The sequence below is a fragment of the Rhinoderma darwinii genome, chromosome 4 (genome assembly GCF_050947455.1).
Source record: "Rhinoderma darwinii isolate aRhiDar2 chromosome 4, aRhiDar2.hap1, whole genome shotgun sequence".
Classification (NCBI taxonomy): domain Eukaryota; kingdom Metazoa; phylum Chordata; class Amphibia; order Anura; family Rhinodermatidae; genus Rhinoderma; species Rhinoderma darwinii.
This window is the reverse complement of record NC_134690.1, coordinates 44,117,327-44,189,415: the sequence shown is the minus strand read 5'-3', so window position 1 is coordinate 44,189,415 and position 72,089 is coordinate 44,117,327.

Sequence of the window (72,089 nt, the reverse complement as noted above, 5' to 3'; positions counted from 1 at the left end):
GGACTGCAGGGAAAATGGGAAAGGTGGAGCAGGGTAGATAGCGGGAAAGTGTCAAGGAGCATAATTGGTTAAAGGCTTGGGTTGGCGGGCTTAGAAGGGGTGTTAAATATAGAACCAAGAAGCAGACGCTCCCTTACCTTCTGTTGCACCCACCCTCTCCTAGTAGGATTGTTTCATTGGCTAGCATGTTCGGTTAGACTCTAAGCTTTTCTTTGCAGAATATGGATGTTTTTGGTGTTTCTTCTTTTTTTGTATTGCAGATGTCACAGCTAGCAGGTAAATGGCCCTGAAGGGGCAGATTGGTACCCTACATGTCCACTGCCTGGCAGCGGTTGGTTGGTATCACAGGACAGCGAAAGGATAGAATGTTACACAAACCTTCAGGGCGGTTTGTTTGTCATTTATATATTTATTTGTGTTACATTTTTATTAAATAATAAAGCTGGGGCCACCCTCAATTTTTTCCTTATACAACGTCATGTGTTTTGTTTGGGACACAAGGTTGGTGCAGGTAAAGAGACTGAAAGTTGGGAGGTTTTAGGACAGGTATTCACTGCAGTCTCAAGGTTGGAACTAATGGGTCTAAATAGCTCTAATAGTGACCAGCCTCACGGTGCGTACCACAACGCAGCCCACCAGGGGTAATGTTCCTGTAGATTCACCCTGCACGTGTACTGTATGATTAATTACTCTATATATTCTGTTATCAATGAGTACGCAGGACAGAGAAGAAACAGTCAGGACTAAGATTTATAAGTAAAATAACACAAAAAAGTAAAAAAGTCTACGATGCAAATCATCCACTCCACATTACGCCTCTGACATCATGTGTCCTGTTGTGGCTGAACCCCATTATTGTGTCAGTACCTCGGCACACTGGAGAATCTTTTAGTGGATCAAACCTATCCTGATTAATATAAATATTGTTAAAACTGTAAAAAATAGCAATTATAATATAGTACAAACAATACATCATATATCAAAAAATGTCCTGCCGCAATTACACTGAAAACATTAGTCTTCCGGCTGAATGTCATATTTATAAAGCTCCAACCACTTTTTCTAACTCTTGCAAATTATTTTCAAAAAAATAGCCAACTCGTTTTCCACGGAAAAGTGGCATTGGAAATAAGAATGAGACAAGCACTCTACGCTCCAAAGGCAGGTGTTTCCGAATGCCCCTCCACCACCTCACCCCTGAACTTTACCATGATAGGTGTCAGATGGACAATCAATCAACTTATTTCCCCCGGGGGCCCCCCTTCCAACCAATCCCTAGTTCTATAATTTATCATACATACGCCATATTTTTCGCCACCTCATCCCCTCCACACATGTGCAGTTCTCAATACAGGGCCAGCTGTATACCCAACCCCGTATTGTAGTAGGGTCCACTGGCTCCTGCAGTTTCCGATCTAGCTCCCTCACACCTCTATATACCACGGTCCATGGACATTTGCTCTCGTGAATCACCTGCGTCTTTCTATAGATAAGAACTGATTGGTTCCAGGGGATATTTGTTGCACAGTGAAAGTCTAGTCCTGTGTGACGTCACCATTCCATCACCAATGCACTAAAGGGAAGCGCTCATTGTAACCCCGACACCAAAAGCTGTACCAGCAGCTTGGACCTAGTGTCCGATTGGTTGAAAAAGGACACAAAAAGGCAAACCTTTTTTTGTTTTTAATTTCCAATGGTGCCCTATCTCGGACTACGAAATGTAAGTAAATTTCATGCAGTCCACAATCTACCCGTAGCAGCCGCCATACAAGAGACATAAATAACACTTCTCATTGACATTCTATTTGGATGCAGATGAGGCCTGTCCGTACATAAGATCAGAACGCATTGTTCACTGTAAACAATCTATGTCCTTATCATAAATCATTTCCACCTCACTGTGGTGTCTGATAAGGAACATCGTTCACTGCCGAAAACAATTTGTTGTTGGACTCAAGAAGCATTGCAAATTCTGGAGCCACAAATCTAAGAGTTTACGTCTCCGTTCTGCAGCAATTTCCCATCCCAATACTCCTCCAGGAAATAATGTAAATCTCTAGGAGAATTATTAGGTTGATGCACAAAATTCCCAGCACTGACCAAAGCTCTTCTAATAGTTAACTCCTTCATGACTTTACATTGTGATTTTCCAGGATTTTCTGAGCCGATACAGTTTTGTGGGTCAGGACAAATATTTTTTAGTCCAAGCGCTAAATCTCTAGAATTCACAGTGAAAATCCACAGTAAATCCAAACCTGTATGCAGAGGTCGTCCAGAGGTCTCTCTCTTATCTTGGACTTATTCACAGGTTGTGGTTATAAGGGGTAGTTCGCATAGAGTTTTTGTAGGCCTGAATGAATTTTGAGGTAGATTTTGAACTGCCGGCGTTATTTAAACTCTTTATTTTTCTGCGTTTTTCGCAGCGTTTTTTGTCCACGGCCATTGCACATAAAGCAAAGACTGCAGGCAAAAAACACCACAAAAATTTCTTCTAAATGAGTGTCCTCTTTATTCTGTTGAAAAATGAAGAAGGAAACCTGGACCGCACATCCACAATATACACACACTGATCTGTAGCTACTAAGAAAAAACATGTTTGTATAAACATGAACATGAGGTTGTTTGTTAACATTTTGATAAAATTGTATGAGCACACTTGCCACATCACGGCAACGTCTTTAAAGTGGGTCCCTACTCTATTGGTTGCAGCACTGCATGGTGGCATCCGATACCACAACACCGCACCCACAGACGGAGCAACCCAGTCCCATTTATTCTGCCTTCAATGGGTGGTCAGAGGCAGTAACTGTGGGAAGAAAGGACATGCCGCTTTTTTTCCTGTGAGTGGCCAAAAGCCGCCTGAGAAAAAACCACTTCTGCCTCCAATTGAAATCAATGGGAGGCGATTCTGGAGGGTTTTTTTTGTGCTGATTCCGACGCGGAATTTTAAATGAGCTTCTCCGCAAGTAATAACATGCTACTAAATTGTTAACAATACATGCTGAAAGTGACAACTAATATTGGGGTGGATCCTGTTGTCACTTTTGGCCGCTGCAGTGAAACTTCTGACTTACTAATGTATGGCCTTTTGTATGTTTTGGGTGGATACGATCTTTGAATACCTCCTATAACCTATAATCCCAAGACTCACTCCGTCACCCTTGCAGGATAATGGTAGTGTTGATAGTACGGTCTGTAGACTCCTTTCCCCATCATAGAAACATTTCCACATTTGGGCACAAGTACAGATATTTACCAGGAAAGGATTTCTAAAATATTGCACTCCTGACACGTTTTACTTGTTGGAAATTGTTTCTCTAATTCCTAAAAATGAGACATGTAACAGTTTGCATATCTACATTAATAATGTTCACTTGTCAGAAGTTATTTAGATTATCTCTTCAGGAAAAGAACATATAAACTTTTTTAGAATGCAAAAAATTCCTTTGCATTGTCATTGCTAGGGTCATCCATATACAGTTGTATAGTGTCCAATTACAGGTTCTGCTGATTTCCTAAATGAAAAGATGAGAAAGATCCTATATCTCCCATAGACTTGAAAGGAGAGAGCTGTTCCACTCAATCTCCTTCCGGATGTGGTCATTGCCTCACCTGGCAGAACAAGGTTGTTCTCACGATAGGTGTGGGACCAGGAGCTGGGACTAACACCTATCAGACATTATTGGGTTTCCAGACTTCTCTCGTGCTTCCCCTCTCTTCTGGAACTACCTCCCTCCATCCGATATTTTTCAACCCTTCAAATACTCTCTGAAAATGTACCTCTTCCAACAAGCATATAATCTGGCCTAAAGTCCCAAACCGGTAATCCAACTCCTCCTCCCCTGAAATGGCTGGAGCTGTCTATTACTTTGCCCAACCTCAATCATGGGCAGGGTTCTTACCAAATGCATTTTGTAAACCTAGTTTCATTTGTTGGTAACACGCTATCTTTTGTAAATGTTACAATGTTTTACCTCAATATTGTGCGATGAAAGCCCAAAGAAAGTTAATGGCACAATATGGTTTGGGCTAAACTTAATTTCTTTGATACACTGGGGTGCCTTCTTTTCTACTTTTTATCGTTGGATCAAGAGGTTCCTTAGGGTCGGGTTCCAGTAAGGTTTTGAACAAACCTATACAAGACGACTACTCTGATTCTTTTCGGTTTTGATTTGGGCTAGTGGTGGTGGTCTATGTTTTATTTTTTTGGAGGGGGGAGTATGGACCTCCAGAGAAAGAAATTGGAGTGAACAGGGCTGTCCACAGTCTCTCAATCTCACAGCATTTTCTAAATTCTTGGAGGGAAGTTGAAGATGTTATATATCGTAACTGAGCCGCTGGATACTATTTAGTGATATCTGGAAGCGATTGGCCCCTGTGTGGCATGAGCAAATAGAAAAGGTTTAGGAATACAATGTCTTTTATTAGCCCAAATGAATCTCTTAAGAGTCTCTTCATGTTCGATAAATCTTTACAATGGACTAACAGGACGTGTTTCGAAAAGATGGAGGAGTTTTGGTAAAGTTGACATCTTTACCGCCACCATGTGGCCAAATAGAAAGATCTAAAGGGTCCCCTATTTAGTTAGCATTTGTGATAGATCTAAAGAGGGGCATGTAATTGTTTATGTATCGAAAGGAATAGTGTGGGGTGAGGTAATGTGTGGATGACCACCTATCACACAGTATTGTCAACAGATCACATTGGTGTACACCACCCAATATAGCTATATGTATGGAGGAAGGGAAGGAGGAAAAAGTATGTGATCTAATAATAATAATTAACTTTTATTGATATACATTAAAATAGACAAACTAAAAGTCCAATGGTGCAATAAGGTATGTGTGAGTGACCCCCAAACTCACATACCTGTAGGCCATATATAGTGTGGTATAATATTGTTATGAATTGTAGATTGTATTGCTATCAATAGTGTTTCAAATGAGGAACACATGAGCTTATGCTTCCAGAGTGGCAAGCATGTAATCTCAGACTGTGGCAGTGCAGAAAATAGGGCAATGATAGCCAATTGCACTACCATGCGGCTGCACTACAGCACAGTGTGAACATGAGCCTGCTGACTACGCCCTCACGTTGAGGTCTCTGAGGACCAGAGCGACAGCGTGTGACGCAGCCTATGGCTACACTGCTGTCAATTGTATAACAAGTAAATCATCATAGCTATACTGTATGACAGGGGGCTATATAGTGATAGAATGGTTTTAATATTGAGCAAAACAGTGAGTGAAGGTGTTGGGTAACAGCAGCATTTATCTGTAAGTGCACGAGTTAGAGTGGTTAGAACTACTCATGCCATGTAATGCACCTGCACAGCATGACAGTACAATGAGTCAGGGCAAGTGGCCTGCCGCACCATCATACATGACTGCCACGGCTCAGTGTGAACAGTTGGCTGACAGCTGGACTCTCACGCTGCCGTCCCTGTAACCAGAGCAGCAGCGTGGGGAACAGCCGTGGATACCTTACTGTGGCCACGCTCAGCATCAGCTGAGAAGCGGTATCACAACACTGTACCGGAGTGTGACTCCACTGTAAGTGGAGTCAGACTCAGCGTGTGTACTGTTTCTCAGAGCGGAGCAAAGCCTCCAGCGCTGAGAAATCAGAGAAGCCCCGCAGGATAAGCTGCTGCTGTTACCCAACACCTTCACTCACTGTTTTGCTCAATATTAAAACCATTCTATCACTATATAGCCCCCTGTCATACAGTATAGCTATGATGATTTTCTTGTTATACAATTGACAGCAGTGTAGCCATAGGCTGCGTCACACGCTGTCGCTCTGGTCCTCAGAGACCTCAACGTGAGGGCGTAGTCAGCAGGCTCATGTTCACACTGTGCTGTAGTGCAGCCACATATAGTCCACACCTGTATACAGTGCTCCACAGATAGCCCACCCCTGTATATAGCCCCCATGTAGATATAGCCCACCCCTGTATATAGTGCTCCATAGATAGCCCACCCCTGTATATAGCCCCCCTGTAGATATAGCCCACCCCTGTATATAGTGCTCCATAGATAGCCCATCCCTGTATATAGCCCCCCCTGTAGATATAGCCCATCCCTGTATATAGTGCTCCATAGATAGCGCACCCCTGTATATAGACCCCCTGTAGATATAGCCCAACCCTGTATATAGTGCTCCACATATAGTCCACCCCTGTATATAGTGCTCCACATATAGTCCACACCTGTATATAGTGCTCCACAGATAGCCCGCCCCTGTATATGGCCCCCCTGTAGATATAGCCCATCCCTGTATATAGTGCTCCATAGATAGCCCATCCCTGTATATAGCCCCCCTGTAGATATAGCCCACCCCTGGATATAGTGCTCCATAGATAGCCCACCCCTGCATATAGCCCCCCTGTAGATATAGCCCACCCCTGTATATGGTGCTCCATAGATAGCCCATCCCAGTATATAGCCCCCCTGTAGATAAAGCCCCCCTGTAGATAAAGTCCCCCATAGATAAAGCCACCCCCCGTAGATAAAGCCCCCCCTGTAGATAAAGCCCCCCTGTAGATAAAGCCACCCCCGTAGATAAAGCCCCCTTGTAGATAAAGCCCCCCCCCCCCGTAGATAAAGCCACACACTTTTGTATTACAATAAAATAACAAACTATTCAAACTCACCTTAGACCCGCTCCCACGCCGTCCGGCAGCCATGGAGACCTGCTCTCTTCTGCATAGGTCTCCTGGGGTTGAACGAAGCGTCTATGAAAGGCACTGATTGGCTGGGCAGAATGACTTTCCCTGTCAGTCAGCGCCTTTCAACGACGGAAGCGCGATACCTCTTCACTCGTGTTAAAGCATTGAATAGCCGGGCACGGGACGTACCCGGCCATTCATTGCTTCTAATTGTACCTGTGTCCTATAGACGCAGGTACAATTATAGTGCAGGAGGAGGTGGCGCTGGTGCCCCCCTCTAAGTTGTGCCTGGGGCACATGCCTCGCCTGCCCCCCCTAGCTACGCCCCTGGCTGGCACCCCCAGCGATAAGAAGAACGGGGGACCTAAAGTTCCCCCCGAAGTTCTCCATGAGAAACCTCGGACTTCCAGGGTCTGTGTCAGCAGCTCAATAAATATGAAAGGAGCGCTGGTCACACATGCGCACAAGCGCGACCGGCGCTCCAAAAATTTCTATGGAGCTGCCGACACAGACCCCGGGAATCTGAGGTTTCTCATGGAGAACTTCGAGGTACTTTCGGTCCCCCGTTCTCCTGATCGCTGGGGGTCCCATTGATCACACATGCACCCCCTGTCCTGTGGACAGGGGATACATGTCTTTTGTGGGACAAACCACAGGCTACAGGCTGTTGTTTTTTTTGCGGGGGGGGGGGGGGGGGGGTTGGGGCTGTATGGTGTGATCTACAGGTTGGCTGTATGGTGCTATATACAGGTGGGGCTGTATGGCACTATAAACAGGGGGCTATATGGCGCTGTATTGCTCTATCTACAGGGGGCTGTATGGTGCTATATACAGGGGCTGTATATCGCGCTATCTACAGGGGGGCTGTATGGTGCTGTATACAGGGGGCGCTGTGTGGCGGAATCTACAGGGAGGCGCCATCTACAAGGGGGGGGGGGTTGTGTGGCACCCAGGGGAGGTGGGCCCAGTCAAAAGTTTGCTATGGTGCACAGTCTTTCCTAGTTACGGCCCTGGTCATAAATGTCTCTGATGGGAAAACCCCTTTAATGCAGTCAAACTTTCAGGAATAGGGGTAGGAGACCTGCAAAACCGTATGTTGAGGAGAGGGGATATTAAGTGGAAGGGCTTCAGTCTTTGTGGTATAAATTTTATATCTAGAAAACACACTACATTCAGTTATAAGGGAGTAGAGAATATGTAGGGATATAGAGTCGGTGGTTTTATTTTTGGCCGGATCAGTGATGGACCCCCTTAACGGAACCTCCAGCGCAGATGTGAACAGGCCAGAACAGTGCATGTCATTTGTCACGGCGCTGGATATGGACCCACTGGGCCGTACCGCGTAGCGGGATAGCAGCTGCCCAACTAGGTACAAAACAATGTCTATAGTCCAGAAAGGGTACCTGAGGCAATGTAGACAGCAGCGGTGACACAACTTGACTTTCACTGTCGATGGCACAGTAGATGCAGCGGAAGACACGACTTGACTTTCACTGAAGATGGCACAAAGGTACGGTAGCACAGGATACAGGGTACAGGCAGCAGGAACGGGTAACACTGGGAACTGGAAAACACTAGGAGACCATTTGCAAGACAAACTTTAGGTATACAACAATTCTCAGGCAAGGATCAAGTGGGCAGAGCCCTTTTTATAGTCCAGCTGCATTCTGGGCTAATACTGATTAATGAAAGCTGGACGTGTACTGTGGGAAACATTCCCAAAACCCGGAAGTGAGTGCCGGTGTCTCCCTGGAGGGAGATGCCGCCGAGAACACAGATGTCCATGGCCGGGGCCGTCAGAGGGTAAGTCTGAACGACGGCCCTCGGCCATAGACGTTACATCATTAGACTTTGGTTTACATAAATAAGTAGTTCATGCGAATACATATCATTTTATAATCTATCTTATCAAGTAAAAGTGGCATCTTCCTCACCTTCCAGCAGCCTGTACTTTCTACTACCTATAAGCTCTCGGTAAATGTCCTGAAGACTCCTGTCCCCAAAATATATTTTGGGGAATGCAAACATATGCACTTTTATGGATACATTTACATTTTCTTGAGGTACAGATGGCCCTTTTTGAGGAGAGCCCTATCAATCAGTTGTGCCAAGTGTTTTCATGGAACCACTTATTACAGAACTGCTGATTGGCAAGCCTTTTCTTCTCACACACCGCATACAGATGTGTCCACTCTTATCTTTGCTTGAATTTGGGTAAGGACTCTAACCTAATCTCTCATGAAATCAATTCAGAATATTGCTACATGCTAGCCAAACCCTTGACAGGCTGCTATTCACATCACAACCACTGGGTGGCCACACATAGACACATGTAGCAGAAACGTCTTGCAGGGTATCGCAAAATCATGTTTTTTTTTCCAAAGCTGGTCATATTGCGCCACACGCCTCATGACTTAAGGTATGTTTTATGTTTTGCTATCTATGACCTCCCACCACCAGTAACCCAATAAGGGACCACAACTTGAAATTGGTGTAAAGGCCACAGCAGCCATTTATTAAATACACAAATTATTCAAATGCAATCAAATAGCATAACCATAATATAACAAACATTTTATAAATTAACACTTCAAGCATTATATTTTAACTCCATCCTTTCCTTGTCAGGTCTGGAACTTATTGCCCTACAGCCGTACTGCACCTGACCCGAGGGCACCAACCATCTCCAAGACCTACCCTTAGTGGGGAGCCTGCCCATCAGGACTGTATAAAACAAGCTGGGTAACCACTCCCAGCCCCTACAATACTACCCAGGGTTAAATGCCCCGAGGTCTTTAACAACAATCTTCTATGTTGTTCTCAGTGGCGGATTAAGAAGACCATGGGCCCTGGGCTGTTACCCAAACTTGGGCCCCCCTTCTCCACCGCCACCCTGCCGCGCCGTAACTATTGCTAACACTAGCTTTTTGCACAAGCATTAACAAATGGGTGTTACGATTCCCCTTTCACAGGGCTGTGTCCCTACATACTGACAGTATCACACTGTGCGGAGACACAGCGCCAACCCCCCATGTAGCTAGAGCCACACACACACCCCCTGTAGCTAGAGCCACACACAAACACACACCCCTGTAGATAAAGCCACACACACACCCCCCTGTAGATAGAGCCACACACAGCCCCCCTGTAGATAGAGCCACACACACACACACACACACACACACACACACACACACCCCTGTAGATAGAGCCACACACCCCCCTGTAGATAGAGCCACACAGACAGCCCCCTGTAGATAGAGCCACACACACCCCCCTGTAGATAAAGCCGCACACACCCCCCCTGTAGATAGAGCCACACACCCCCCCTGTAGATAGAGCCACACACACCCCCCTGTAGATAAAGCCACACACACACCCCCCTGTAGATAGAGCCACACACACACCCTGTAGATAGAGCCACACCCCCCCCTGTAGATAAAGCCACACACACACCCCCCTGTAGATAGAGCCACACACACAGCCCTGTAGATAGAGCCACACCCCCGCTGTAGATAGAGCCACACAGACACCCCCCTGTAGATAGAGCCACACACACACCCCTGTAGATAGAGCCACACACACACACACACACACACCCCTGTAGATAGCGCCACACACACACAACCTCCTGTAGAGAGCGTCACACAGCCCCCTATAGATAGCATCACACAGACCCTATAGATAGCCTCACACAGCACTCCCCCTTATATATAGTGCCACACAGCTCTCCCCGCCCCTTGTATATAGTGCTATACAGCGTCGCTACATTGCAGCCCTGGGATGACATTTTATCCCATATGACTGCTGCAGCCTGTGATTGGCCTGTGATTGGCTGCAGCGGTCACATGGGGTGAAACGTCATTCCATGAGGCCGGCCCGGATGAAGAAACAGAATTCTGGGCAAGTATAAGATTTTTATTTTTTCTAAATTGCGTTTTTACATAACATCTGCTATCTGTTGCGGGTTTTACCTCCACATTGAATTAAATGGGGAAAACCCGAAGCAAATGAGCAGCGTTTTACAATTGACATGCTGCGGAATAAAAAACCGCACCGCAGGTCAATTTCTGAGCTTTTTTTTCCCCCACTTATCATTTACACAGCGTGTGATGAGAATCGTTCACATCTAATCTACTCTGCTGCTATTGTATTAGGGCTTGTCCACGCTTAACGGAATTGCTGCGTATTTTCCGTCTGGAAAATACGCAGAATACGGTAGCAGCAAAGTGAGTGAGATTTACAAAATCTCATCCAGACGCTGCGTAAAATTTCCGACCAGACATTTTGTCCTGCGGTGCGTATTTCTCGTACTGCAGCATGTCAATTCCTGCTGCGGAAAGTGGACAGAATTGCTGCGTTTTTCAGAGGAGATGTCACCATCCCCCAACATTGAGAAAAACGCAGCAAAATACGCACCATTTTCTGCAGCAAAATTTCTGCTAGTTTCTGCGGAATTGCTGCAGAAATATATATACACACACACACACACACACACATGCATACGAGTATGCACATTATACACATATAAAGTACACATGAGTATGCACATTATACACATATAAAGTACACATGAGTATGCACATTATACACATATAAAGTACACATTGTAAACACACATGCACTTACCTTTTAGGTAGGATATTTGTGAGTCTTCAGTGCAGCTCTTCTCCTGCTCACAGCCCGACACAGAGCCCGCCGACAGTCTCCCCTCCCCCATGTCCCGACAGCTAGCAGCAGGAGGAGAGATGTTTAGAGCAGGGAAGGGGGGCTGGAGGGGGAGCTTCTAAAGCAGCAGAGACCACGGCTGCTAAGTAGGAGCGAAGCTCCCCTCGTCTCATGAGTCATGACAGGTGCGGTCCTGGAACCGGGGCTCCTTCCGGTGCTAGCGACGCCACTGGGCATGAGGGGGTTCGGGTGGCTATGGGCCCCCTGAGAGCCTTGGGCCCCGGGTGGCCGCCCAAACCGCCCTAATGATCCGCCACTGGTTGTCCTCCTTCCCATTCTGTGCCTTCAAAGACCCCTCCTCCTACCGCAAACACCACTGTGACAAATCGCAACTCTACCTACCACAACAAAGAGATACATTAAGGGAGGGCGGGTGGGAAAAACCTTCTTCTATTGTCCGGCGGGAAAGAGGGCTGCCTCTATCCCACCAGGGTTTATATACCCCATACTCCTCCCTCAACTTAAAGATACACCCCTATGCCAACCCCCTTTTGCTTAGCACTTTAACCCCCTTCTAAACTCAGCCTCTAACTCTAGCCATACCCAAACCATCTTGTCATGCGCTCTCTCCATTACGCCTGCGCCTACATTACGTTGGGCTTACTGCATATGTTGAGATCAGAGGAAAGGTAAGGAAGGAATCTGTGAATAGCACCCACAAACTTTAATTTTGGACAAGGGGTTGGTGCGGTAAGGGGCCGCCTAAAGAGCAAGCATCATGTGGTATGTGTGTGTATGTGTATATATATATATATATATATATATATATATATATATATATATATAAAAATAGAGATCTTGCAGCACTCAAAGTGGTGAAAATAAAGTGGTTTATTCAGCCAACAAACAGCCTTTTTGTTGCTATATATATATATATATATATATATATATATATATATATATATATACACATATATACACACACACACACACACACACACACACACACACACAGTTTAGTGAATGACAGCTGTCATGCTGAATACCAGGGACCGTGTGGGGTGAAATCCTGCCCTGGGGACCAAGAGAGCTTGTCCAACCTCTGGTCCCAAAAGCGCCACTCTCTCATGACATAAAGCAAAAAGATCATTATTACGAAGAATTTGGTTGTATTTGATGTAGTTGTGATGAATGTGTCGATGCAGTAGAGATAAGTTTGTTATTTAGAATGATATTCTATGATATAGCAAAGTGTTGTCTTTGGCTCCACAATAGGCTGCAGAATAACGTATCTTAGTGCACACAGACTAACCACTTTCAAGACAAATTCAGCTCTGCTATATCTGTATTCTTTGTTTTACGGATTAATTTGACTGCATGGTGGGAAGTAGTTGGTTCATTAAAAATGCTATGAATTGTAATAGGTTGGCAGCAGATGATGAGTCACATTACTGCTTCTGTTAGCTTTGCCTTAAAGTTATGAGGTCATGCTGCTCAGTATTCACAATGTGCCAAAACTTCAATTAGCATTGAGCATGAAGTATTAAAAAATGAAACACAAGGGATTACTGACTGTAAGGCTCAGCACGGGTGTAAGCAAGATTAGCAGAATTTAAAACACGGATTCTTTGATTTCCATGAAATGCTCAATCATCTCGGCGTCGCGGAGGAAACAGATGAACGCTGCGCCGCAGTCTTCGGAGTAATTGCCAGGTGACGTTTTATTATCTGCTTCTTGCAGATTAATTGTCAATGAGGAGCAAGGTTCATCAATGTCTAGTAATGAAGTGTTTAAAAATGTCTGAACCTCAATCCCCACCCGTTACCATCCATCAATATTCTCTTCTCCCCAACTCCAAACTACATTGGTCTTACTATGAGCTTCAGTCCTTGCACAATGATCAGCATTGGGATTCCAAGACTGGACCATTGCCAATGTATAATAAATTACTTAAGCAGCGGGTATCTTTTATCGACCCGTCTTTATACAAGATAGGAAGAGAAAATTTCAACTGACGGACACCAGGCCAGACCATGTCATTGCTATGACCCCCTGCTTACACTACACGTCCTTAAAATTGAAGATGGGCTTGCTTGTATATTAAGATTTGCAGTGGATGTATAAAGTGCTACTGATAAAGGGATTTATGGAGCCTTGTTTTTTTAGTACATGTCTCTATTTGTGAAAATATTGTATTCTATATCAGTGCACATAAACTGATAATGGGGGGGGGGGGCTACCACTGCTCTTTATTAGATAGAGCCAGAACTTGGTGTAGCCATGTATTTATTATAATAGACACCATGTAATACCACACTTTGCCTGCAGGGGAAATGTGTGACTGCCTGCGGCATCCCTGGCAATAACAGGTGATCACCAGCTTTCTAGAGTTAAGACAGGAGGATCCCATATTAGTGTAAAATGTCCATCTCTCCTCATGCCCTCATCGGAGATCAGCAGTGCGCAGGGGCTTTGCAGGTTACAAGACCACCCCACAGACCTTGTCCGTTCTGAACAGAGATAGACCTGGCTCGGAAACGCCTATTCACAAAGCGCCAATTCCAGAAGCACTATGGGATTTTTAGGTACTGGGCACCCTTCACGGCCCTTCATGGTCTCCTCTAAGAAAAGTGTGTAAGAAATTTGTTGATTATTGTTATGGCAAGAAATATAATGGAATTTCACTCTCTTAGTGAATTTAGCAGGCTTTGGCATTTCAGGTTGCCTAGCAACCACTTGTCTTCCTGTCTGGGTGACCACCATTTCCATACTTGTAGCTACATGTATGAAGACAATTGAATGCTACAGAATTATGTTTACTGTGGCATGGAAAAGAAGTAAAATGCAGAAAAGGCTCTATCCATGCCATGCTTTGGAATATAGTCCAATGTTGTATTCATAATTCTTCTGGTTGCTATTGGAAACAGTCCATAAGCTTGTTGACAGAAACACCCTAACAGTTTAGCTAAGTTCCTACCTTGCAGTAGGAGGGTACTGTAAGTTCATCTTACATTAGATCACTGTATAGTCCCTGAGGTAAAGACTACATTTCCAGAACAATCAGGGAACAGTGGCGGATTATCATATGGGCGTTTCGGGCGGCCGCCCGGGGCCCGAGGCTCCCAGGGGGCCCATGGCAGCCCGAAACGCACATCATCTCCTAAATCTATTCAGCGCGCTAGCGCTGCTAACGGCCGAAGATGAGGAGGAGCAGGGAATTGGCCGGGAAATAGGTAGGACACGCCTCCCTGACAAGTGCGGGCCGCCGCCATTGAGTAACAGAACAGCGACGGACGGCTGTTCTGTTACTCCAAAGCAGCAAGACAAGAGCCGGGCGGGCGGTCACCGGCGCTGAGGTCAGTACAGGCGCATCCTCCTGCCCAACTGGTTCCCGACCGCTGGCTGTATTTTTACAGCCAGCGGTCAGGGACGGGTCCTTAAAACCCGAGCCATAGACTTTCTACGGCTCGGGTTTTAACTTGCTGCCCGTGCGATCGGGCAGCTGAATGTCGGGTCTCCGGCTGTCAGTGACTGCCGGGGACCCTGAGGAGAAGATAGGAGCAGCTTTCGCTGCTTCTGTCTTCTCTGATCTCTTTTACACAGCGCTCAATGAACGCTGTGTAAAGGAATAGAGACAGCAGCAGCGGCGCTGTCTCTATTCCTCCCGGTGATCATGTGACTGGTCACATGATCGCCGGGTGCCGTTAGTGGCAGACTGTTGCTGGGTCTTACTAGACCCAGCACAGCCCTATTAGTGACAATCGTCACTATGAGAGGGCTGATTTCCCCTGTAACTGGGGCTGCTGTGCAGCTCCAGTTACAGTGGAAAAACATGGTGTAAAACAAAGAAAAATAATATATAAAGTTCCCCAAAAGTCTTTTTTGACCTTTGAGGATCAGACCATAGTAAAAAAAATAGTAAAGTGCAAAAAAAAATTAAATAATAAATACACATAAAATACCCACCCCAAAAAAAACGTCCCCCCCCCCGCCAATCATTGTTGTAACGCTAGCGCTGACCCAATTACCCTAATATAGACATGTAATATATTAAAATTTACGGTAGACAATGACGATTACAAATAAAAGGTCTATTTTAGGGTAAAACAATGTTATTACCAAAAAAAAATAGCTGAAACGTAAAAAAGCTTATTTTTTTACTATTATTTTCAAACTTTATGAATAAAAATTCTAAAATAGCAAAAAAGGTGTGTATAAAAACGCTAAAAAAACGAAACCTGCATTGTCTACGGAAAAAACTTCGCAAAAATCACGTCGGTTTTATATTTTTTTTAATAAAAATGTGTGTTTGGGGAAACTTTGTAATTACGTTTTATTAAAAAATATTTTCACTTTTTGAGATATAGCTGCTTTGTATCCTGTATCCGTCAGGTCAGCAGGACTGACGGGATCAGTGAAACGGGCCCTGCGCTAAATTATAATCTTAGATGTGATAGATTTGAGGTGGATCCTGCGTGTCACTGATCCTGTCAGTCCTGCTGACCTGACGGATACAGGATACAAAGCAGCTGTATCTCAAAAAGTAAAAATATTTTTTAATAAAATCAATCAATCAATCACACTGATACACAGACATACTATATATATATATATATATATATATATATATATATATATATATATATAATTATAATATAAAGTTTTTAAATGTGTACATAACATTGTGGCACTATATACAAGGGGGAGCGCTGTGTGGCACTATATACAAGGGGGGGCTGTGTAGTGCTATCCACAGTGGTATGTGTGTGGCGCTCTTTATAGGGGGGGCTTTTTGGTGCTATTTACAAGAGGGGGAGGGCTGTGTGGCGCTCTCTACAGGGGGGCTGTATGGCACTATCTATAGGGGGCTGTGTGTAACGCTCTCTACGAGGGGGATGTGTGATATATAGCGGGGGCTGTGTATGGCGATATCTATGGGGGTGTGTAATATCTACAGGGGCTGTGTGTGGCACTATATACAGGGGGCTGTGTGTATCTGGTGTTTTACAGTGTGTGGTATTATTATATTCAGGCGCGCAGTGTTTGGTGCTATTATATTTAGGGGTACACTATGTGGCACCATGATAACTTTATTTTCGTTTATAGGTGTGGAAATGTTGGAAAAGTGAGGAGACGTCTAAGTGGCAAATTCTGCAGAAATGAGTCATGGCCGGGAGAAGTCGTCATGAGTGCTGGACCGGATGGAGAAGAAAAGAGGAAAAAAACTACTAGAATCTGAGACGTCGTCACCTGTGAGTCACTAGATTTATAGAGAATCTGTCACCTCTCCTGACATGTTTATTATAGGAAATCCTTGTATTTCACAAAAAGTCTTTCTGCAGTCCAGGACTGATAGACAATTCCCCTTGTCAGGAGGTTGTGTCCCTGCACAGTGTGATCCTGTCAGTATGTAGGGACACCGCGCTGTGACAAGGGAAATCGTAACACTGTTAATGCTTGCCCAAAAAGGTAGTGTTAAAAATAGTTACGGCGCGGTGAGGAAGGGGGGCCCAAGTTTGGGTAACAGCCCAGGGCCCATGGTCTACTTAATCCGCCACTGTCAGGGAATGCTGGGAGATTGCTTTCATGTAGATTTATGGTGTAAAATGCTTCATGTAAAAGGCCAGTTGTGTCTATCAACAATGCAATTTGCCAGAAATATATATTATTTACCCCGATCTTACCGAAAAACTAGATCTGATTTTGAAATGAATTATAATGAATCAATGTTTTATTGTGCTGACACAGATTAAACGCGTGGACATAAAAGCATTTGTCTTCCAGTTTTCTGATGTTTAATGCAATGCCGTCTGCCATTGGTGCGATCAATAAATAGAATATCATTGGGTCCATTTTGCTACCGGTATATATTACCGCAAATAAAACATTACATCAATAAATCTAGTGTCCTGCAATGCGTCTGACAGATTAGTGCAGTCAATGCGGGGTTAATATATATTGTTTTGACAAACCCTGTTCGCATATTTTTATATTAAGCTGCAGCCCCGATAAATATCACTTACATTGAGCACAACTATACAAGGACCTGATCCTCAGGAACTTTGCATGAAGTAAGATCAACTCTTGGGCCCCATGCACACAACCATAGTTTTCATTCGTAATTGCGGACCCATTCATTTCTATTGGCCACGAACACCTTTCTGTATATTTACGGATGTGTGTCCGGGCCGTAGATATGATCGGCAAAATATAGATCATGTCCCATTCTTGTCCGCAATTGCGGCGTGGACCTGACCATAGAAGTCTATGGGCACTTCCGCAATTGCGGACGTCTATGGGAGTGAATTCGTATTTGCGGACAGTAAAAATCATTACGGTCGTGTGCATGAGGCTTTATAATAAGGTATCATTGCACCTAGGTGCTGCCTACTCGGTTTGCACAAATCTTGAAAATGAAAACCAAGATACAAAAAAGTCAAAGTAGAAAAAATGTTTTAATCTGACCCATTGTCCTTGATAAAAAAAATTACATAGAGATTATAGCTTTTCTACTTTTCTTTCTTTCAAGATGTACAGTATATTATCCAAATGTATTACAGTAGTTAGAAGGTCATCATATAAACTGATCGGGGCCCTACCACTTGGGAACGCTTTTTATTAGCCAGAGCCAGGACTTGGTTTAGCCATGTATTTGAATAGGCACCATGTAATACCACATTTCCGCTGTAGGGCAAATGTGCCGCTGCCCACAGATTCCCTGGCAATAACAGGTGATCATGAGGGTCTACATTTAATACAGAGGGGTCACATAGTGTAAGAAAAATGGCCATCTCTTCTCCTGCTACTGGTTAAGCACCAATTTCAGAAGCACTAAGGTATGTATATATTTTTATTATAGGTGCACAAATACACATTAGATGAATGTCGGGCTAAACCTGCCTATTTCGGCGGCATCAACCGACCATGTAATGTGTATGGCGCTGTCCAGACTCTCCCCCGATGGCAGATGTTAGGAGAAAAAAAGGATTGGGCATGTTGGATATTAACATTCCCGATGCTTTGTTCTCGTGAAAGATAAACTGACGCTAATGTTGTCTGGCAGCGGCCATTTACCCTTTTCCTATTTAATACACACTAGACCGAGCCAAGCGTGCATGTGTATGGAAGAGTCGGGAGAAATAGCTGTTGGCCGTACGCTATCTAAGGTCTATGGCCACTATAGGCATCTAGAGATGTGAAATCCTAAGGTGGCACAGTAACCAATTGAAAGCCCACTTTGACAGCAGCATACACATAAGGCAATTAGTATGTCATACTTCATTGGAAAATCCCCAATACTGTATGTGGTAGGGTGTGATATTTCAGGTTGTCTAGCAACCACTTATCTTCTTGTCTTGGTGACCACCATTTTCATACATGTAGATACAGTACATGTAATGAAGGGAACTGCAAGCTATAGGATTGTTTCCAGCAGAATGGAAAGGAAGTCAAATGCAGAAAAGTCTCTATTCACACCATGTTTATGGTTTATTCTTCAAACACATACACCAAATGTAATGCCTGCAAAGATCCTTAGAAAGATATTCACTTACTGAGCTATCTGAACTAGGAGAAGATGACAAAAACCAAACCAAACAGCATACCATATGCAAGACAATATAATAATTGTTGATTTTCCAGCTTCTTTCCATTCATAAGTTATTGAAGATCAAGTCTCAGAAGAAAAGATCGATGCGGCACTCACCATTCTTTTTATTCTTTTATTCCTTCTGTGGAGTAGATGGGCAAGGAGTCAGGAGATGGCTGTTTTGCATTACAAAGGGCCAGGCAACTCTAACTGAAAGGACAACGAGAAAGCGTACTGAACGCAAAACAGCCCTCACCTGTTGAGTTGATTCCTCGCCTGTGCAGAGTCACAGTGGTTCTGATGTACGCGAGACACCTTTTATTAGTGCCTTTTTTGGCACTACTTACCGCAGGTTTTGTAAAAATCACGACCAAATATTTTCTTGTTTTCTAAAAAAATCAACAAAAATGTTATGTAAAGTCGAATGCATGGAGTCTGTAGAGAGTCCCTTCATGTGCGGCCATATGGTGTCCAGTGTCGAACTGGAGTACCTTGGGCCCACCAAAGGAAATAATTCTTGGGGCCCACCCATCAGCTATATAGAAATAATGTGACCACTCTTAATTGTGTAGAAAAACATGTGTAGTAAACCAAAGACCAATATTACAACCATACAGTGACCATATAGGGGTCAACACCAGTCCTAGACAAGCGCGCTGCAGACCATATAATTTAAAGGAGTTTTCCCATCTTAGACATTTATGGCATATCCACAGGAAATGCCAAAAATGTCTGATAGATGCGGGTCCCAAATCTGGTACCCACAGCTAGATCTAAAACTGACCGCAGAATCCAGTCGTAGACCAGTGGAGTGAGGGTCGCGCGTGCGCGCAGCTCTCTCTATTCTGTTCAATGGGAGTTACGGAAACAGCCGAGCAAAAGCTGCACGACTGTTTCAATAACCACCTTACAACAGAATAGAGGGAGCTGCGCGCACGCGCGACCCTCAATCCACTGGTCTACGACTGGATTCTGCGGTCAGTTCTAGATCGAGCTGTGGGTACCAGAGCTGGGACCCGCATCTATCAGACATTTTTGGCATTTCCTGTGGATATGCCATAATTGTCTAAGATGGGAAAACTCCTTTAATACAATACAGTGAAATCCAGTGACTCACCAGTGACGTCTTCTTAGATTGGAGTCGCTCACTTTTCCTTTTCTTCTTTATCCGGCCCAGATTGCCCTGACATCTTCTCCCAACTACAAATCACCGCTGCAGAATTTGAAGCACAAACATCTTTGGCTTCTCGCTTTTGTAGCATCTCCCCACCCTCTACAAAACCCTCACCACCTATAGTGCCCCAGATGGAAATAATGCCCCCTCTTTGCCACGTACTATAATAGTACCCCCTTTAGGCCCCACAATAATAAAAGTGCCACACTGTCCCCTGTAGATAGTGCTACACACAGCCCCCTGTAGATAGTGCCACACACAGCCCCCCTCTTGTAGATAGTGCCACATACAGTCCCCTCTTGTAGATAGTGCCACATACAGCCCCCACTTGTAGATAGTGACAAACACAGCACCCCCTCTTGTAGATAGTGCCACACACAGCCCCTCTTGCAGATAGTGCCACACACAGCCTCCTCTTGTAGATAGTGCCACACAGCCCCTGTAGATAATTCCGCACACAGCCCCCCTCTTGTAGATAGTGCCACACCCAGCCCTCCTCTTGTAGATAGTGCCACACAGCCCCCTCGTTTAGTGCCACACAGTCCCCCCAGTAGATAGTGCCACACAGCTCCCACTAGTTGATAGTACCACATAGCCCTCCCCTTGTATAGTGCCACACAGCTCTCCCCCCTGTATAGTGCCACACAGCCCCCCCTCCTGTATAGTGTTGCACAGCCCCCCAGTAGGTAGCGCCACACGGCACCCACCTAGTAGATAGAGCCACACAGCCCCCTCAGTAGATAGCGTCACACCCCCCCCAAAAAAAATTGTACTTGCCTAGCCCCATTCCCACAACGGACAGAGCTCTCCACCATCTCAGATGTCGTAGGCCAGCATGATGCAATGATGTCATCACGCCGGCCTGGGCAGGTACTCCGTCCCTGTGGCGTATAGGCTGCAGGTCTAACGTGGCCTGCAGCCTATACTATTCAATTGTATCTGCAGACGCAGATACAAGTGAATGTGGCATTCGCTAGGGCCAGGGCCCCCTCCGGTGCTAGCGGCACCACCGGGCACTTATGTGCCGGGCGGCGTGGGTATTCTCATGTTGCGGGCCCTGTAGCAGCCGCTATGGGGGCCATAATGCAGAACCTGCCTACAAGAGTAAGCAGCGGGGCAGGGAGACAATGTCTCTCTGCTCCACTGCCGGATAAAAGCAGCTCGCTGCCTGGGCCCACTGGAGGATCCTCCGGTGGCCCAGTCCGACGCTGATGGTGTCTCTTTATGGACCGTATTACAGAGTTATTCAGAATCTGATGGAAAATGCCACAATTTTATTTCAGTTGAATTCATAAGGAATCCAAAAGAAAAACCTCTCTATGCCTTGGTTTGTAATCAGAGGAAAATAGAGGTACAGCAGGGACCCTTAATCCTCTATGGGTTCGGTATTACGGCTCCGTAGAAGTCATGTGCATGAGCCCTTAGACAAAGCACATTCACCTATGTCTCAGCACCTAATAAACAGCATTTAAAGGAAACAATCATAGGCTACAAATGAAAGATTCATGGCAGGAACATGTCACAATTTTGCTGATGGCTCTGATCCGTTCAGCAGATACCAGAGAATGCTGAGCTAATGTACTAATAAAAACGTCTTGTCAAGCATAAATCATGTGGTACGGCAGATTTACATCTCTTTCCTGCAGCTCGTGGGTATAAATAGGCTGGTATAAAATATACTACTACAGTAATTTAAAAATACATTTGGAAAAAAACACATGTTTCCATTTACAATGTATCACCAAGCTCTTTAAAAATTGTAGGACTTTTGTACACCTAAGGCTAGGGCTACACGGTGGCTTGTCCACGACACAGGTCGCACAGTCAAAGATCGATGTGTCGTGCTGCCTGTGTAGTAGTTAATGAAAGTCAATGTGGTCACTTGGCGACCTAGAAGTTCTTGCGACGTGACAGTCACAAGAAGTCCGACAGGTTTGGATTCCTTGGGACTGTGGTGTCCAGGTCAAATTCGCCGTGTATACCTAGCCTTAGGAATTTAAGCTGGTAACATAATAATTTCATACTTTTAATGATTTATCCTTAAGTACTAGGTGTTTTCTGGTTACTGAAGCTGATAGAAAGCCGTAGAGATGTTTTTTTTAACGGGTATGTGCCCCTAAACATCTTCTGTGGTTTCATTGAGCTGTCATGAGATGTTATCCGTGGGGGTGCATGAGTGGAGGAAGAAAGGGCATGGTGCGTGACAGTTCCTGTTGCCTTCACGTGGCTATTTTTCCACATGAAGTGGACGGGTATTAGGGCTCATGCACATAAGTGTATTACAGCTCCATACAACCTCCGGGTTATACAAAGACGCAATATGGCGCCTATGGACATTTATGGGGCCCTATTGTACCTTCATATGCCTCTTTCATACACATTCCTATGTAGGTTTTTTTGTTGGATTCTTACATGTTCCATCATTTGTTGTACTACGGAGGAATTCTCTGCCAGAAGTATTGCTTCTAGGAAAGAATATTTAAATTCTGTTATATGGTGCCGTACAGAGGTATCATATGGCGGCACATTCTGTATGCCTCAGTACAGCCTTCTTGCATGCGCTTATGCCGTGTGAGAAGCCTTAACCCCTTAAGGACGCAGCCAACATAAGCTTTGGCGCAATAATACCCAAGCAGTAAACTGGAGATGGAGCTTCCAATCATCTATCAAAAAATGGAATGCTTCTACGTATCATGGTGGACTGCTGACAGTCTTCTTTATTCTCATATTAAGTTGAGTTGACAACCTCCTCATGGTTTAACCCCATGGAAGGATCCCAGGAGATTATGTCTGAGGTATAACATTTGTGTTTTTAATTTTTTTCCTCATCAATATTTATCCTTTCCCTTTTCTCTTAGGCAGGGCCATAACTAGGAAAGACTGGGCCCCATAGCAAACTTTTGACTAAGGCCCCCCTCCCCTGGGTGTCAAACAACCCCCCCTTGTAGATAGTGCATTTTTTACAGCCCCCCCTGTAGATAATGCCATAGAGACCCCCTGTAGATAACACCATACAGTCCCCTCTGTAGATAGCGCCATACAGCCCCCTCTGTAGATAGCGCCATACATCCCCCTGTAGATAACGCCATACAGCCCCCCCTGTAGATAACTCTATACAGCCCCCTCTGTAGATAACACCATACAGCCCCCTCTGTAGATAACGCCATACATCCCCCTGTAGAGAACACCATACAGCCCCCTCTGTAGATAACACCATACAGCCCCCCTGTAGAGAACACCATACAGCCCCCTGTAGATAACGCCATACAGCCCCCTCTGTAGATAACGCCATACAGCCCCCTCTCTAGATAACACCATACAGCCCCCTGTAGATAACACCATACAGCCCCCTCTGTAGATAACTCCATACAGCCCTCTCTGTAGATAGCGCCATACAACCCCCTCTGTAGATAACGCCATACAGCCCCCCTGTAGAGAACGCCATCTTGCCCCCCCTGTAGAGAACGCCATACAGACCCCCTGTAGATAATGCCATACAGAATTCCAAATTGTGGTGCAGTTTAACGGCCGGAATGTCTGCTGCGGAGAACTGCACAGAAAATAAAAAAATGGATACTTACCATGGCAACACGTTCCTCCGACGTCCTGACGTTTTGACGTTCTGCAGCCCTGAGATGATGTTTCATCCCATGTGCCCGCTGCATCCTGTGATTGGCTGCAGTGGTCACATGGGATGAAACCTCATCCCCGGGTGCCGGCCTGGACGAAGAAACACATTATTCTGGGTAAGTATAAGATTTTTTTTTCTAAGTTCGGATTCCGCCACAAAAAAATGCAACATCTTCTATTTGTTGTGGGTTTTACCTCCCCATTGAATTCAATGGGGAAAACCTGCAACAAATAAGCAGCGATTTTTCAAATACAATTGACATGCCACGGATTAAAAAAAAACGCACCGCAGGTCAATTTCTGAGCATTTTTTCCACTCAACATTTACGCATCGTGTGGATGAGATTTGTAAAATCTCATCCCCTCTGCTGCTACTGTATTATGCTGCGGATTTTCCGCAACTAAAACCGTTGCGGAAAATCCGCTGTATTTGCGCTACATGTGAACTGACCCTTAATCTTTTGCAAACCATCAAAAACGTTTTTAGTATTTATAGAAAATTGTGGATCAATGGAGAAATGCTAACATGGCCATATTTCATATAACTTTCTTTTATTCTGTATTTTTGAAAACTTTGCCTGGCATATTAAAGATAAATTATGATTACCATTGCACACTTCAAGAGAGAGAAATGATCTTGCGACGTTTGCCAAGGGCACTAGACTGGAGCTTATGTCAGTTTGAGTAATGCTCTGAACACCTACTGAGCAGAGGTGAGGTGAGGAGCCATCCAGAACGTCCTCTATGGAGGTTATTTACTGGGGGGGGGGGGGGTTACGGCGGATTTAGGTGAGACTGCGGTTCCTATTAGACGGGCAGATATTCTTTCATCAACGAGCGACAAGTGATAATTTAGTGAGTCGTTTACGTTCAAAGGACGGTCTATTACACGTGACAATAATTGGTAAAGATTTTTTGCTGTTGGAAGATTTCTAATTAGACGAGGGGATGTAGCGGCGATGAACGATAATCTTTCACCCAGGTAGATTTGGCCGATCCACAGAAACCCAACGATTTATTGTTTGTCATTCTATTATTGCACGCTCTTACACGTGGTGATTATACAAAAATGTGTATCCTTCTAATGGGATCTTAACTGTAGATGACTTGGAGTGAAAATCAGACTACACATATAAACAATATAAGCCATCACCAAATTTTGGAAGTGAGATTAGAAGCTTAAGGGTCTGTTCACACTGAGTTTTTTGCAGGCAGAAAAATCTGCCTCAAAATTCCTGCAGTTTTTGCCCTGCCTGCACTTTCTTTGCCGCGCTTTTAGGCCGCGGGCAAAAAAAGTTGCGAAAAAACACTTGATTTCAATGGGAGGTCAGAGACGGAACCACGGGAAGAAAGAGCATGTCGCTTTTTTTTCCCGCAAGCATTTTTTCCCCTATTGGAATCAATTAGAGGTGATTTTCGACGTTTTTTGGCACGGTTTCCGACACGGTTTCTGCGTCAAAAACAGCGCCAAAAAACTCTGTGTCATACAATCAATGACTGGCAACTATCTATCTATCTATCTATCTATCTATCTATCTATCTATCTATCTATCTATCTATCTATCTATCTATCTATCTATTTCATGTCTATCTATCTATCTATCTATCTATCTATCTATCTATCTATCTATCTATCTATCTATCTATCTATCTATCTATCTATCTATCTATCTATCTATCTATCTATCTATCTATCTATCTATCTATTTCATGTCTATCTATTTATCTACTGGTCTAATCTATTTATGTTTTGTTTATATATCACCAACTTATTCCACAGCGCTGTACAGAGATTGACACCATACAAATCAGTCCCAGGCCTCAATGTAGCTCACAGTCTAATTTCCCTATCATTTATATCATACCACTATTTCATCTTACTCAATCACGTTCAATCTGTAATTATTATTTTATCTTACTTTATCGGTTTTACCAAAACTGTGCAGTGTAAATAATTTTTTGGTCTTACTTACAGGATTCATCTTAGAGTGTAGGGAATAGATACAGTATATCATTAAAATGGCTGCAATGTTTTGTGAAAGCGATTTCCTCTGGCAGAATAAAATACTTCATCACACGTGCGGCCTATTCTGTGCCATCATGTAAATCTCTATTGACGGCAGCAATGGCTGACATTTTATAGCTTACTTAAAACAATTCAACGGGTCATTAACTTTAAACGTCATTGACTGCAGGCTTAGAGGACTGGAAATGGAATTGCGCAATGGTCTCTGTGATTGTTGTCAACTTCTTATCATTTGTTTGCCAAGACGTTTCAATGATGAAGGGAGAATACATTTCCTGCTCTCCACGCTCTGAATCTTCACTTTGAAAATCCTCCGGCTTAGTTGTGTGAGTTGTTATAATTCTCCATGATGAATATTGCGACAGTTCTTAAAATACATAAGTTTCTAAACCCCTGTCCTTTTCCCCTATTGGTAGATATGGATGTCAAACCAGGGAGTCCCTTGCTTGGAAAACCCCTCTATTAGTCAGAACCGAGTGCCGCTAACAAGCAGTGGCTCTTTCTCGGTTTACTCATGTATAACATGGACAGCCATTCATCTGACGGAAATTATTTTTTTCTGTATGCCTCCATATAAAATCAGAAGCACTGCATATAGTAGTTAGGCCCCTCTCTTCGATTTATAGTACCCCCTTTGTGCCACTGAAAATAAAAAAATGAATGAACTTATCCGACCCTTTCCCATGACAAGCTGCTTGGCTCAGGTGGCACAATACAGTGATGTCCTCGCACCACCTACTTTAAGATGTCAGGCAGACATCCTCGGCGTCCTCAATTTTAGTAGGCCATAGGCATGTGGCTTAACGGAATAAGTGGCCACAATTTGTGGTCGCGGTGTTGTGAACCGGGCCAGACAGTATGGGCACCGCTGGCAGTGTCAGAAAGTCCTGCGTATCTCTGACACGCAGGATCAAGCTGTTACCGATCACATCTCATTCAGTTCATAGCGTAGGCTATATTCACACAACAGTTAAAAACGGTCATGTGACGGCCGTTCTCAGAACAATGATGTTCTATGGGTGTATTCACACGGCCATTTTCAGAACAATGATGGACTATGGGTGTATTCACACGGCCGTTTTTTTTTAACGGCCCGTGAATATTGGCTGTTTTTACGGCCAGACGGCCCCCATAGAAGTCAATGGATCCGTTTTTAACGGCTGTCAATACATGTAATAACCGTTAAAAACAGATCTGTGATATGGGGATTGGCAAGGGAACTACTAGTTCCCTTGCTGGCTATCGGCGGCATACTTGTCACGAAGGGTCTGTGGACCCACTGGGCCGTACCGTCTTGGCGGTAAGGCAGCTGGCCAACAGGACGCAGGTCAAAGTCTATAGTTCGTATAGGGTACCTGAGGCAGCTCGGACAGTAGCAAGACAGGCTTGGCAGGAACTTGGCAGCAGGTGGACGTCTGGTGTGGAGAAGCAAAACAGGCGTGGTATACAACGCAGCATGGCACTAGATCAGGATACAAGTTATAGGATACAGGAACACTGGGAGCAGGAAACACTAGGGGGCCATATGCAAGACAGACTAGGAATACACAACAAAGCTCAGGCATCTAACTAGGGGGCTGGACTCCTCTTATAGTCCAGAGTACTCACGGGTCAAGGTTCATGAACGAGGTCCCGTACGGGATCCGACTGTGGTGAGTAGACGCGAGCGCTGGCTTCTCCTGAGGAGGAGGCTGGGGTCAGCGCTTGCCGACTCGTGGCTGTGGCTGTCAGGGGGGAGAACGGAGCTGACAGCCCGCAGCCACGGACATTACAATACTCACCAATGCAGTGCCGTTCTCTTCAGGTGTGATCTCTCGTCTTCACGGGTTCTGCGAAATCGAAGCGATGACGTCATCGCGCAGCATTTGCAGATCCCGTGCAGACGAGAGACCACACCTGAAGAAGACGAAAGACAGCGCTGCATCAGTGAGTATGTAGGGCAGCCGAAAATTAAATGTAGTGTATTGTTGCGCTCACTACAAGGGTAGTGTGGTGTTAGTACAGGGGGCATTGTACATAGTGGTCAACTGTAGTGAATTTTCTGGGACTGTCCAGAATTTACAGAGACAGTCCCTGAAAATTCCTACAGGGGGAGGGGGGAGGATATGTGTGGCATCATCTATAGGGGGTCTGTGTGGCATCATCTACATCAAGGCTGTGTGGCATATGCAGGGGGTCTGTGTGGCATAATCTACAGGGTGGCTGTGTGGCATCATCTACAGGTGGTCTGTGTGGCATCAACTACAGGGAGGTGTGTAGCATATACAGGGGGTCTGTGTGCCATCATATACAGGGGGTCTGTGTGCCATCATATACAGGGAGGCTGTGTGGCATCATCTACAGGGAGGCTGTGTGGCATCATATACAGGAGGTGTGTGGCATCATCTACAGGGAGGCTGTGTGGCATCATATACAGGAGGTGTGTGGCATCATATACAGGGAGGTGTGTGCCATCATATACAGGGAGGCTGTGTGGCATCATCTACAGGAAGGCTGTGTGGCATCACCTACAGTGTGGTGTGTGGCACCATCTACAGGGAGGCTGTGTGGCATCAACTACAGGTGGTCTGTGTGGCATATACAGGGGGTCTGTGTGCCATCATCTACAGGGAGGCTGTGTGGCATCATCTACAGGGAGTCTGTGTGGCATCATCTACAGGGAGTCTGTGTGGCATCATCTACAGGGAGTCTGTGTGGCATCATCTACAGGGAGGCTGTGTGGCATCAACTACAGGTGGTCTGTGTGGCATATACAGGGGGTCTGTGTGCCATCATCTACAGGGAGGCTGTGTGCCATCATATAAAGGAGGTCTGTAGAAATAGAAATAGGTCCAGAGAAAATAGTATCTAGGTAAACATGTGACCTTCTTTAGGGTGTTTTCAGGGGACTGGGACAAAAAAGTCTGACCAATGAAATTCATCAGTTTTTTTAAACGGCCATGAAAAATGGATGCAAAACGAATGTCAAACGGCCATTAAAAACGGACAGATGGACTGGAAATGGATGAAAAATTTGGAGACACACTGATGCAAAATGGCCATGAAAAAGCCTTAGATATGATGGATAACAGGTGGTTCCTGCGTGTCTGAGAGACACAGGACCCGCTGTCACTGAACCCAGCATATACCACTGACCTGACGCATTTAGATCTCAGTGCCGCTGACCTGACGCATTTAGATCTCAGCGCACGATACAGCTGCTCTGTATACAGGATATAAAGCAGCTGTATCTCAAAAAGTAAAAATAATTTTAATAAAAAGTATTTAGAAAGTTGCACCAATCGCACTCATGTTTATCATGTTTATTATTTTTACAGGATGTAGTCTGACCCTGTGATGTTGGCGGAGAATAGGGTGTCAGTGCTGTATGTAATGAACTTGGGTAGCCGCCTGATCTAATAGTAACTAATAAGCTGTTAACCAGCATGGTGCACTACACGTAACTGTGTGACTGGCACCTTGTAGAAGCCTTATCTGTGCACAGTTATAATACTAATCAGCCACCCCCTCAGTGATGATAGGTGTGAGAGACGCTGTTCATCATCAGCATTTTGCCCCTGAAGACCTCCCTCCATATAACACTGAGGCAGATTTACAAACACTGTCTAAGATTTCGATAGTGTAAGCTTAGACAATGCAGTCCGAAGAGGCGCCAAATTTATTAAAGTGGTACACGCTGTATAAAAAAAAGGCCACATCAAGCTAGAAATTCTGGACACTTTTCCCTTCTTTATACCACCGCTTGCATTCAAATTTTGGCATAATTTTGGCGCACTGCAGAGCATTTCAAGCTTCGCCACATTTCTGCTGTACCATGCCTCTTCCCCCGCTAAGCCTCGTCCCCTCGTCAAGTGTGTTGAAAATGGTGTATAAAACAGTTAATAAATGTGGCGCACGGCATTCTGGCTAAAGTTGAATAGTAAATCTGCCCTCTTGTGTCTGCATCCTGCTGGGAATTGGTGTTTAACCGGATCTTGTATTAGTAAGGCCACATTCAAATATTTTTTTTGCCCTGCATTCAGTGTGTATGCCGGGAAAGCTCCCGACGTACACATAAAACGTGTCCATCGAGTGCCCTTTTCGCATCGGTCAGGCTGGTACACATTGGAATACCTTTTTTTTTAATGTCATGATCTTTCAATAGCTTTTCATGACGTATACATTAAGCTGATACCATAATAACCTATGGGTGACCGATGCCTGTGACGGATGCCTAACAGTGCCATCCATCACCCTTAGGCTATAATGGCATCCATTTAACGTATACTATGTGGACAAAAGTATTGGGACACACCTTTTAGCCTTTGAATTCAGTTCTTTCATTCAGTCCCATTGTCACAGGTGTATAAAATTCAGCACCTCGCCATGCAGTCGCCTTTACAACCATTTGAGAAAGAATGGGTCATTCTAAAGAGCTCACTGAATTCCAGCGTGGCCCTGTAATATAATTTTGCATGTTAAATGGATGCCATATTAGCCCATGGATGGCAGTTGCCACTGTTGGGCATCCGTCACAGCCTCCATTTAACGCATACATCGGGAGCCTTTCCTTGCATGTACATCAAATGTAGTGAAAAAAATATGTGAATGGGGCCTTAGTATGGCCTTTTTTTAGTATAGTTTCCCTTTCATAATACGACATCAGAGAGTTATATACAGGTTTATAGAAAGACTGGTGCTTTCATAAAAAGGCAAGTAGAAATGAGCTGTGTCATATGGTTCTATTTTCTGAGGCTGATTAATCTCTATATCCACACAGTCCTGCCACTTGATAAATCATCCAACATGATGAGAGACTCCGTGGCGTTTATGAGTCTATTCCTCTGTGCTGTCATCTCCTATGGGGCTGTACATATTGTTTGTTACAAGGCATTCCATTAGGAAGTTGTACAATAAGGTTTTAATAGATAACATAAAATAATAATGTACAATCATATCGCTCATTAAAGGGTTGTTCTGACCCCTAAAATGGCAATTGCTCACAAAGTTAAAATAAATTTATTTTAAAATGTTGGCGCTGTTACTGCACGGGGGTCCCTGCCGACTTCCTGTTGACATCGCACAGCAATGATGTATGGCCTAAACTTTTTACAAACCTGTGTCCCACCTCTTCGTGTAGGCCACACTCTCCAAAACTCCCCTTAAACTAATACCCGAGTAGTGCACGTGACCATTTCATCAGCTTCTTAGACCTCCTTATCAGATCCCATAATAAATTCAGACCCCAAGCTTCAGACCCTAAAAATAATTAAGAACACAAACCCTACAAATTAATTCAGAATCCTAAACTTCAGAACCCAATGCTTTGTTCACACTGAGTTTAGGGTTTAGCACATTTTTGTGCTTTTTTAATTATTTCTTTCTTTTAATTGTCTATTTTTCTTTACATTATATTGTGTTGTAACAAAAATTTGGATGCGATTGAAAAGGTGCAGTTTCGTATTTCATGTTTTTCTTGCAGATGTAGAAGAATATGTCTACCATTGACACCCACTGTAGAAAACTATACTGCCTAATATACTTTTTTTTTTCAGGATGCAGTTGTATTGAAAATTAACAACTGTGCCGTTCCCTACATTTAAGATAAAGGTATTTTTCCCGCATATTGGACATATGTATGCTAAAACCCTCTCTTAACCTACGTCTGGCCAATTAAACTCTATGGGAACGTTAGACATGTAGATCCCAAACATGGCCTGAACAGTCTATCTCTGATAGTTGTAAAGCTCTAACATTATGTGAATGAACCAGAAAGCTCAGGATGAACAGTGCTACAGATGCGGCAATGCAAGGAATTCTTGGTGGAATGTAAATGTAAGGTTGGATTCACACATGCAGTTTTGGGTGTACCTTTTGATGCAGTTTTTTTTAAGCCAAACACAGGACTGGCACAATAACAACCAAATATACAACTCAGCTCTCTACTTGCTTAAATATCTCAACAAGGAGATGAACAACCGGAGCAGGTAAAAAAGAGGTGAAATCCTCAACACCACAAAAAACAGAGACAAATTGATAGTTTTTTACCGCTCAGACGTTTGCAGATGTAAAGTCTGAAGTGTCCATCAAGGGTTTGACCTTCGCCCAGCTAGCATGCAGAAAAAAACGATCCAAATTTCCACTGGTGTGTATATCTCGCTGGTACTTGTGGTTCCACACAGAAATGAAATTGCAGAAATGACCTTGCTTGCTGTGTATATCCTCGTACTTGTTGTTCTAAATCTCCAACAAGGGAGAAAAAAGAGATCGTGCACAACCTTTTGGAAACTGCAAATTCCACGAGATTATTCCATACTTACAAAAACAGATATAGATAAAAGCATAAGATAAGCTCTTGTAACACACCAAATAATGCAACCCATTATTGACATCATTATCATATTGTAGATGGTTGGCTGAAATCAAAGCCTAAACCCCTTCTAAATAATATTATTGTAATTGAGTTTGGCAATAAACCGCAGAGAAGGATTTTGAGCATACAAGCATGGTCTCTTGCGTCATCTTTTTTTCTCAGAGATATATATATATCTATTACCTATGATTTTGGAAACTGGATAAATCACTGGAGGGCGGGTATCGGTTGACATACCCATTACAGATTTCAGTCTAATATATTTTGGCCCATGATTGCGTAAACAAACTCCATCAAAAACTTTACGTGTGAATCCAGCCTTAGGCCTCATTTACACGAGCGTATTATACGCGCGTGCGACGCGCGTGCTTTTCACGCGTGTCGTACGCACCTATAATAGTCTATGGGGCTGTTTAGACGATGCGTGTATTTTGCGCTGCGTGAGTGCGTTGCGTAAAACTCACGACATGTTCTATATTCTTGCGTTTTTCACGCAACACGCACCCATTGACTTCAATGGGTGCGTGAAAACAACGCATGCCACACGGACGGTCCTGCGTTGCATGCACGAAAAACACGCAAGAGCTGTTATGTCCATTCTAATTAGTACATAAAACTACACAAAGCTACTCCAAACCAGGAAGTGCCTGCCTTTCAAGTGCGAGGGGGCAAGTCTAGCCAGTGCCAGGAGAGTTGTGTGCGGATAGTTTGGAGCGTTTCACAGCCATATACTACAGCCATGCCGCGCGGGATGGATGTGGAGCGCCTCATACTTTTTGTCCAGGAGCATCCAGCGATATGGGATACCAGATGTGAGGAGTATCATAACAGGACGGTGAAGGAGGACGCATGGGAGTTGGTGGCCAAAAACCTCTTTGGGCAAGAGTGGGAGACAGGCCGAACCCGTGACCGCACTCGGTTGGGTGAGTACCTGGCATTTTCTGTCAATGCCTGTCATGCCTATCGAAAACCTGGGCCCTGTATGTGTATTGCGCTCATGAGCACGAGAAACTTTGGTGGAGCAGGTGCTTCCCCACGTCCCACCGCATTGCCATTGCAGGGCCCTTCATTTTGTAGTGAGAGGTGATAGTTCTGATGGCGTGTTATGTTTTTGTTACATACACCAGTCCAAGATATCAAGACACGGTGGCGGAGCTGCCGTGATCAATTCAGGCGAGAGATGGGTGACAAGGGACGCAGCGGAGATGGGGCATCTCGCAAACGGCCCTACATTTATACTAAGCAGCTGATGTTCCTGAAGGACATCATGGATATGCGCACGTAAGCATTTATGTCGTTGCATGAGTGTAATGTGTGTTTGCCCAGGTCCTGTCTGCCAACGTGTTGTTGTGGGCAATGTTAGATATTGTACTCATACTTTTTTTGCTCCTTGTAGAACCACCGACAATTTGGAGGACACAGCAGAGGAGACTGACGTGGGGGAGTCTGTGGCCGAACCCCCTGCTCCCAATATCCTGCCACCCAGCCCCGAGCCGACACCCCAGGAGCCCGCACCAGGCCAGTCAGAACGGCCGGTTGCCTCTCCAGCCCAGGAGCGGCCCGTGCGAGCCCGCAGTCGGCGTGTTCGTGCCCCACAGCCCTCCACATCTGCCCAGGTGGATACGCGGGTACTGGACTATCTGAGGCGAGCCGCAGAGGAGGATGGCAATGATGCCTTCGGCCGCAGAATTGTCCCCCTCCTACGCCTGGTGCCGATGGACCTTATGGGCCGTCTGCAGGCGTCGATCGTCACATTGATCGACGCTTGCAGACCGCCACACAATCCCCATATGTGTTTCACGGCAATAGAGCAGTGGCGAAATAATTACATGCCGCCACCCACGGCCCAGGTGCCTGGCCAATTCCACCCTGTTCCCCAGATGGCCCGTCCGCATCCATACATGCGCCCTATGGCTCCCCACTTCGCAGGGCCCACATTCCACCCACCACATCAGCACCACTATGCTGGCCAGGAACAACCTACCCAGCTCCAGGTCCAGCATAGTGGTGCTGAAATGCAGGCATATGCCTCCCCAGGACAACTATACCAACACCTCTGAGTGTGTTGGTGCCAATATATTTGGACGGCACTGTTGTGTGTGGTGCAGGCCTGGCCACGTATGTTGTGGGATCATGTTTTTATTTAGTATTTCGTTACACCATGTTGGTGTCTAAGTTTTTGTCCCCAAAATTTGGGATTGGTCCGAATCCCTAAATAAAAAAAATTATGGTTAATGGTTTGATTTCGTTTTATTAATCATTTAGACCACACAACACACGGTTTGCCACACATTTCCTTAGCCTACACTCTCACACACTTCTGGCCTTTTGGACCAATGCATGGACATGTGATATGAGGTTTTAGTTAATCTCTCGGGGTTTGACATGGCTTGAAAGGGATTGCAAAGTTTAGGTCCTGCCATGGGCCCTGAAGCAAAATAAGTACACTTGCAATTGGACTTCCCTAACTGGAGTCCGCACAACAGGATATATGGGCAAAGTAAGTCGGCAACTGTGTAAAGTCCTGCTCAAACCCCGAGAGATATAAGCTCGCAACCCGCGTCAAGGGTCCTCATGTTTTGCGAGTCCCTACCCCAACCCCAACCCCCAAAATAATCAAAACAAAAAATTCCCACATCTCAGGTGGGTAGTGAAGCGTCAAAAGAACATTCACCCCTTCACAGGTCATCAGCCCCCCACGGTGCTGGTCCAGATGGGCACTCAAAATATGCCGCAAAAGTATCACGAACTCGAAGGCCGGAGGAGACAGATCGGCCGAGAGGAATCACCGGGACATTGTCAGTGGTGTCTGCATGTGTTAGGATATAGTCAGCATCAAAGTTTGCATCATTAATGCGGCAGAAGTTATGCAGAACTACACCCGCTTGGATAACACGTGTGACATTATGCATGGACAATTGCATTGTTGACAGAAAGACACGCCACCTGTTCGACATAATGCCAAAGGCACATTCCACACATCGCCGAGCTCTGCCCAGGCGGAGATTGAACATGCGCCTACGGTCATCCAAGCCCCTTCTTGCAAAGGGACGCATGACTTGCCTTGTGAGTGCAAACCCCTCATCTGCCACGATTACATACGGGATTGGGGGCCCGCTGGAGCCCGGGAGGATGGAGGGTTCCGGCAACCCCAGTCGCCTATTCACGAGTCGCTTCCCCATTCTTGATGTACGGAATATGCGTGCATCTGCCGAGCTTCCATACGAGCCAATGTCAACAATAGTGAAACAATAATTAGTGTCCGCCAAGGCTAACAATACCATAGAAAAATACTGCTTGTAGTTATAGTATTGCGAGCCACTGCGTGGGGGCTTTCTCACACGAATGTGTTTGCCGTCAAGGGCACCAATGCAATTTGGAAATTCAGTAGCTCTAAGAAATCCCTCTGATATACTTAGCCACTGTTCTGTCGTGGGCTGAGGCATGACCGTGCTCTTTAACCTCTGCCACAACACGACACTGGTGGATATGACAATTAAGGAAATGGTGGTCACTCCCAAAAGAAATTCAAAATGCAACGAATGATAACTATTGCCTGTGGCCAGAAATCTAGAAAATAAAGAGAAAGAAAAAGAAAGGAAGAACACATGTTAGTGGGGGGCTGGTGAAGCAGACAGCGGCATGGACTAAGTTATAGCAGCTTCATACATACCTCAAGGTCACAAGCAGACGTTCCTCGGGCGAAATGCAGCGTCTCATGTTCGTATTCTGGAAGGTGAGACCAGAGCGAGTTTGCTCAAGCAGAAGGTCAAATGTGGCCACAGACATGCGGCAGAAGGATCGAAATTTGTCGGGATGCCGGCGTAAGTCCTCAAACAGGGTATGGAAATGCCCTTTTATTGTACGTTGGGCCACAAGTGGATGAACCCAAATGCGACTTCTTCCAGGCGTGTGGTGCTGCAGCATGTGTCGGCGCTGGCCAAACCGACGTGAGATCATCCAGAGAAGAAGCACACGCGCCAGTGCTGGCGAAGCCATAATAGTTGGGTGTCAAAGCGATTCCAATTTGAAGGGAAAAACAAACACTGTGGTTTCTGCAGAGGCGGAAATAAGCTTGCAAACAGATTTCTACCAGCAAGCAGGGGTTGGGCCAGCTGGCCTATTTGTAGGCGGGCGTCCCACTAATCCCCTCTGCGTTTTTTACGCGCGATGCAAACGCTAGTCGTGCGCGCGTTTAAAACGCAACAAGGCTGCGTATACGCAGTGCATACGCAATACAAACGCGCGCAAAACGCGGCGTTTTTTGCGCGCACAAAACGCACACGCTCGTGTAAATGAGGCCTTAAAGGGAAGGTGTCACGAATTATTATTTTTTTTATATGTTGTTGCTTTTAGTATGTCATTAAAATAAATTTTATTTATTTGTGTTTTTGTGTTGTACTTTTTTCTTTTTTTCTTTCTTTTACTTCTCTATGGGGGCTGACATTTTTTTTTTCATCTCTGTATGTGTCGATTAACGACACATACAGAGATGGAATACGGCACATACATCCCCATAGAGAATGCGCCGCTCCCACACAGTCCAAAAGGAAGGTCTTTGGCAGAGCGTCATCCGGCCATATCTTCAGACGAAAGGACTAGGAGCGGAGGCAGCGACAGCGGCGGCGGCAGGAGCAGGTAAGTTATGTTTGTGTATGTGATGTGTGTCTATGTTCGTGTTATACTGTCTGATTAGCACTGTATCTAATCCTCCTACGCTGTGCATTCGCTCAAAAAATGGCGGCACACAGTGTAGGAGGTTTGAACATTCAACCCCCTTCTTTCTCCTGGCACTAGCCAGGATAAAGTAGGGGGATTGTTTTGAGGACACTAGAGCGAGTGTCTTCTCCAATTTTGCAGCATAAAGCAATGAGGTTGCTTTACCACATGCCAATGCTGCAATTTTGGGAATTGCTCCCTCTAGTGACCAGCACATGGAAATGTTATAAATTAGAATCTAATTTATAATATTTCCTGACTTGTGAAAAAATAAAAAAAATTAGAACAATGTGTAATCATTTATATACTGACAGTTTAACAAAAAAATATATATATATTTTTCTAGCGACACATTCCCTTTAAGATTTATTTATTTTTTGTGCAATCTACGGGGCCTCCTAGACCAGCTCTTTATCTATGCTATAGCTCTTATAGGATATCCCTTTTATATTATTTCTAATGTAAATTAGGTAAAAAGCAAAATATCTCTGGACTGTGAGCCGACAGCTTAGTGCTCGGTGCATCAAACGTGGAGCTGCATTGCAGACGTTTGTGGCATAGATAGATGGGGAGGATAAGATCTTATACAGTATATATGCAAAGTGAGAGACATCCTATTGTAAGATTAAGGCTTCATGCATACGACTGTAGATATGTGCATGGCCGTGATTTTCGGGTCGGCCGGGGGCGGAGTGTCAACCGCGAGCCACCCACAAATTGCGGGCCGTGCACATGGCCGCGTCCATTATTTTCTATGAGCCTGGACCGCAGAACACAGCCGTAATAAGACATGTCCGTTCTTTCTGCGGTCCGGGCTACTGGGCCATGCACGGACCGTGGAAACCACGGTCGTGTGCATGGCCCCATAGAAATGAATGGGGCCGCAATTCTCCCGTGGATTTTCGGGGGAATTGCGGCCACACAAGCACGTTCGTGTATATGAGGCCTAATCCTTCTCAGTTGTTCCTCAGAGAGGAATCCTTAGAGTGTTGTCCTTTCCATGTACAACGTGCTCTCAATGGCGGATTATAATATGGGCGTTTCGGGCGGTCGCTCGGGGCCCGAGGCTGCCAGGGGGCCCAACGGGGCCCGAGGCTGCCAGCGGGCCATCGCGGCCCGAACCGCACACAAACTTTAAAAACTATGCAGCGCTGCCGCGCTGCCCGCTGCCCGCTTCCAACTGAATCTGCATCCGCAGGACGCAGATTCAGTTGGGTTGAATGCTGGAGCCTCGCTCCAGCATTCACTCTGCCGTGAGCGGCTCGGTGCAGGCAAGCGCGATGTAGTGACGTCATCGCGCCTGTCTGCACGGAGTCACTCACAGCACAGTGCAGAGGAGGAGAAGCATCCCCCACGTACATATGGGGCATTATGCTGTGTCAGCTATGGGGCATTATACTGTGTCAGCTATGGGGCATTATACTGTGTCAGCTATGGGGCATTATACTGTGTCAGCTATGGGGAATTATACTGTGTCAGCTATGGGGCATTATACTGTGTCAGCTCCTGGGGCATTATACTGTGTCAGCTATGGGGCATTATACTGTGTCAGCTATGGGGCATTATACTGTGTCAGCTCCTGGGGCATTATGCTGTGTCAGCTATGGGGAATTATGCTGTGTCAGCTATGGGGCATTATACTGTGTCAGCTATGGGGCATTATACTGTGTCAGCTATGGGGCATTATACTGTGTCAGCTATGGGGATATTATACTGTGTCAGCTATGGGGCATTATACTGTGTCAGCTCCTGGGGCATTATACTGTGTCAGCTATGGGGCATTATACTGTGTCAGCTATGGGGCATTATACTGTGTCAGCTCCTGGGGCATTATGCTGTGTCAGCTCCTGGGGCATTATGCTGTGTCAGCTATGGGGCATTATACTGTCAGCTATGGGGCATTATGCTGTGTCAGCTATGGGGCATTATACTGTGTCAGCTATGGGGCATTATACTGTGTCAGCTATGGGGCATTATACTGTGTCAGCTATGGGGCATTATGCTGTGTCAGCTATGGGGCATTATGCTGTGTCAGCTATGGGGCATTATGCTGTGTCAGCTATGGGGCATTATACTGTGTCAGCTATGGGGCATTATACTGTGTCAGCTATGGGGCATTATACTGTGTCAGCTATGGGGAATTATGCTGTGTCAGCTATGGGGCATTATACTGTGTCAGCTATGGGGCATTATGCTGTGTCAGCTATGGGGCATTATGCTGTGTCAGCTATGGGGCATTATGCTGTGTCAGCTATGGGGCATTATGCTGTGTCAGCTATGGGGAATTATGCTGTGTCAGCTATGGGGCATTATACTGTGTCAGCTATGGGGCATTATACTGTGTCAGCTATGGGGCATTATACTGTGTCAGCTCCTGGGGCATTATACTGTGTCAGCTATGGGGCATTATACTGTGTCAGCTATGGGGCATTATACTGTGTCAGCTCCTGGGGCATTATACTGTGTCAGCTCCTGGGGCATTATGCTGTGTCAGCTATGGGGCATTATACTGTCAGCTATGGGGCATTATGCTGTGTCAGCTATGGGGCATTATACTGTGTCAGCTATACTGTGTCAGCTATGGGGCATTATGCTGTGTCAGCTATGGGGCATTATGCTGTGTCAGCTATGGGGCATTATACTGTGTCAGCTATGGGGCATTATACTGTGTCAGCTCCTGGGGCATTATACTGTGTCAGCTATGGGGCATTATACTGTGTCAGCTATGGGGCATTATACTGTGTCAGCTATGGGGCATTATACTGTGTCAGCTATGGGGCATTATACTGTGTCAGCTATGGGGCATTATACTGTGTCAGCTATGGGGCATTATGCTGTGTCAGCTATGGGGCATTATGCTGTGTCAGCTATGGGGAATTATGCTGTGTCAGCTATGGGGCATTATACTGTGTCAGCTATGGGGCATTATACTGTGTCAGCTATGGGGCATTATACTGTGTCAGCTCCTGGGGCATTATACTGTGTCAGCTATGGGGCATTATACTGTGTCAGCTATGGGGCATTATACTGTGTCAGCTCCTGGGGCATTATACTGTGTCAGCTCCTGGGGCATTATACTGTGTCACCTCTATGGGGCATTATACTGTCAGCTATGGGGCATTATGCTGTGTCAGCTATGGGGCATTATACTGTGTCAGCTATGGGGCATTATACTGTGTCAGCTATGGGGCATTATGCTGTGTCAGCTATGGGGCATTATGCTGTGTCAGCTATGGGGCATTATGCTGTGTCAGCTATGGGGCATTATACTGTGTCAGCTATGGGGCATTATACTGTGTCAGCTATGGGGCATTATACTGTGTCAGCTCCTGGGGCATTATACTGTGTCAGCTATGGGGCATTATACTGTGTCAGCTCCTGGGGCATTATGCTGTGTCAGCTATGGGGCATTATACTGTGTCAGCTATGGGGATATTATGCTGTGTCAGCTATGGGGCATTATACTGTGTCAGCTATGGGGCATTATGCTGTGTCAGCTATGGGGATATTATACTGTGTCAGCTATGGGGCATTATACTGTGTCAGCTATGGGGCATTATGCTGTGTCAGCTATGGGGCATTATGCTGTGTCAGCTATGGGGCATTATACTGTGTCAGCTATGGGGCATTATACTGTGTCAGCTATGGGGCATTATGCTGTGTCAGCTATGGGTCATTATACTGTGTCAGCTATGGGGCATTATGCTGTGTCAGCTATGGGGCATTATGCTGTGTCAGCTATGGGGCATTATGCTGTGTCAGCTATGGGGCATTATACTGTGTCAGCTATGGGGCATTATACTGTGTCAGCTCCTGGGGCATTATACTGTGTCAGCTATGGGGCATTATACTGTGTCAGCTATGGGGCATTATACTGTGTCAGCTATGGGGCATTATACTGTGTCAGCTATGGGGCATTATACTGTGTCAGCTATGGGGCATTATACTGTGTCAGCTATGGGGCATTATGCTGTGTCAGCTATGGGGCATTATGCTGTGTCAGCTATGGGGAATTATGCTGTGTCAGCTATGGGGCATTATACTGTGTCAGCTATGGGGCATTATACTGTGTCAGCTATGGGGCATTATACTGTGTCAGCTCCTGGGGCATTATACTGTGTCAGCTATGGGGCATTATACTGTGTCAGCTATGGGGCATTATACTGTGTCAGCTCCTGGGGCATTATACTGTGTCAGCTCCTGGGGCATTATGCTGTGTCACCTCTATGGGGCATTATACTGTCAGCTATGGGGCATTATGCTGTGTCAGCTATGGGGCATTATACTGTGTCAGCTATGGGGCATTATACTGTGTCAGCTATGGGGCATTATGCTGCGTCAGCTATGGGGCATTATGCTGTGTCAGCTATGGGGCATTATGCTGTGTCAGCTATGGGGCATTATACTGTGTCAGCTATGGGGCATTATACTGTGTCAGCTATGGGGCATTATACTGTGTCAGCTCCTGGGGCATTATACTGTGTCAGCTATGGGGCATTATACTGTGTCAGCTCCTGGGGCATTATGCTGTGTCAGCTATGGGGCATTATACTGTGTCAGCTATGGGGATATTATGCTGTGTCAGCTATGGGGCATTATACTGTGTCAGCTATGGGGCATTATGCTGTGTCAGCTATGGGGATATTATACTGTGTCAGCTATGGGGCATTATACTGTGTCAGCTATGGGGCATTATGCTGTGTCAGCTATGGGGCATTATGCTGTGTCAGCTATGGGGCATTATACTGTGTCAGCTATGGGGCATTATACTGTGTCAGCTATGGGGCATTATGCTGTGTCAGCTATGGGTCATTATACTGTGTCAGCTATGGGGCATTATGCTGTGTCAGCTATGGGGCATTATGCTGTGTCAGCTATGGGGCATTATGCTGTGTCACAGCTATGGGGATATTATACTGTGTCAGCTATGGGGCATTATACTGTGTCAGCTATGGGGCATTATACTGTGTCAGCTATGGGGCATTATGCTGTGTCCGCTATGGGGCATTATACTGTGTCAGCTATGGGGCATTATGCTGTGTCAGCTATGGGGCATTATACTGTGTCAGCTATGGGGCATTATGCTGTGTCAGCTATGGGGCATTATGCTGTGTCAGCTATGGGGCATTATGCTGTGTCAGCTATGGGGCATTATGCTGTGTCAGCTATGAGGCATTATACTGTGTCAGCTATGGGGCATTATACTGTGTCACCTCTATGGAGGCATTATACTGTGTCAGCTATGGGGCATTATGCTGTGTCAGCTATGGGGCATTATACTGTGTCAGCTATGGGGCATTATACTGTGTCAGCTATGGGGCATTATACTGTGTCAGCTATGGGGCATTATACTGTGTCACCTCTATGGGGCATTATACTGTGTCAGCTATGGGGCATTATGCTGTGTCAGCTATGGGGCATTATGCTGTGTCAGCTATGGGGCATTATGCTGTGTCAGCTATGGGGCATTATGCTGTGTCAGCTATGGGGCATTATGCTGTGTCCGCTATGGGGCATTATGCTGTGTCAGCTATGGGGCATTATACTGTGTCACCTCTATGGGGCATTATGCTGTGTCAGCTATGGGGCATTATGCTGTGTCAGCTATGGGGCATTATGCTGTGTCAGCTATGGGGCATTATACTGTGTCAGCTATGGGGCATTATACTGTGTCAGCTATGGGGCATTATACTGTGTCAGCTATGGGGCATTATACTGTGTCAGCTATGGGGCATTATGCTGTGTCAGCTATGGGGCATTATACTGTGTCAACTATGGGGGCATTATACTGTGTCAGCTATGGGGCATTATACTGTGTCAGCTATGGGGCATTATGCTGTGTCAGCTATGGGGCATTATGCTGTGTCAGCTATGGGGCATTATGCTGTGTCAGCTATGGGGCATTATGCTGTGTCAGCTATGGGGCATTATACTGTGTCACCTCTATGGGGCATTATGCTGTGTCAGCTATGGGGCATTATGCTGTGTCAGCTATGGGGCATTATGCTGTGTCAGCTATGGGGCATTATACTGTGTCAGCTATGGGGCATTATACTGTGTCAGCTATGGGGCATTATGCTGTGTCAGCTATGGGGCATTATACTGTGTCTACTATGGGGGCATTATACTGTGTCAGCTATGGGGCATTATACTGTGTCAGCTATGGGGCATTATGCTGTGTCAGCTATGGGGCATTATACTGTGTCACCTCTATGGGGTATTTTACTGTATCACCTCTATGGGGCATTTTAATGTATCACCTCTATGGGGCATTTTACTGTGTCACCTCTATGGAGGCATTATACGGTGTCACATCTATGGAGGCATTATACTGTGTCGCAGCTATGGAGGCATTATACGGTGTCAGGGTATGTTCACACGAGGGCGTCCGTTACGGCTGAAATTACGGGGATGTTTCAGCCTGAAAACATCACCGTAATTTCAGCCGTACCGGCATGTGCAGGCGCTTGAACGCCGCGTCCATTACGGCCGTAATTAGCGCTGCTATTCATTGGAGTCAATGAATAACGGCTCCAATTACGGCCAAAGAAGTGACAGGTCACTTCTTTGACGCGGGCGTCTATTTACGCGCCGTCATTTGACAGCGGCGCGTAAATACACGCCTCGTGTGAACAGACAAACGTCTGCCCATTGCTTTCAATGGGCAGATGTTTGTCAGCGCTATTGAGGCGCTATTTTCAGACGTAATTCGCGGCAAAAACGCCCGAATTACGTCCGTAAATAGGCCGTGTGAACATACCCTCACATCTATGGAGGCATTATACTGTGTCGCAGCTATGGAGGCATTATACTGTGTCAGCTATGGGGCATTATACGGTGTCACATCTATGGAGGCATTATACTGTGTCAGCTATGGGGCATTATACTGTGTCAGCTATGGAGGCATTATACTGTGTCGCAGCTATGGAGGCATTATACTGTGTCGGCTATGGGGCATTATACTGTGTCGCAGCTATGGGGCATTATACTGTGTCGCAGCTATGGAGGCATTATACGGTGTCACATCTATGGATGCATTATACTGTGTCGCAGCTATGGAGGCATTATACTGTGTAACAGCTATGGAGGGCATTATACTGTGTAACAGCTATGGAGGGCATTATACTGTGTAACAGCTATGGAGGGCATTATACTGTGTCGCAGCTATGGAGGCATTATACTGTGTCGCAGCTATAGGGGCATTATACTGTGTCGCAGCTATGGAGGCATTATACTGTGTCGCAGCTATGGGGACATTATACTGTGTCGCAGCTATGGGGGCATTATACTGTGTCGCAGCTATGGAGGCAATATACTGTGTAGCAGCTATGGGGGCATTATACTGTGTCGCAGCTTTGGAGGCATTATACTGTGTCGCAGCTATAGGGGCATTATACTGTGTCGCAGCTATGGAGGCATTATACTGTGTCGCAGCTATGGAGGCATTATACTGCGTCGCAGCTATGGAGACAATATACTGTGTCGCAGCTATGGAGGCATTATACTGTGTCGCAGCTATGGAGGCATTATACTGTGTCACAGCTATGGAGGCATTATACTGTGTTGCAGCTATGGGGGCATTATACTTTGTCACATCTATGGGGCATTATACTGTGTAGAGGCAGCTATGAAGGGAATTATACTGTGGGGGCAGCTACGGGGGACATTATACTGAGCAATTACAAGAGCTGCAGGTCCAAGGGGGTGTTAACACAATTATATTCAGGGGCGCAGTCTATGGTGCTATAATATTTAGGGGCACAGTGTTTGTACTATTTTATTCAGGGGCGCAGTGTTTGGTGATATCATATTTAGGGGCACAGTGTGTGGCACCATGATAATATTATCTTTGTTTATAGGTGTGGAAATGTTGGAAAAGTGAGGAGCCAAAGACATCTGAGTGGCAAATTCTGCAGAAATGGGTCATGGCCGGGAAAAGTAGTCATGAAGTCTGGACTGGATGGAGAAGTGGAAAAAAACTACGTCGTCACCTGTGAGTTACTAGATTTATAGAGAATCTGTCACCTCTCCTGACATGTTTATTATAGGAAATCCTTGTATTTCACAAAGTCTTTCTGCAGTCCAGGACTAATAGACAAATAAGTGTTACTATTCCCCTTGTCAGGAGGATGTGTCCCTGCACAGTGTGATACTGTCATTATGTAGGGACACAGCCCTGTGACAAGGGAAATCGTAACACTGTTAATGCTTGCCCAAAAAAGTAATGTTAAAAATAGTTACGGTGCGGCAGGGCGGCGGTGAGGAAGGGGGGCCCAAGTTTGGGTAACAGCCCAGGGCCCATGGTCTACTTAATCCGCCACTGCGTGCTCTGCAACAGGAACGCCTGTTCTGGTAATGCATGCTAATATTACATAGCAACACGTATTGAATATATGTGTGAACACGGCAACAAACCTCACAATACTGCATCCGGGAGCAACACATGTGAATGTGTCTATATTATTAATGTCTATCGATTAATGGATGGCTGATACCCCTGTGCATATGTCTGCTGCATGTTCTGCACTGGGACATCCGTAAGGAAGGTGAACTATGTCCCCCCAATTACAGTTCATGGACTGTCTAAGTATCCTTTTTAAGAAGGACTGTAAAGTTGCAGAGAGACTATCAGGACATTTGATGTAATGATGTCTTGTAGATACGTTTCTTTTGAATTTCAGGCCCCTGGAGGAGGGCAGGCCGCAATGCCCTGTGTTGCTGCCGCTTGCATGGTGCAGTTATTGATGATAGGAGAGTAGGCTTCAGGTGAAGTGAGGAGGACTGGCAGGCCCAGGAAGGGCCTTATACTGGATTTAAGCTGACAGGCACCACACTGACAGGAGGAGGGACAGAGGGTGATCCATATAAGGGAGTGTTTTTGGTGCCTAGTGAGGAGTGAGCGGCTGCAGTGAAGGAGGGATTGGCTGGAGACTGGAGCTGCTGGGATAGAGAACCAGAGAGGGTGAGCACTGAGACCCCCACCGATCGCCAAAACGAAGCTGCAGAAGAGCTCAAGTGAGAGCTCATTTCTGCTTGGCTTTCCACGGAAAGCCAAACGACTGGTGTACAGACTCATAGACTTTCTATTGTGCCCGTACTCCGCTCCAAGGAAAGCTGACGAAAGCCGTTCAGAAACTAAGTGGAATAGCGCTCACAGCGGCTTCGGTTTTGTAGAACTGTGGAAGTCTTGGTGTTACGGCTCCAAAAATGTGGTGAGAAACCCCTTTCCTTAAAGGTGTATCACTGCCTATATGAACGATTAAAATAGAATTTTATTATCCTATAATAACATTCTATTTTAATCGTTCATATAGGCAGTGATACAATTTCAATAAATTAAGTGAACGGATATCTCTTTTATATTGATGCAACAATTGTTGTGTAGTGTCAAACCTTTCCTTAAAGGGGCTAAGTTATGTTGTGCCGATTATGGTGTTCTTTATTTTTGTACTCTGTCTTTAGAATTGTACGCAACATATGTAAGAGGGGCAAGCAGAGGACGTCTCCTGCATCAGGGAGCAGTGCCCTTTATTCTGTCCTATGGGTGGTGAGCCAGTGGTCATCATCTACCGAGACCGGAACCTGAATTCCAGCGATTGTGGCTTTCAGGTGTTTCTGCTGTTCCGTGTCTCCTGAAGACAACTCCTATTAAAAAAGAAGCTGGTGAAGCGGGAAGCTGTTTTTCCTCGGGGAACCTGCATCTTTGGTACATTTCCCCTGTAACGGCCACTGCAGGCAAAATGTAGAATTACATGCTGACCATTTAAATGAATGACTGTCCATGTAATGCACGGACGTGCCGAAAGACAGAGAGGACTTGTTGTGACTAATATAGGGAGTCCAGATCTTTTTGGCCTAATAGGGTATATGGACAAGAATTGTCATCATGAGACAACCCCTTTTAAAATGTGGCTCCATAACGGCAATTTGAAACCAGTTTTAATATGCACAGGGCAGTCAGACCTTTTTCAGCCGAAACAGATTGATCTCTGCTATAATAATACAGTGTGTACAATTTCCTTCTGCAGCAAAAACTTTAAGACGTGACAATTACTTGTAATAGATGGAAGATTGAGGCCATTGAGGTCCCATCTATCCTCATTCTGCTAATTATGCTGCAAAGTAAGAGAAATATGTCCAGAACCAACATTGCACTGTGCAATAAATATACCAATTAGATGGATTTTTCTTCTACCCGTGTTACAAACACTGACGAGCAGTTCAACCCTGTGAGGAAAAATTGGAATCCAAGTATTGTGATGAGTATGAGCCGCTGTGAGATCAGGATTATGGTTCCTAATGTTCATTGATTAGTGGCAGCCACAAAGCCGGTAGATAATTTACAGACCAGTAGTTAAGATGAATTAAAGGAGGACGATTAACGTAAATGCCATATCATATAAATCATAAATTATTCCCATTCATAGTATCCCATTTCAGCGGTGTTGCTATGGATTAGGGGGCCCCGTTCTAGAGATAGGTGCGAGTCCCAGAGGTGGGATAAATGTCCAAGATGGAAAAACCCCTTTAAGGGTGGAAAACGGATAATCCCTTAGAACCTGCACCTACATCAGGCTGTTAGCCTCATAGTTTGCTACAGACACCGTTTAAGAACCTGCTAGTATGTTGCAGATTTCATGCAATAGATAATAATGATAAGTTGTCAAGGATCTCAGGCAGCAAAGCGTGAAAACTATTAAAGAGTATGAAAATATTTAACATGGAAAAAAGTATTTTTGCATATGTCAGTGGGCAAAAGTTGAACTAAAATTCAGTCTGTAATCTACGTTCCTTCATTCATTTTCAGATCCCCTGATATGCAATTTGCAACTTGCTTCTAGTTTCAGACCTTTCTCCTGTTGACGTGTCCCTCCCAGTAATACATGCTGGATGTGAGGTCTGTGACTTCAGGATGCTAAGCAGCTCTTATGTACTAGTACAGCTTCATCCCTGTACTGCTTTTTTCTTCTACAGGGATCTTTTCTTGCTGACAGACACTGATGCTAAGGAGTTTGTGATTTACCCTCCACACTTCCCTGCAGAGTGTTCGTGGGTCCTCTACTTTCTCTCTACACGGATAGCCTGCCTGATTTTTTTCATCTTTTCCATCTGGCCCAGACCGCCATGAAGAATTTTTCTGACCTAAACTATATAGAATTTGCTGCCCAGACATCTTTGTCTCCTTGCTTCTCCAGAACACTCTCTACCTTGTTCCCACCCTCTACGCAACCTTCCTATCCTGCTGCTATCCCCTCTGCTATTACTGTTGCTGCCCATTTCTTGCATTACTGTACCTGCTGTGTTGCACAGTGCCCCTAAAGCTTCAGAAAGATAGTTACCACAAAAACAATAGTGCCACACCGTGCCACTGAATAAAATAGTGCAATACAGAAAGTGCCAAGCAGATAGTCTCCCAGTAACCACCCCAGACAATAGTGGTGCCCCAAGCATAAATAATGCCCTACTTGATGCCCCACACAGTAAAAGTGCCTTCCCTTTTGCGCCCCACACAGTAATAGTGCTCCCTTTAGGTTCCACACAGTAATAGTGCTCCTTTTAGTACAGCACACAGTAATAACGCTTACCTTTGTGCACCCCTACAAAGTAATAATGCCCCCTTTGTGCCCACTAAGCAATGAAAATGTGCTCTTTGATTTCCCCATAGTAATAATACCAATTTTTGGCCCCAACACCATGAACATGTCCCCCATTGTGCCCCCACAGAGTAGAAATGCCCACCTTTGTGCCCCCTAATAAGTAATAGTGCCCCTTTGTTCCCCAGAAAATAATAAAACTTAGTTCTCAATTCCATGGCGAGCGGAGCCTGTGCTGTCAGCGGCTTCTTGCTCTTCCATAGGTTTCAACTGTATTCGCAACCTAAAGATGCAAATACAGTTGAAAGTGGTGCTCACCTGGGGATAAGGGACATTTGGCAAAAAATCCAGGGCATATGCCCTGGATGCCTGGTGCTAGTGACGCCACAGATGTTTTACTGATGTTTTCACAGTTGTAATTCTGAATGATGTGAGATTTACATTCTATTTGGGACCCTCACCAATCACCAGAACGAAGTGGCCAGGGGCACTTGCAGTGTATGTCCGCTGCGTAAAACTCACGACATGTCCTATACTTGCCCGTGTTTCGCGCAGCACGCACTGATTGAAGTCAATGGGTGCATGCAAATCATGTACGGCATACGGAAATACTTCCGGGTGACGCGCGTGATTCGCGCTACAGCTGTTAAAGAAGTGAAGGGAAACATAAAAGCCCCTCCTTCTTTACTGTTTCGTAACCTAAAAACAGAGTGTCATAATGATGCCGGCTGCGTGAAAATCACGCAGCCACGCACCATATACAGATGCCACACTGAACTTTTGCGTGCGCAAAACGCACACTCTCGTGTGAATCCGGCCTTAGTATGTTCTGTATTCAAATACAAAGTTCGAAACGCACCAAAGTAAGATCATGCTGCTCAAATGAATTGATCATAAAATGATGTCTGAGAATAGAACAGCCCATTTATAGGTTGTAGAGATGTTCAATAAAGGAGCACTATCATTCAGCTGCTTCAAACAGATTATCTACAAGAAATACATTATAGAGCTAAACTTTTATAATAATTGGACCGCCAGTTTTATATGGCTCCAGGGATCATGTAGTGCACAAAGTTCACAGAAGTAACAACACACAACATAGGTTTGGGATTATCAGCGGAAGTCAACACTATTTGAGTGATCGGCAGAAAAACTGTATTTAATGGCTGCAATGAATAATTGAAAATAAAAAAATAAAAAAATCAATACACTCTCCCTAGCATGTGAAGTGTTAAGATCCGTATAGCCTCTCAATTGCAATAAATTATTGAATGCAGTTTTCTCAAAATGCAATACATTAGTGAGGGCTAAGCTCACAATACACACTATGCATGTTTTAACCTGCTGTCACAGGGAATACCATCCAGAATTGAGATGGGGAACTAGACCCCAGCGGTCCCATTTATCTGCATCAGTAGGTCGTTTTGCTTTTTATTTTATTTTTGGAAAGCTGTGTGAGCTGAACACCCTAAAAAAAGATTTTTATGATTTTATCAGCAATCTAGCATAAAATTAAAAATGAAGCAATTCTACAAATACAGATGTAGCAATTTTTAACTTGACTTTTAACGTGTTAAATAAATAGTGGCGAAAAACTTGACCTTTTCAATGGTTTCCTATAGGTTAAAGGGGTTATCCCATGAGGGACATTTATGACTTATCCACAGGCTATGTCATAAATGTCAAAAAGATGCGGGTCCCACCTCTGGGACACGCATGAAGGGTGGTCAATACCCTTGTGGACTTACCTGTTCTTGGAGTCGCGCAGGAACACGGGCAGCCATCCGTAACTCGGGAGTTCGGCACCCGAGCGCAGGAGCAGGGTGTTGCCATGGCATCGGCGGCAGACGCCGGGTGTCAGGGTGCGCTCGCCCATGCGCCGGGGAAGAAGTCAAGCCTCCGGCAGCGAGGGAGGAGGACAGAAGTGACGCGCGGACTGGAAGTGACGCGCTGACTGGAAGTGAGGGGAAATGCGTGAAGAGAGAGGATAGCAGAGGTCGGAGGTGCGGGAGTGAGCGCGTGGCGGAAGAGTAATAGGGAGACCGGAGGAAGCGGCGAGGCTGTGCAGCAGTAACATAAGGTTGGGTCGTGAACGGAGACCCGGTGGGCCACAAGGAAATAGTGGAAGGAGACGGGACCGAGTGGCACCAAAGACCCAGCCACACTGACCAGGACACAGCGAGACCCCAGATGCTGCAGGGACGCAGCACCAGGAGCAGCCAGCAACCAGAGGCAGCAGAAAACCGGACCATGGATGCAGGCAGTGGAGACAACTGATCTGAAGAGTTCAGGTACCATACTGCCCTTCCTTCCCCCAGGCCCCTCCAGTCACAATAAGGAACCGGGATCTAAGATCCGCATCGCTAGGGCCAAGTCTTCAGAGCCTCTAACCATACTCAGGAAGAATATAGACATTGAGTCACCCTATTGAAATATCTAATCTGCAGTCAGATTAGATATTTCGGACTAACTGTTGGACAATTAACATAGTGCATCTGTCACCTGTACGGTTCGGTTGCGCCAGAGGCGAGCTGTGGAATTTAGCCGCCGACTGTGGGCGAGAGAGAGGGTGGTCATGAAAGGTAGCGGACAGCTCCGCGAGGACCCTTGAGGGTGGCTGAAGGCCGGTTAGTTCACTGACCCACACGACGCAACCCGTGGCTGAGAGCGTAGCTCTTACCTGGAGTGATGTTGACAGTAGTGGGTAGCTCTCACAGTGACTTTCGGAGGCGTGTAGGTACCAAAGTGTGGTAACGTGGGAGTTAGGCGCGACCTCTCTCAGGGGGACTCCTAGTGATTCCTACATCCTCAACCTCAGAGTTGCTGTCTGCTCAACAGAAGAATAGAAGTTACCCTGTTTTTGTGGATTTCAGTAAACTGTTGTACCTAAAGCTGTGTCGCATCTATTGTTCCGCCGCAACTACCGTACCCCACCTACACAATTTGGCATAATCGGCAGGATCAAAGACCCGGATTCGAGGAGGATGGAACCGTCAAGCAGCGGGGGCGCCGCCGCGCCTGCCGTGGTCGTGATTCCGAAGGGAGCCGCCCTGATGAACATCCCTGAATTCGATGGACAGAGTGTACCTATTACAGATTGGGCCGAGAGGGTACGTGCGGCCGCCCGGTTGTTCCAGGTACTATTGGCACACCAAGCCGATTTAGCGCTCAATTCCCTAGAGGGGGATACTGTACTGGTCTTACCAGCCGACCAGCATGACACGCTAGAGACTATCATTAATAGACTGGACTCATTGTTTGGGAACGTCACTTCAGCCGCCGAACTGCACAATAAATTCTACACGCGGGTGCAATGGGGAGTCTCCAACAATTTGAAGTGGGACTTCAAGGCATGTGGAGTCGGTTGTGAAGAAAGACCCAGCGGGATGTGCAGCGCTAACCGAGTCAGAGCCACACCAATGGTGACGATGGGTGAAGTTCTAAGAGAAGTCCTGGAACTCCATTGAGAAGAAGCTGGGGAAGCAAATGTTGCCTCACAGTGTACAGGCCCTACCGAAGTGACGCCAGGTGGAGTGAAGCGACCGGTATCCGGGTTCCAGGATTTCACCCGGGACGTCCGGGAAGCAATCCAGGAGTTGAAAACGGAGGTTGCGCAGTTGAGAGTGATGGCCGATAGACCAACGCTCCGCCTCGATTGTCCCGAGGCCCGCCAGGTGGTCTTCATCGCTGTTGGCGCTGTCATCAACCAGGACACTTTGCCCAAGAGTGCAGAGCGGAGCGGTTCCCAAGACGTAAACAGCCGTCATTAAACTAGAAACTCCCGTCGCTGAGGGTCAAGCGGCGGGCAATTTACTGTTAGGCCCACGAGGGAACGGGGAACTGTTGACAGGGCGATGTCCAGTGGTGACGGCCGTCATTGGGAGAGTGGAAGTCCCTTGCCTAACTGATACGGGATCCGAGGTAACGACCATGACGTACCAGCTATTCCACGACAAGTTCCAGAACCATCAGAGGTTAGAGGCACCCTGGATAGAACTAACGGCAGCCAATAGCCTTCCAATTCTTACGGCAGGGGTGACATGTCTACCGGTGAAAGTGTTTGGACGAGAGTTTCCGCTGGCCAGCATAGTGGTGGTCCATAACTCATCGGCATGAATGTTTTACAAGAGATACACGGACTAATGTTCAACGAAGTCGGTGACAGTTATTGGAAGCAGCTGGCATCTGATCAGAAGGTACAACATGTTCATCGGGTGTGTCAACGTCAAGCAAGCTGGAAAACTCTTGTGGGGCAAGTAGGGCTGGTACGCGCTCCAAGCAGAACCGGAATCCGAGTGCAACCCCGTCAAGAGGTCGCTGTTCCTTTGATGGTCGGGACACACCACAGGCTGAAGGGCGCCCTGGTCATAGTGGAACCTGTAACTACTATGGGGAATCCGAGCGCGTGGGTGGTAGGACGAACGATGTGTCGAATCGCAAGAGGCATGGTCACGGTCTGGTTGATGAATCCAACACAGAATGCCATTGTTATGTCAGCTGGCACGCTACTGGCTGGCATCGAGTTAGTCCAGCCGGAAGACGTGACTATTCCAACCACTACCGAATTCACAGAAGAAAGGTCAAGACAAGAGGATCGGGGTCCCACTCTCGAACAGTATTCGAGTTACCGGCTGTGGCAACAGTTGGAGCTGGACGGGGTGGCCCCGACGACAGAGGCCGAAAAGCAGTTGAAGCTTTTGGTGCGACAGTTTGAATGGGTGTTCTCCCAACACGAGGAAGACTACGGGTGCAGCACCACTATTGAGCACGAAAATTTATACCAGAATCAACCCACTTATCAGGGAATGGTATCGCAATATCCCACCGGCGTTGCATCGAGAGGTAAAAGTCCTATTGCAGAAGATGTTGGAAGGTCAAGTGATAAGGGAGAGCCAAAGTCCGTGGGCGGTTCCAATCCTTCTGGTACGTAAGAAGGATGGCTCACTTAGATTTTGCGTGGACTATCGGAAGCTAAACGCTGCACTGATCGGGATGCTTATCCACTACCACGGGTGGAGGAGTCGTTAACTGCCATGCAAGAGGCATGATTTTATACGACTCTGGACCTAGCCAGTGGGTACTGGCAGGTGCCCATTAAGGAAAAGGACAAGGAGAAAACGGCATTCATCACCCCCTCTGGACTATTTGAATTTAACTGAATGCCGTTTGGGCTCACCAACGTTCCCAGTACATTCCAGCAGTTAATGGAACATTGCTTAGGGGACTTGAATTACGAGTCGGTGCTCATCTACCTGGATGACATCGTAATTTTCTCCAAGACCTTCACCGAACATCTCCGGCACCTACAAGTCGTGTTGGAGCGGCTGGGCAAATATGTCTCAAACTGAAACCTAGTAAGTGTAAATTGGCCTGTCAACAGATCAAGTGCCTCGGTCATCTCGTGGATGCAAAGGGAATCGCCCCGGACCCTGGCAAGGTGAAGGCGGTAAAAGAGTGGTCTGTACCGAAAAACACAACAGAAGTAAGGGCCTACCTGGGATTAGTCGGATACTATCAGTGATATATTCCAGACTTCATTAAGCTCGCGGGCCCCTTGAATCGACTCCTGTGCGGACAACCCAGGCAGAAGAAAGGAAGTAACAGTCGGAGTGTTGCCGAACAGTGGCAGGAACCTCAACAACTGGCGTTCGAGGAGTTGAAGACCAGGCTAGTGACAGCCCCTAGCCTAGCTTTCGCTGACTTCAATCGAACATTTCGGTCATATACTGATGGTAGCTTAAAGGGACTGGGAGCCGCAAGGAGAAACAGAATGGGTCATTGCATATGGTAGCCACAGCCTCCACCCACGGAGCACAACCCTGCGAACTACAGCTCATTCAGACTAAAGCTTCTAGCTATCGTGTGGGCCGTGAGGGAACGCTTTGCAGAATATTTAGCCGGAAGCAAGGTGGACATCTACACTGATAACAATGCCCTGGCCTACCTCAATACTGCAAAATTGGGAGCAATGAAACAAAGGTGGGTGGCCCGGTTGGCTCGGTTCAACTACATTATCCACTACAAACTGGGCAAGGATCACACCAATGCGGATGCACTATCCCGACAACCCTGTGAAATCCCTTGTGGAGAGGTGGATGAATAACAGGAGGAAATCGAGATTCCCCCACTGCGGGTGGCCCCGGCAGAGTCAAGGGCCAAGAGGGTCACTAAAGTGGCTCAAGCAACTACCGTGATGGCCGAACTGTATGACCAAACCGAATGAGCGAGACGCCAACAGCTAGATGAAGACATCAAGGTAGCTGCAGCCTGGGTAATTCAGGGAAAAAGACCCACACTGGCTGAGAGGAGCCGACTGACATCGCGAGCACGGATCTTGGGCCACCAATTAGAGCGGTTGGAGCTGTGGAATGGAGTCCTGTACCGCAGAGTGTGGGTTCCGCGGGAGTATCGAGAACTATAGCAGCTATAGTTACCAAAGGCAGACGTGAAGTAGGTATGCAGATGGATGCATGAGAAGGGAGGCCACTTTGCAGCGGACAAAACTGTCCAATTGATCCATAATCAGGTCTACTCCCCAGGATTAGAGGAAGTAACCAGGCAAGTATGCAAAGAATGTGTGACCTGCTTGGTGCACAAAGCTACCGAACAGTGCGAAGAACCGATGGTCATCAAGACGGGAGAACCTCTGGAGCTGCTGTCGGTCGACTTCCTGACCATCGAGGAAGTCACGTTGGGCCACAAATATGTCTTAGTGTGTGTCGACCACTTCTCCAAATTTGCGGTAGTAATTCCCACCCGGGATCAGACGGCGTCAACAACAGCCACTGCATTGTGGAAACATGTTCTTCATCCTTACGGCTGTCCAAGATTATTGTTATCCGACCAAGGGTCGAATTTCGAATCCAAACTTATCCAGGAGCTATGTGCCCTACATGGGATCAAGAAATCGAGGACGACGCCTTACCACCCGCAAGGTAATGGGGCCTGTGAGAGATTTAATCGCACGTTACTCGGTCTGCTGAGAACCCTTGGGGAGGAGAAACAGGAATGATGGCCCGAGTACGTAGACGATCTGGTGTGGGCTTACAATCACACAGTACACCGCACGACGGGATACACCCCATATCAGCTGATGTTCGGCCGTCCTAGTGTGTTACCTCTAGTGCTCCTGTGGGAGACCCCAGAGTCTCATGTGGACAGGTCTCCCTCTGAGTGGGTACAAGAACACCAGAGGCGTTTGAACATCTGGAAAGGCGGGGTGGAGAGGGTTGGATTAAGAGAGAATACTCCAAACTGAGCTAGACGACACGCAATCTTTCATCCTGGAGATCGAGCACTGGTCCGGGACCGCCGAGCGTCACGTTGGGGTAAGCTGGAACTCTGATGGGAAATAAGACCATATGTGGTGATTAAATGTATCGATCCTGAACTCCCGGTGTATGAGGTACGACCAGAAGGAGATCGGGGTCAGAGTAGAAACCTACACCGAAACTTGTTGCGACCCTGCACCTTTCCAATGCCGGACTTGGTATCCTCGCCGGTACCAGAAGAACAGAGAGATTCGTTGCCGACTGCCGCAGAAGTGGACTGGTATCTGGTGATCCCCTCAAATAACCCCTCGGCGTCTTGGGAATTATTGGCAACAGAAGCATCAGAGTTGACCGGGGCCTTGGAGTCATCAACACTCAAAGAGAATCGCGGATTACGGTATCCTCAGAGATGTAGCGACATCAGGCTACCGAATTATTTACAGGGCTATGAAGCTTAAGTGCAGAGGACTGCAGTTCAGAATGAGGAGAGAAGTGTAAGGGTGGTTAACAGCCTTGTGGACTTACCTGTTCTTGGAGTCGCGCAGGGCAGCCACCCGTAACTCGGGAGTTCGGCTCCCGAGTGCAGAAGCAGGGTATTGCCATGGCATCGGCGGCAGACGCCGGGTGCCAGGGTGCGCTCGCGCATGCGCCGGGGAAGAAGTCAAGCCTCCGGCAGCGAGGGAGGAGGACAGAAGTGACACGCGGACTGGAAGTGAGGGGAAGCGTGCGAAGAGAGAGGAGAGCAGGGACGCAGCACCAGGAGCAGACAGTAACCAGAGGCAGCAGGAAACCGGAGCCTGGACGCAGGCAGTGGAGACAACTAATCTGAGGAGATCAGGTACCATACTGCCCTTCTTTCCCCCTGGCCCCTCGAGTCACAATAAGGAAACAGGATCTAAGATCCGCATCGCTAGGGCCAAGTCTCCAGAGCCTCTAACCATACTCAGGAAGTATATAGACATTGAGTCACACTGTTGAAATATCTAATCTGCCGTCATCTCTTGCATATGCCCGTGTCCCTGCGCTTGTCCATATGGATGTATGTTATCCAAAGTCAGATGTTTGTGAAGATTGTTGACTGTTAACTATCACACTAGCTAATATAGCGAACGCCTGCGACCAATTAACGAACGTCTGCGGGATAAGCCTATACCGCCGCCGTTCCTCCTCGTCCTTTTTACTCTCGTCCCGCTTGTTCTTATCCAAATTAAATTTAGCGAGCGGCAAGAGAGAAAAAATCTCAACATATTCGTCCTTCCAGATCCGCTCACGCACCTCCTGCTTTAAATGCGCCCCCAACGGACCTTCGAAACAAACATACACCTCCCCACGAGCACGATCATCAATACGCACCCGATCGCCATCTTTTTGTGCCTCGGTCTGTACCGACACCGCGACCGCCTCTCTAACCGCCGGCACGGGCCGCGCCTGTAACAATCCCACGTCCCTGGGGCCCTCCCACACTACCGCCGGGGACACTTCCGTGACTACCGGCGCCGCCGCCCTATCTAGGCTCCCTCAAGCAACCCACTAAATCTGCCAGACCCGCGCCATCGCGCCCGCCCGCGCCACTACCGCGATGCGACGCTAGCAGCCCCCCCGCCGACACCCGACATAAAAATCGCTGGATATGACAATGATGGAGTTACACACTCACCGGGCCGCACAGGCGCTGTGTTCCCGTCAGCCGGACCATCCTGACCTCGACGATACGCGTCCAGTTCACCTTCCTCCAGCTCTTCTCTCGCAGACGACTGGCCATCCCACCGACATCTTCGGATCGGAGATGATGAAGTGCTGACCGATGGGCCGGCAACCTGCCGCCCGACCGCTGGAACCCAGACTTCCGACCGGACCTGTTGCCTCAACGTCGCTGCAGATCTAGGCGTCCGTCTTGATGATCCTGAAGAAGCCTGCCCCCTGGCCGGAACATCACCAGGCGGGGCGGCCGTACCTTGTCCTCCAAATCTTCCATCCAATGGGGGAGGGGTGACAGGGAGCCCGGCCTGCGACTCCCTGCTTACCGCCGGACCCCGTCGCGGCTTGGGATTCCTGCCAGGACGCAGGGCCTGGGAAGGGGCGGTCCTCCCAGCTGCCTGGCCTGCAGCGTCCGTGATCGGGCTCCCTCTGCGACGCCGTGTCCGCGGGACTGCCTCAGGACTGAGGCGCTCTGGAGGTCGGGACCGCCGGGAGGGACGGGTCGACCCGGCCTGAGTCGCCGTCTCCCCCGGCAACGCTCTCTGCCTGCTCCGAGCAGGAGCGGTTGTTGCCGACTCCCCCCCCCGCCGCCATAGTCATGCTAGGAAGGGGGCCGGGGGAGGGGAGCCTGTCCCCTGCAACAGACCCCGAACGCCGGGCCTGACGTGGCGAAACGGCGTCCGGGATCCTCGCTAATGCAGCCACGGTCTCTTCCAGCCATCCGGGACCGTGGTGCACAGTAGCGGCACGCAGCCGCTCTAATAAAACTGCCTCCGACATGATTAGTAGCGCGGGCAACGGGGAGCTTATCTTTCCCTGTGCTAAGCTTGTCTTTCCCTGTGCTACTCCTCCCGCTGCTTCCGGCTCAATGCCGAAAACAGCGGGAAGCGCAGCAACGGCCCCCTGACTCCTCCTTGTCCCTCCTCCAACTCCCTCCAACTCTCCCTTACCTATTAACCCTTTTCCTACCAGGGAGGTCATGGAGGCTTCCCTTTAAGCCCTGCAGGCTGCGTCCAGCCCCTTCTATATTAACAAAAATTAAACATAGTAATAAATATTACATAAGATTCATATGAGAACTAGTGAAATAAATAATGGACATTACCCAGTCACACCAATAGTCCTGTAGATAACTGTACAGTGGAAGTCCCTCTCATTGTCTCACTGCTGCTGGCCCCTCCATAGCTCTCAAAAATCTTTAAAGGGTAACAAACAGTGACATGTCAGAAGTTTTGATCGGTGGGGGTCCAAGCACTGAGGCCCCCCACCGATCGCCAAAGCAAAGCGGCAGAAGCGCTTGAGTGAGTGCAGTGCCGCCTCGATTCTGCTCGGCTTCCCGAGGAAAGCCGAGTGAGCAGTGTACGAACTCATAGACTTTCTATTGAGCCAGTACACCGCTCCGAGGATAGCCGAGAAGAGCCGATCAGAAACTAAGCGGCACAGCGCTCACCCGAATCTGTCTTATTGCATGATTTATGCCAGCCTGACCTTGGTACCGGCTCGCTTTGGAAATACCATCTACAAGCTGCCAGCAGCTGCTATTGCTGACCATTCCAGGGAAACAACCTGGGGATTCCCTACGCAAAGTCCATACACCGATGAAGAACATTTTAAAGGGGTTTTCCAGGATTTTAAAATTGATGGCCTGTCCTTAGGATAGGCCATCAATATTAGATCGGTGGTGGTCAAACTCTTGGCACCCGTTCCGATCAGTTTTTTGAAGGGTCCGCGACGTAATTGAATAGGACAGTTTTTCAATACATTGCACAGCATCTACTAATGTAAGTACGAGCAAAAAAATTATTCTTTATATGAGCGCCACGGCCCCTTCAAAAAGCTGGTTGGCGGGATTGCTGAGGGTCAGACCTCCACCGATCTAATATTAAAGGCCTATCCTAAGGATAGACCATTAATTTTAAAATCCCAAATACCCCTTTAAGATGAAGATTGCAAAATTCATTATACAATAGACAGCAGCAGCACTGGATATAGTAAAGACTTAAAGAATTACTCCACTTTATTTTTTTATTGCCTCCATTTGTACATTGGAGTTTCTGTGGGGTGCTGTGTGCAAAAATACTTACCGATCCCCGCATCTTGTCGTTTTTCGGGTCCAGTTCCGCTCACGTGATCTTCCCTCTGACCTGTCGGGAGTTACTGTGCTTTTGAATAAAACGGGATTCAGGCTCTCAAGGCATTCCTATGGGAGCCAGAACGAGGCAAGAATGAGGCTCCATAGGAACGCATTGAGAGCCTTACTTCCGGTTTTCTCAAAAGCAGCGATTCCAGACGATGTCAGAATGAAGATCACGTGAGCGGCGCTGGACCCGAAAAACAACAAGATGCGGTGATCGGTAAGTATTTTTGCACACTGCACCCCACTGAAACACCAATGTACAAATTGAGGGTGCAATAAAAAAATTAAGTTGAGTGCTTCTTTAAGGTGTGTGCGCACCACAAGACGTCATCCAGGGACACAATCCACAGATAACAATACAGCGCTTCTAGAAAGAAAAATACATTTATTCACCTATGCAACATTTCCTCTCAAATCAGCCTTTCTCGAGCCTAGTGGAGCTGAAGCGTTGCCACACAATAGCTAAATAATAGCCCCATATAGTCCCCATAAAGAGTGCTATACTGTATAGTACCCAGATAAGTATGGGAGCACGGCCCGCAAAAAAAAAAAGTAGGACATGTGTGAGGGTTGCAACGGGACTTACCCCTCTCGGAGGACGGCGCAGGAGCGCGGGCTTGGCGGGCGCTGAAGAGGTGGCGGCTCAGGAGGAAGGAGCGTTTGTGGTGTCATGGCAACGGCCACACCGCCGAGAGCCATGACGCATGCGCCCGACGGCGAGGAGGGCGAGGTCTGCACGGCGGGACAAGGAGGAGGCACTCGGCAGGAAGAGAAGAGAGGGCGCGAAATAGCAGGGGAAGGAGTCAGAGGAGTGAGAGGAGAGGAGTGGGGTGTGATAGCAGGAGGACAGAGGAGAGGACGGGGAGGAACAGGGAAGAACAACAAAGTGGAAAGTGAGAGGTGCCGGAAAGGCACCGGAATAAGGAAGGCAGGAGCCTGCCAGCACGTGGGCTAGCAGCTGCAGCCTGAGGATAAGAGAAAGAAGGACAACACTTGGGTTTCAAAGGAAAGCCTGGAGGAGGATAGAGGACCGGCCAAAGCACAAGGAGTGTGCCAACCGCCACAGGTACCGTGCCCAGACCTTAAGGCCCCTGACAAAGAACTAGATTCCCGCCATAACCAAAGGGCCCGTGTCCTAGTCCGTGACCGTTCCCGCCGTGACGTCCCTCACTAACTACCGCCACTTTACTCCCAAGAGAATAGTCTCAAAAGGGGACAAACAACCCTTGCATCGAACTGTTATAGATAAAGCACCGCCTGTAACCCTTGCATGGAACTGTTATAGATAAAGCACCGCATGTAATACTTGCATGGAACTGTTATAGATAAAGCACCGCATGTAACCCTTGCATGGAACTGTTATAGATAAAGCACCGCATGTAACCCTTGCATGGAACTGTTGTTTATGAATCTTGTTGGAATAGGAGCAGACAGAAGGAACGGTCGGGTTGACGGGACTTTGATGGACTATTAGCTGGACTTCGTGTAACCCTTAGCGTCAGCCCGCCAGTTCAGTTGCGTCCTAGGGGTCCATCGTTTGGACTACCGACTGAGGAGAGAGAGGGTTGTCATGAAAGGTAGCGGATAGCTCCGCAAGGACCCGTGACGGTGCTAGTAGGTACGTTAGTCGCTGATTCCCACGACGCGATCCGTGGGCCGAGAGTGTGACTCTTACCCTAGGATAGGCTGTCAGTAGTGGGTAGCTCCCGCCGTGACTGACAGTGGCGTATCCTTAGCCAAGCCGGCAACGTGGGGTCAGGCACAACCTCTCTCCGGGGGACTTCCAGTGGGATCAAAGTCCCCAACCTCAGGATTCCTGTCTGCTCCATAGAGAAGAATTTGTTATTTGCTCGCTAAAGTAAAGAAGTTGCCCAACAGGAGGTGTGTCGTGTGCATTTAATTTCTACCGCGGTAGTTCCTCCTACACATGCTCCATAACTCCCGGCATGGTTCTACGGCACGGACACCCTTCCATAGCAGAACTGAAAGGTGTCCAAGGCCAATAGAACCGAGCGGGTCCATAATTTCGGACCGTATTGCGGTCCGCAATTACAGAGTTTTTTTTAATGTATGCATGGAGCCTTAGTCCTCTCCTTCATCTCTATAAAAGTAAATCTGACCTTGCTGTTATTTACATAATTAGCCCCGGCATCCATTATAATAATAATAATCTTTATTTATATAGCCCCAACATATTCCGCAGCACTTTACAATTCATATTATTCTGTGTATTTCATAGAAATGACATGGGCTTGTGTGACATACACTAAATGGTGCAGCGGAAAACAGAGATCGATTATTCCAGTCTTCCTATTTTCACTGGACTCCATCCTGTTCACTAGTCACACAACAAGCAGATCAACCCGACTCCATTCTCTTATTTATGTCTTTCTCTGATCCTTCAAAACTTTGACATTTGCGGCCTATAATGTATTGGCAGAAGAGCAGAATATTCTAGGAATCACTTCATATTTCAGTGTATAGACCGGGAAGCTCTATGATAATAACACAGTAATAACGTCATTTAGGTAAAATTATTTGATTGTAATTATTATAATATATATATATAAGAATAACAATATAAATCTCTTATTCCTGTGTCAAGATGTTGCCCATGACAATACTTCTCATCTCATAGCAGTCAATCAGAATGCACCTATTATTTTTATTATACAGGTGAAAAAATGAAGGCAGAGAACTGAAAGAATTATATGAGCTGCCAGTGCACTATGACAGGAAGTGTTGTCATAAGGACAAAGGCAAAAGAGCTCTTCTCCTGTAACCCCTGGTAACATTAAGCACCTAAATTACCTTTATTTCATATATATATACACTTAGGTCCAGAAGTATTTGGACAGTGACACAATCTTCATGATTTCGGCTCTGCTGCCGCCACATTGGAATTGAAATGAAACAATTAGGGTATGTTCACACGGCCAAATTTCAGACGTATACGAGGCGTATTATGCCTCGTTTTACGTCTGAAAATAGGGCTGCAATACGTCGGCAAACATCTGCCCATTCATTTGAATGGGTTTGCCGACGTATTGTGCAGACGACCTGTAATTTACGCGTCGTCGTTTGACAGCTGTCAAACGACGACGCGTAAATATACTGCCTCGGCAAAGAAGTGCAGGACACTTCTTTGCCACGTAATTTGAGCCGTTCTTCATTGAAATCAATGAAGCACGGCTCAAGGTTTACGAGCGTCACAGACGCCTCGTAAATTACGAGGAGGAGCTTTTACGTGTGAAACGAGGCAGCTGTTAACAGTCTGTCTTTTCACACGTAACTGCCTCTCAGTGTGTGAACATACCCTTAAGATACAATTGAAGTGGAGACTTTCAGGTTTAATTCAAGGGGTTGAACAAAAATATCCTGTGAAACGTTTAGGAATTGCAGCCTTTTTTCTACACAGCCTCCTCATTTCAGGGACTCAAAAGTAACTGGACAAATTAACATTACCATAAATAAAATGTTTTTTTTTTTAATACTTTGTAGAGAATCCTTTACAAGCAATGACGGCCTGAAGTCTGGAACCCATGGACATCACCACACGCTGGGTTTCCTCCTTTGTGATGCTTTGCCCGGCCTTTACTGCAGCGTCTTCAGCTGTTACTTGTTTGTGGGTCTTTCTGCCTTATGTTTTGTCTTAAGCAGGTGAAATGCAGCTCGATCGGGTTGAGATCTGGTGATGACTCGGCCATTGCAGAATATTCCACTACTTTCCCTTATAAACTCCTGGGTTTCTTTCGCAGTACGTTTTGGGTCATTGTCCATCTGTACTGCGAAGTGACGTCCAATCAACCTGCTGCATTTGGTTGAATCTGAGCAGAAAGTAAAACCCTGAACACTTCAGAATTCATCCGGCTGCTTCTGTCTTCAGTCACATCATCAATAAACACTAGTGACCCAGTGTCTTTGGCAGCCATGCATGCCCATGCTATCACACTGCCCCCACCATGCCATCACACTGCCTCCATCATGCCATCACACTGCCCCCACCATGCCATCACACTGCCCCCACCATGCCATCACCCTGCCTCCACCATGCCATCACACTGCCTCCACCATGTCATCACACTGCCTCCACCATGCCATCACCCTGCCTCCACCATGTCATCACACTGCCTCCACCATGCCATCACACTGCCCCCACCATGCCATCACACTGCCCCCACCTTGCCATCACACTGCCCCCACCATGCCATCACACTGCCCCCACCTTGCCATCACACTGCCTCCACCATGCCATCACACTGCCTCCACCATGCCATCACACTGCCCCCACCTTGCCATCACACTGCCCCCACCTTGCCATCACACTGCCCCCACCTTGCCATCACACTGCCCCCACCTTGCCATCACACTGCCTCCACCATGCCATCACACTGCCCCCACCATGTTTTACAGAGGATGCGGTGTGCTTTGGATCATGAGCCGTTCCAAGCCTTCTCCATACTTTCTTCCTCCCATCATTCTGGTACAGGTTGATCTTAGTTTCATGCTGTTCCAGAACTGGGCGGCTTCTTTAGATGTTTATTTGTAAAGTCTAATCTGGCCTTTCTATTTTTGAGGCTGATTAATGGTTTGCACCTTGTGGTGAACCCTCTGTATTTGCTCTCATGAAGTCTTCTGTTTATGGTAGACTTAGATACTGATACACCTACTTCCAGGAGATTGTTCTTCACTTGGGTAGATGTTGTGTAGGGTTTTTTCTTCACCATGGAAAGGATTCTGCGATCGTCCACCACTGTTGTCTTCCGTGGACGTCCAGGCCTTTTGGAGTTTACGAGATCACCAGTGCGCTCTTTTTTTTTAAGGATGTACCAAACTGTTGATTTGGCCACTCCTTATTTGTGCTATATCTGATGGATTTCTTCATTTTTTTCAGCCTAACGATGGTCTATTTCACTTGCATTGAGAGCTCCTTTGACCTCATGTTGTGGGTTCATAGCAACAGCTTCCAAATGCAAATGCCGCACCTGGAATCAACTCCAGACCCTTTACCTCCTTAATTGATGATGGATTAACGAGGGAATAGCTTTTGAGATAATTGTCCAATTAACTTTGGTTCCTTGAAAAAGAGGCAGCTACATATTAAAGAGCTGTAATTCCTAAACCCTTCCTCAAATTAGGATGTGAATACCCTCAAATTAAAGCTGAGAGCCTGCACTTTAAGGCCATATTTATTATATACCTGTTTATTCAATATGTTTTGGTAAACAGCTAAAATGCCAAAACTTGTGTCACTGTCCAAATAATTCTGGACCTAACTGTATATATGTATTGCTACTTGGCAAAAATTGCTGACTTTGCTTCGGGACCCTGTAGTCACACCCTTGCCCTACACATGGACCCACATGTATCAGTTCTGTTTCAGTCTTATATGTTTATTGTTTTTTTTTGCAGTTCTAATGTCAAACGCTATTTGATAAATCTTATAGTTTTTTTTCAGAAGGTGTCATTTTGATTCTCTGTTACTTCAAAAGTAACTCCATTCATTACTACGTCCACTTATTTCTACTTGATCCAAGTGGATCAGAGATTTTTGTTGTGCAACAGCTGCAGTCAGTTGACACATATCGCCATCTTGTGGTTAATATTAGTAAAGCACTTCATAAATTAGTAGTGATTTCCTTGTTCTGTTTCCACAATGCAATGGTGTCATGCACACGACCGTGCATTTTCATCTGAAATTCATCCGTATATTGCAGATAAATTATGGACCCATTAATTTCTATGGCCCTATTCACGTGCTGGGGTAGCAAGTCCGCAATGCAAAAACTCAGGACAAGTCATTTTACGGTCCGGATTTGCAGGTTCACTCTACTGGTGAAATAATTTTTTTTTGTTGTGCATTTATAAATCCTGATGACACACGGATGCACAACAAAGGTTTTTTGCGGCCCGCAATACCACTACGGTAGCGTGCAGGGGGTCTTACTCATAGATAGTAATAGAGAAATAATATAAAAGTCAGGCTGGTTTCCGTGGTCAGGAAATATTGTTCCTGAGCATTCATTCACATGGCAGCAGCTTTATTCTTATCTTTATGCTTTGAGCTACAGTATCTGGCCAAAAGTATGTGGACACCTGACCATCACACCTGTATAAACTTCCCATTCTAAAACCATGGGGGTTGATATGGAATTGGTCTTCTTTTGCATGATAACAGCTTCCACTTTTCTGGGAAGGTTCTCCACAAGATTTTGCAGCGTCTGTGAGAATTTGTGCCCATTCAGCCAAAAGAGCCTTTGTGAGGTCAGACACTGATGTTGGGGGAGAGTCAAACTCGTAATCGTCGTTCCAATTCATCACAAAGGTGTTGGATGGGGTTGAGGTCAGGGCTCTATGCAGTCACTCGAGTTCTTCTACAACAAACTCACCCAACCATGTCTTTAAGGACGTTGGTACAATGGGGCACAGCCATGCTGGAACAGGAAAGGGCCAAACCTAAAACTTTTACCACGAAATTGGAAGCTACAATTGTCCAACATGTCTTTGTGTATCTCTGGGACACAGACATCATAACTCTTTAGGGCATAGTATACAGTATATCTCTGGGGCATAGTATATATCTTTCGGGCAATATAACTCTTTTTGGCACTGTAACTCTCTAGGCACAGTATTGGTGGCACGTTTAGGGTATGTTCACACGGCCAAATTTCAGACGTATACGAGGCGTATTTTGCCTCGTTTTACGTCTGGAAATACGTCTCAAATACGTCGGCAAACATCTGCCCATTCATCTGAATTGGTTTGCCGACGTACTGTGCAGACGACCTGTTATTTACGCGTCGTCGTTTGACAGCTGTCAAACGACGACGCGTAAAAATACAGCCTCGTCAAAAGAAGTGCAGGACACTTCTTTGGACGTTTTTGGAGCTGTTTTCTCATAGACTCCAATGAAAACAGCTCCAAAAACGGACGTAAAAAACGCCGCGAAAACGGCGTGAAAACGCTGTGAAAAATGCGAGTTGGTAAAAAAACGTCTGAAAAGCAGGGTCTGTTTTCCCTTGAAAACAGCTCTGGATTTTCAGACGTTTTTGTTGACTACGTGTGAACATACCCTAATTCTCTAGGACACGGCATATAAATATGGGGAGCCATGACTTTCTGAAATACTGTATATATCTAGAGCACAGCATTTTATCTCCCAGCATCCTCTCACTATTACTTATATTACGGAAAATATGGTGAAATAGGTAAAGGAGACAAAAAATTCCATAGGTCCCTTTAATATGTCTATTTTAAAATGTTCTTTAAATAATAAGAAACTAAAATAGATGAGAACCTAAAAAAAAACAGAGGCAAAAAAAAGGAGGACACCAGAACCATTATAGGACATGATTTTTAGGTGGCCTGGGTACAGATTTTGCATCGTGGCCCAGGAGCTTCAAATTATGCCTCTGGGATTCAGCATCAACATGCAGTGTTTAGCCGGCCGACCTGTTCTTTTTGGGTTGTTCTGAGGTATACAAGAACAACTTGCAGTAATCCACCAGCCAGGGCATAGCTATAGGGGGCGCAGATGTAGTAGTAGCACCCACACCCTGGTTCCTTATGTGGCTCAAAGGCCCCTCTTCCGCATACGAAGACACCATTATTATGAATGGCACATGTTAGGTGGGGGGGGGGGATTAGAGATTTTGACGTATTATGCCTCTGCCCATGGCTCTCCAGCTGTTTCAAAACTACAACTCTCATTATGCCCATAGTCTGCTAGGGCATGCTGGAAGTTGTAATCTCGTAACAATTTAGAGACCAGTGCTCTACTTTAATCTGAAAAAGCATTTTGTACAGTTTTCAGGTTGAATGTTTTTTGCTCTTTGAAAAAGAAAGTATTTAGAGAAATGGAACTAGAATAAAAAACACTTAATGCAATTGTATTTATTTATTTATTATTGTATCTCTTAGTCTCACTGCTCTTACAGTAAAGAATCCCTGTCTATGTGTAGAGACCTTCTTTCCTCTAGACATAATGGATGAAGCTTTGTTATAGTTACATTCCCGGGTATAGATAAATCATGAGAGAAATCTCTGTACTGACATCTAATATAGTTATACATAGTTATTAGGTCACCCCTCAGGCATCATTTTTGTGTCATCTGAAGTTCTTGCTGCCCCATTTTCTCTGCCTGGTGGTTACCATCTTTTAACCTCCTCCCAGCTGTTACCTGTGCACGTTTGAAGTGCATTAGGGTCTAAGAAGTGTTGGGGATACTGTTGAATAAAGGGGTCAGGTATTGAGAATTAGTTGTGTGACAAGAATCGGAGTCACTTTATGGAATATGGCAGGCTTGCCTAAAAAGATGTGTTTTTTTTTAGAGCATGCTTAAAATTATGGATGTTGGGAATTAATCTGATTGTCTTGGGTAGCACGAGATAAGTCTTGGAGTGGGATGTTCGGATTATTGAGGATGTTAATCTTAGATTGTTGGCAGAACGGCACGGGCACTGCAGTCCACCAATTCCATTTATTACTTTGTTTACCCTCCTCTGCACTTGTCCCAGGTCAAATATGTCCTTCTTATATAATGGTGCCTAAAACTATGCACGTGTGCCTAACAATATTCTATATGCAGTCTGACTAGTGACTTAGATATTATTTGTATAACTTTATTCTCATGTTCTTGTGATCTGGGCGGTTGTGGAATTCCAACAACAGACATTTATGGTATATCCTATGGACATAAATGTTTAATGTTGGGGTTTCATGTCTGTACCCCCACCCTTCAGTAAAACTGGGGTCATAAGGAGCCGTTGTGTTGTAGAACCTGACTTTTCGATGTGAACAACAAAGAATTAAAAACGGATAGTGTTCTGTGCTCTGCGGGTTTGTCAAAAGCCTGGAAGGTCCCTTTAATACTAATTTAATGTGTACTATATATTATACTATGACTAATACTATGACTATCACTCATAAATAAACAGGTGTATATAGTGCAGTGTATATGTGATTAGTCCGCATTGCTTCCACCTTTCTTTTCTTTCCAGCTCCCCGGTTATTTATCCGCATGTGATGGGTTCTGCATTGTGTTTGAAATGTGATATTCATTTTGATGTGACCAGGAATTTTTTATTTTCTATGTGTATGTGAATTGGATGGATACTCCAGGGATGCCCATAATTATAACAGTGTGTGCTTCCCTCAGAACTCCCTCCCTGAGGAAGTGATTCAACAAACACTGAAAACTCGGCCCTTCAAGACCACTTTGAGTCCAGCTCGTAGAAGGTTTTGCTATTGTAACCTGTTTTTGTTCTGTGTCTATTAATGTGAAGCAGCCTGACTGGACTACTGCTGTACATCAGACTTTAAAGAAAAACTGTCCTCTGCAGACCTTATTCATGTTCCCTATGGTTTCATTGTTTGGATTTCCCCTTCAGTGGTCGTAAGTAAAAATGTTATGTCAGTGATTCAGGATGAACAGCTGCAGTAGATGACTGTGTTGATCTTGTTGGAGGCAGTGACCTGTCAATTGATTTGATTTTGTTAGTGACGACAAGACTCTATATGACAATAAGGCTGTGTTCACATCAGCATTATCTTTCCGTTGAGGGGTTCCGTTGGAGCTTTCCGTTGGGGGAGCCCCTCATCGGAAAGGCAAACGGAAACCTTAGCTTCCGTTTGCATCACCATTGATCTCAATGGTGACGGAAAAGTTTGTCGCCGTCGTGACAGGGTTCTGTTGTTTTGACGGAATCAATACTGCAAAATACTGTATTGGGGCAGCTATGGGGGCATTATACTTTGTGTGGGCAGCTATTTGGCATTATACTGTGTGGGAGGCACTATGGGGTATTATACTATGTAGGGGCAGTTATGGGGTCATTATATTTATTTATTTCAGTTACTTATATAGCACCAACATATTACACAGCGCTGTACAGATGTCCTCTTTTTTACTGTCTCCATTGGGGCTCACAATCTAAATTCCCTATTGCTATGTTTTTGGGTGTGGGAGGAAACCAGAGTACCTGGAGGAAACCCACGCAAACACAGGGAGAACATACAAACTCCATGCAGATGTTGTCCTTGGTTGGATTTGAACCCAGGACTCAAGCGCTGCATGGCAATAGTGCTAAACACTGAGCCACCGTGCTGCCCTATACTGTGTGGGTGTTCTATGGGGGCATTATATTGTGGGGAGGCACTATGGGAGCATGAATACTGTGTAGGCTGAACTGGCTGGGTTTGGGGGTGACTGGGCGGGGTTAGAGGCGTGACTTTACAAGCAAAATTTGCCATGGCGCACTACGCGAGCCGCATCAGTTGTCCCTCTTGGCAATGCTTAACAGTTGGGAGGTGTAGGCAACACAATAAATTTTGCCAAGGAGACAAACATTATTATTATTTTTCTTTTGAATATTGCTGTCAAATGTAAAGGGTCCGGAGGGTGGGCAACCGCAGCTCTTCTTCCTCAGGGAATCAGCGGCAAAAGAGACCAACCTCCTACCGGAGGAGAACTATATACTACTCCCTAAACCACTGACCTGCATTAAACCCTCCCAGTGGGTCTAACCTTCTTCCTCTAACTTAACCTTTAACACCCTATCCCAGACTGTAAGGAACAGAATCTCCTTACATCTCATCAGCTACAGTGGTGGCCCACCCTTTATCAAACAACCACACAGACAACTGATTACCTTTTATGGGTGGGGGTCGGCCAAATCATTTAGTATGAACTTTGATGAAAACCATAACCCTGAAAAAGGGGTCGAGTACCCGTAACCAGGTAACCTAGCAGCATGTGATGGCCGATGTCCACAACCACCAACTCTCCATCAAAACCGCCAAGTACCCCGTCACTGAGCTCCAATCCCCACCTAGAAGAAAAAAAAAAAGCTTTATTCCATCTTGAAGTCCAGCCAAAAAGATGTTGAGTCCAATCTCACTAAGATGGACTATGTCAGGGAGCATAATGCGACCATTATCACCCTCGAGCTCTTTGACAATGCTGGCGTTTTCACCACCTGTCTAGCGCATTCTACCGCCCCGCATCCCTGGCTCCCTGTCATACCACCTGGGGGATGACCTCTGACCATACCAGGATTAGCTAGGGAAAACTCCTCTTTTTCATCACGGTCAAGATCTCTGCCATTCGTACGAAGCATAAATTGTTACCCCCAGTATGCAACACTAGAAGAGCTGCTCAAAATATATATGAGTGCTTATCAGCCGGACTGCCGGTCTGCCTGTAGAAGAAAACAGAATTAATTAATCAGATCGGGGCCAACATACCCTGCATAACATCGAGAGCGCCAGCGACCAAACCTTATACCCTTTGACTCAGAGAAGCTGGGACTTGCTGCTCTCATGGCAACGCCAATGCGAAAATAATGCGTGCCATAATCGCCTGGGTAAACAACAGACAGGCCAAAACATTTATTTAACATTTAGGAAAACTAAAATCTGGTGGTGGGAGAACCATCCACATGTACGAAAACAGTGCTGACCGGCAACCCTAAACTATAGAAAGTACATGACCAGAAGAAACAGACAAACTGACTGTCACAGCAGGCAACAGCATCCAGGAGCCCCTGTCGATCTGATCTGTTTTTGAATGGCGTATGCGCAATCTGACAAAGTTGGTTCTATGGTGTACAGAATCATGAGATAGATCCCTGGGGTGAAACTTAGATAAGGGGCACCAGCTCACCTACACACATGCAGTTTTAATAAAAGCTGCTCCAAACAAGGCGAACTCAAACGGGAAACAGCAAAAATCAGGTAACTATAAAATATTGCAAGACAACAGTTCAATGGTAGTGGGACGCCCACACCCTGAACTAACAAACTCTTTCTTCAAGGCCCTCCTAATAATAAATTGCGTGCTGACATCTACCCAACCACACAGCTGGAAAGGACAGGCTATGCCAGCCATGCGCTCTTGAGCACAGCCTAGACCCCATCCTGACACAAGCACAGCAAATAGTCTATGGTGACCTGTAAAAGCTCCTCAGGATTGTCACAAATAGAACGGGAACCCTTATATTTTAACCACTTGCCCCATCTTACTATAGCCCAAGCAGTTGGTACCATTGAATTCTGCATCGGGGAAATAATTCCCCGTTACAAGCTCTCACAACTTCTGCGGACAAGATGTTCCCTCCAGGTCTGCCTCCAGCAATCGCTCTCTGAAAACCAGAAATTGAAAGCAAGCCAAGGCGTCAGCACATTTTTTTCAGAATTCCCGGGACATGGCACACCCTAAACCATATATTACATGCCAAGTAACGCAGGATCAGGTGCCGCAGCAGGGTCAAAATTGGTAGAGAGGAAGAGGTCAGTCGGTTATTTCAATGAACAACGCTAAGATTGTTCTAAAATACACTTTCTTGTTGGAAAACTGTTCGCCCCAGATCTGAATCCCAACAATGATTGGAAAGAGTGCTACCAGCATCAACTTCTTACACAATCCGTTATCTTGCCATACTAAAGACCATTATTGGGCAAACCAGTGGGAACCAAAGATGGCCCCAAAGCCAGTGGAACCCGCTATGTCTGTATGAAGTAATATGTCAGCATTTCCCACCTCCTTTTCGCAGCCTGTGCCTCGA